Consider the following 71,133-nt stretch of genomic DNA (forward strand, 5'->3'; position numbering starts at 1 on the left):
TAATTAACGGTCAATTACCGTGAGACCGGCAGATATTTGCTTGACAATCACCGGCTTGCAAATGTTCGTGACCGCCCCAGCCCTTCCCCTTCCCTAACCCTAGTGTTGGGACAAATATATATATTTTTTTACAATCTGTAGATGAATGCAAGTTAGTTGTAGTATCTGCAGTGTTACTTCTCTAACCTGAACAGCTCAAACCCCTAAGCAACACCCTACATACAATCCAACAGTACCACAGTTGTGTGCAAATGTAAAACTGTTGAATAAATGGTATTTTTGTTGGAAGCAGGCACCATGGTTCTGTAGGTCCTCTACTGTTGAATAAATTGTATTTCTGTTGGAAGCAGGCACCATGGTTCTGTAGGTCCTCTACTGTTGAATAAATTGTATTTCTGTTGGAAGCAGGCACCATGGTTCTGTAGGTCCTCTACTGTTGAATAAATGGTATTTCTGTTGGAAGCGGGCACCATGGTTATGTAGGTCCTCTACTGTTGAATAAATGGTATTTATGTTGGAAGCAGGCACCATGGTTCTGTAGGTCCTCTACTGTTGAATAAATGGTATTTCTGTTGGAAGCAGGCACCATGGTTCTGTAGGTCCTCTACTGTTGAATAAATGGTATTTCTGTTGGAAGCCGGCACCATGGTTCTGTAGGTCCTCTACTGTTGAATAAATGGTATTTCTGTTGGAAGCAGGCACCATGGTTCTGTAGGTCCTCTACTGTTGAATAAATGGTATTTCTGTTGGAAGCGGGCACCATGGTTCTGTAGGTCCTCTACTGTTGAATAAATGGTATTTCTGTTGGAAGCGGGCACCATGGTTCTGTAGGTCCTCTACTGTTGAATAAATGGTATTTCTGTTGGAAGCGGGCACCATGGTTCTGTAGGTCCTCTACTGTTGAATAAATGGTATTTCTGTTGGAAGCCGGCACTTCATGGTTCTGTAGGTCCTCTACTGTTGAATAAATGGTATTTCTGTTGGAAGCAGGCACCATGGTTCTGTAGGTCCTCTACTGTTGAATAAATGGTATTTCTGTTGGAAGCCGGCACCATGGTTCTGTAGGTCCTCTACTGTTGAATAAATGGTATTTCTGTTGGAAGCAGGCACCATGGTTCTGTAGGTCCTCTACTGTTGAATAAATGGTATTTCTGTTGGAAGCGGGCACCATGGTTCTGTAGGTCCTCTACTGTTGAATAAATGGTATTTCTGTTGGAAGCGGGCACCATGGTTCTGTAGGTCCTCTACTGTTGAATAAATGGTATTTCTGTTGGAAGCGGGCACCATGGTTCTGTAGGTCCTCTACTGTTGAATAAATGGTATTTCTGTTGGAAGCGGGCACCATGGTTCTGTAGGTCCTCTACTGTTGAATAAATGCTATTTCTGTTGGAAGCGGGCACCATGGTTCCATAGGTCCTCTACTGTTGAATAAATGGTGTTTCTGTTGGAAGCGGGAACCATGGTTCCATAGGTCCTCTACTGTTGAATAAATGGTATTTCTGTTGGAAGCGGGCACCATGGTTCTGTAGGTCCTCTACTGTTGAATAAATGCTATTTCTGTTGGAAGCGGGCACCATGGTTCCATAGGTCCTCTACTGTTGAATAAATGGTATTTCTGTTGGAAGCGGGCACCATGGTTCTGTAGGTCCTCTACTGTTGAATAAATGCTATTTCTGTTGGAAGCCGGCACCATGGTTCCGTAGGTCCTCTACTGTTGAATAAATGGTGTTTCTGTTGGAAGCGGGAACCATGGTTATGTAGGTCCTCTACTGTTGAATAAATGGTATTTCTGTTGGAAGCCGGCACCATGGTTCTGTAGGTCCTCTACTGTTGAATAAATGGTATTTCTGTTGGAAGCGGGCACCATGGTTATGTAGGTCCTCTACTGTTGAATAAATGGTATTTCTGTTGGAAGCAGGCACCATGGTTCTGTAGGTCCTCTACTGTTGAATAAATGGTATTTCTGTTGGAAGCAGGCACCATGGTTCTGTAGGTCCTCTACTGTTGAATAAATGGTATTTCTGTTGGAAGCCGGCACCATGGTTCTGTAGGTCCTCTACTGTTGAATAAATGGTATTTCTGTTGGAAGCAGGCACCATGGTTCTGTAGGTCCTCTACTGTTGAATAAATGGTATTTCTGTTGGAAGCGGGCACCATGGTTCTGTAGGTCCTCTACTGTTGAATAAATGGTATTTCTGTTGGAAGCGGGCACCATGGTTCTGTAGGTCCTCTACTGTTGAATAAATGCTATTTCTGTTGGAAGCGGGCACCATGGTTCCATAGGTCCTCTACTGTTGAATAAATGGTGTTTCTGTTGGAAGCGGGAACCATGGTTCCATAGGTCCTCTACTGTTGAATAAATGGTATTTCTGTTGGAAGCGGGCACCATGGTTCTGTAGGTCCTCTACTGTTGAATAAATGGTATTTCTGTTGGAAGCGGGCACCATGGTTCTGTAGGTCCTCTACTGTTGAATAAATGGTATTTCTGTTGGAAGCGGGCACCATGGTTATGTAGGTCCTCTACTGTTGAATAAATGGTATTTCTGTTGGAAGCAGGCACCATGGTTCTGTAGGTCCTCTACTGTTGAATAAATGGTATTTCTGTTGGAAGCAGGCACCATGGTTCTGTAGGTCCTCTACTGTTGAATAAATGGTATTTCTGTTGGAAGCAGGCACCATGGTTCTGTAGGTCCTCTACTGTTGAATAAATGGTATTTCTGTTGGAAGCCGGCACCATTGTTCTGTAGGTCCTCTACTGTAGAATAAATGGTATTTCTGTTGGAAGCAGGCACCATGGTTCTGTAGGTCCTCTACTGTTGAATAAATGGTATTTCTGTTGGAAGCGGGCACCATGGTTCTGTAGGTCCTCTACTGTTGAATAAATGCTATTTCTGTTGGAAGCCGGCACCATGGTTCCGTAGGTCCTCTACTGTTGAATAAATGTTATTTCTGTTGGAAGCCGGCACCATGGTTCTGTAGGTCCTCTACTGTTGAATAAATGCTATTTCTGTTGGAAGCGGGCACCATGGTTCCGTAGGTCCTCTACTGTTGAATAAATTGTGTTTCTGTTGGAAGCGGGCACCATGGTTCTGTAGGTCCTCTACTGTTGAATAAATGGTATTTCTGTTGGAAGCAGGCACCATGGTTCTGTAGGTCCTCTACTGTTGAATAAATGGTATTTCTGTTGGAAGCAGGCACCATGGTTCTGTAGGTCCTCTACTGTTGAACAAATGGTATTTCTGTTGGAAGCGGGCACCATGGTTCTGTAGGTCCTCTACTGTTGAATAAATGGTATTTCTGTTGGAATAAATGGTATTTCTGGGCACCATGGTTCTGTAGGTCCTCTACTGTTGAATAAATGGTATTTCTGTTGGAAGCGGGCACCATGGTTCTGTAGGTCCTCTACTGTTGAATAAATGGTATTTCTGTTGGAAGCGGGCACCATGGTTCTGTAGGTCCTCTACTGTTGAATAAATGGTATTTCTGTTGGAAGCCGGCACCATGGTTCTGTAGGTCCTCTACTGTTGAATAAATGGTATTTCTGTTGGAAGCGGGCACCATGGTTCTGTAGGTCCTCTACTGTTGAATAAATGGTATTTTTGTTGGAAGCGGGCACCATGGTTCTGTAGGTCCTCTACTGTTGAATAAATGGTATTTCTGTTGGAAGCGGGCACCATGGTTCTGTAGGTCCTCTACTGTTGAATAAATGGTATTTCTGTTGGAAGCAGGCACCATGGTTCTGTAGGTCCTCTACTGTTGAATAAATGGTATTTCTGTTGGAAGCCGGCACCATGGTTCTGTAGGTCCTCTACTGTTGAATAAATGGTATTTCTGTTGGAAGCAGGCACCATGGTTCTGTAGGTCCTCTACTGTTGAATAAATGGTATTTCTGTTGGAAGCAGGCACCATGGTTCTGTAGGTCCTCTACTGTTGAATAAATGGTATTTCTGGTATTTGAATAAATGCTATTTTTCTGTTGTTGGAAGCGGGCACCATGGTTCTGTAGGTCCTCTACTGTTGAATAAATGGTATTTCTGTTGGAAGCGGCACCATGGTTCTGTAGGTCCTCTACTGTTGAATAAATGGTATTTCTGTTGGAAGCGGGCACCATGGTTCCATAGGTCCTCTACTGTTGAATAAATGGTATTTCTGTTGGAAGCGGGCACCATGGTTCCATAGGTCCTCTACTGTTGAATAAATGGTATTTCTGTTGGAAGCGGGCACCATGGTTCTGTAGGTCCTCTACTGTTGAATAAATGGTATTTCTGTTGGAAGCGGCACCATGGTTCTGTAGGTCCTCTACTGTTGAATAAATGGTATTTCTGTTGGAAGCAGGCACCATGGTTCTGTAGGTCCTCTACTGTTGAATAAATGGTATTTCTGTTGGAAGCGGGCACCATGGTTCTGTAGGTCCTCTACTGTTGAATAAATGGTATTTCTGTTGGAAGCGGGCACCATGGTTCTGTAGGTCCTCTACTGTTGAATAAATGGTATTTCTGTTGGAAGGTTCTGTAGGTCACCATGGTTCTGTAGGTCCTCTACTGTTGAATAAATGGTATTTCTGTTGGAAGCAGGCACCATGGTTCTGTAGGTCCTCTACTGTTGAATAAATGGTATTTCTGTTGGAAGCAGGCACCATGGTTCTGTAGGTCCTCTACTGTTGAATAAATGGTATTTCTGTTGGAAGCGGCACCATGGTTCTGTAGGTCCTCTACTGTTGAATAAATGGTATTTCTGTTGGAAGCAGGCACCATGGTTCTGTAGGTCCTCTACTGTTGAATAAATGGTATTTCTGTTGGAAGCGGGCACCATGGTTCTGTAGGTCCTCTACTGTTGAATAAATGGTATTTCTGTTGGAAGCCGGCACCATGGTTCCGTAGGTCCTCTACTGTTGAATAAATGGTGTTTCTGTTGGAAGCGGAACCATGGTTCTGTAGGTCCTCTACTGTTGAATAAATGCTATTTCTGTTGGAAGCGGGCACCATGGTTCTGTAGGTCCTCTACTGTTGAATAAATGCTATTTCTGTTGGAAGCCGGCACCATGGTTCCGTAGGTCCTCTACTGTTGAATAAATGGTGTTTCTGTTGGAAGCCATGGTTCCATAGGTCCTCTAACCATGGTTATGTAGGTCCTCTACTGTTGAATAAATGGTATTTCTGTTGGAAGCCGGCACCATGGTTCTGTAGGTCCTCTACTGTTGAATAAATGGTATTTCTGTTGGAAGCGGGCACCATGGTTATGTAGGTCCTCTACTGTTGAATAAATGGTATTTCTGTTGGAAGCAGGCACCATGGTTCTGTAGGTCCTCTACTGTTGAATAAATGGTATTTCTGTTGGAAGCAGGCACCATGGTTCTGTAGGTCCTCTACTGTTGAATAAATGGTATTTCTGTTGGAAGCCGGCACCATGGTTCTGTAGGTCCTCTACTGTTGAATAAATGGTATTTCTGTTGGAAGCGGGCACCATGGTTCTGTAGGTCCTCTACTGTTGAATAAATGCTATTTCTGTTGGAAGTTGGAAGCACCATGGTTCCATAGGTCCTCTACTGTTGAATAAATGGTGTTTCTGTTGGAAGCGGGAACCATGGTTCCATAGGTCCTCTACTGTTGAATAAATGGTATTTCTGTTGGAAGCGGGCACCATGGTTCCATAGGTCCTCTACTGTTGAATAAATGCTATTTCTGTTGGAAGCGGGCACCATGGTTCCATAGGTCCTCTACTGTTGAATAAATGGTATTTCTGTTGGAAGCGGGCACCATGGTTCCGTAGGTCCTCTACTGTTGAATAAATGGTATTTCTGTTGGAAGCGGGCACCATGGTTCTGTAGGTCCTCTACTGTTGAATAAATGGTATTTCTGTTGGAAGCGGGCACCATGGTTCTGTAGGTCCTCTACTGTTGAATAAATGGTATTTCTGTTGGAAGCCGGCACCATGGTTCTGTAGGTCCTCTACTGTTGAATAAATGGTATTTCTGTTGGAAGCGGGCACCATGGTTCTGTAGGTCCTCTACTGTTGAATAAATGGTATTTCTGTTGGAAGCGGGCACCATGGTTATGTAGGTCCTCTACTGTTGAATAAATGGTATTTCTGTTGGAAGCAGGCACCATGGTTCTGTAGGTCCTCTACTGTTGAATAAATGGTATTTCTGTTGGAAGCAGGCACCATGGTTCTGTAGTTCCTCTACTGTTGAATAAATGGTATTTCTGTTGGAAGCAGGCACCATGGTTCTGTAGGTCCTCTACTGTTGAATAAATGGTATTTCTGTTGGAAGCCGGCACCATGGTTCTGTAGGTCCTCTACTGTAGAATAAATGGTATTTCTGTTGGAAGCAGGCACCATGGTTCTGTAGGTCCTCTACTGTTGAATAAATGGTATTTCTGTTGGAAGCGGGCACCATGGTTCTGTAGGTCCTCTACTGTTGAATAAATGCTATTTCTGTTGGAAGCCGGCACCATGGTTCCGTAGGTCCTCTACTGTTGAATAAATGGTATTTCTGTTGGAAGCGGGCACCATGGTTCCATAGGTCCTCTACTGTTGAATAAATGGTATTTCTGTTGGAAGCGGGCACCATGGTTCTGTAGGTCCTCTACTGTTGAATAAATGGTATTTCTGTTGGAAGCGGGCACCATGGTTCTGTAGGTCCTCTACTGTTGAATAAATGGTATTTCTGTTGGAAGCGGGCACCATGGTTCCATAGGTCCTCTACTGTTGAATAAATGCTATTTCTGTTGGAAGCGGGCACCATGGTTCCATAGGTCCTCTACTGTTGAATAAATGGTATTTCTGTTGGAAGCAGGCACCATGGTTCTGTAGGTCCTCTACTGTTGAATAAATGGTATTTCTGTTGGAAGCAGGCACCATGGTTCTGTAGGTCCTCTACTGTTGAATAAATGGTATTTCTGTTGGAAGCGGGCACCATGGTTCTGTAGGTCCTCTACTGTTGAATAAATGCTATTTCTGTTGGAAGCCGGCACCATGGTTCCGTAGGTCCTCTACTGTTGAATAAATGGTGTTTCTGTTGGAAGCGGGAACCATGGTTATGTAGGTCCTCTACTGTTGAATAAATGGTATTTCTGTTGGAAGCGGGCACCATGGTTCTGTAGGTCCTCTACTGTTGAATAAATGCTATTTCTGTTGGAAGCCGGCACCATGGTTCCGTAGGTCCTCTACTGTTGAATAAATGGTGTTTCTGTTGGAAATAAATGGTATTTCGGGAACCATGGTTATGTAGGTCCTCTACTGTTGAATAAATGGTATTTCTGTTGGAAGCCGGCACCATGGTTCTGTAGGTCCTCTACTGTTGAATAAATGGTATTTCTGTTGGAAGCGGGCACCATGGTTATGTAGGTCCTCTACTGTTGAATAAATGGTATTTCTGTTGGAAGCGGGCACCATGGTTCTGTAGGTCCTCTACTGTTGAATAAATGGTATTTCTGTTGGAAGCAGGCACCATGGTTCTGTAGGTCCTCTACTGTTGAATAAATGGTATTTCTGTTGGAAGCCGGCACCATGGTTCTGTAGGTCCTCTACTGTTGAATAAATGGTATTTCTGTTGGAAGCAGGCACCATGGTTCTGTAGGTCCTCTACTGTTGAATAAATGGTATTTCTGTTGGAAGCGGGCACCATGGTTCTGTAGGTCCTCTACTGTTGAATAAATGGTATTTCTGTTGGAAGCGGGCACCATGGTTCTGTAGGTCCTCTACTGTTGAATAAATGCTATTTCTGTTGGAAGCGGGCACCATGGTTCCATAGGTCCTCTACTGTTGAATAAATGGTGTTTCTGTTGGAAGCGGGAACCATGGTTCCATAGGTCCTCTACTGTTGAATAAATGGTATTTCTGTTGGAAGCGGGCACCATGGTTCCATAGGTCCTCTACTGTTGAATAAATGCTATTTCTGTTGGAAGCGGGCACCATGGTTCCATAGGTCCTCTACTGTTGAATAAATGGTATTTCTGTTGGAAGCGGGCACCATGGTTCCGTAGGTCCTCTACTGTTGAATAAATGGTATTTCTGTTGGAAGCGGGCACCATGGTTCTGTAGGTCCTCTACTGTTGAATAAATGGTATTTCTGTTGGAAGCAGGCACCATGGTTCTGTAGGTCCTCTACTGTTGAATAAATGGTATTTCTGTTGGAAGCCGGCACCATGGTTCTGTAGGTCCTCTACTGTTGAATAAATGGTATTTCTGTTGGAAGCGGGCACCATGGTTCTGTAGGTCCTCTACTGTTGAATAAATGGTATTTCTGTTGGAAGCGGTCACCATGGTTATGTAGGTCCTCTACTGTTGAATAAATGGTATTTCTGTTGGAAGCAGGCACCATGGTTCTGTAGGTCCTCTACTGTTGAATAAATGGTATTTCTGTTGGAAGCAGGCACCATGGTTCTGTAGGTCCTCTACTGTTGAATAAATGGTATTTCTGTTGGAAGCAGGCACCATGGTTCTGTAGGTCCTCTACTGTTGAATAAATGGTATTTCTGTTGGAAGCCGGCACCATGGTTCTGTAGGTCCTCTACTGTAGAATAAATGGTATTTCTGTTGGAAGCAGGCACCATGGTTCTGTAGGTCCTCTACTGTTGAATAAATGGTATTTCTGTTGGAAGCGGGCACCATGGTTCTGTAGGTCCTCTACTGTTGAATAAATGCTATTTCTGTTGGAAGCCGGCACCATGGTTCCGTAGGTCCTCTACTGTTGAATAAATGGTATTTCTGTTGGAAGCCGGCACCATGGTTCCGTAGGTCCTCTACTGTTGAATAAATGCTATTTCTGTTGGAAGCGGGCACCATGGTTCCGTAGGTCCTCTACTGTTGAATAAATTGTGTTTCTGTTGGAAGCGGGCACCATGGTTCCGTAGGTCCTCTACTGTTGAATAAATGGTATTTCTGTTGGAAGCAGGCACCATGGTTCTGTAGGTCCTCTACTGTTGAATAAATGGTATTTCTGTTGGAAGCAGGCAGCATGGTTCTGTAGGTCCTCTACTGTTGAATAAATGGTGTTGCTGTTGGAAGCAGACACCATGGTTCCGTAGGTCCTCTACTGTTGAAAAAATGGTATTTCTGTTGGAAGCAGGCACCATGGTTCCGTAGGTCCTCTACTGTTGAATAAATGTTATTTCTGTTGGAAGCAGGCACCATGGTTCTGTAGGTCCTCTACTGTTGAATAAATGTTATTTCTGTTGGAAGCAGGCACCATGGTTCCGTAGGTCCTCTACTGTTGAATAAATGGTAATTCTGTTGGAAGCAGGCACCATGGTTCCGTAGGTCCTCTACTGTTGAATAAATGGTATTTCTGTTGGAAGCAGGCACCATGGTTCCGTAGGTCCTCTATGAGGCCTTATTTAGTCGTGCTGATAAATGAAACACCAGGTTTTAAGCTTGTTATAAATAGACTACTGTAGGATTAAATATATGTCAACTAAGTACTCAGTAGCTAAGGATTGTAGCAAGTGCAGGGGATATCTTTCAGTATAAGCAAGCATCCAAATGTATGATTCTGGAAGTTTGTTAGCCATAGAAATCATTGAAGTCAGGGGCGTTTTAAGATGATATTTGGCTAGACGTTTGGATGCCTGCAGTATCATGTTGAAGAAATTAGTTAAAACTGTTGAACCACTTCCTTTATTTAATCAACAGGAAATCGGTATGTTTATTCAGAATGACTGTATTGATAAAATTGTTAAGGCAACCCCAAAAAACATGTTTCAAAATTTATTCGGGATCAGTGTCCCCTTCCACGGGACGGTTGAGCTAACGTAGGCTAATGCGAGGTTGTAAGTCTCAAAAAAAAATCCCAGGACATAGACATATCTGATATTGTCAGAAAGCTTAAATTCTTGTTAATCTAACTTCACTGTCCAATTTACAGTAGCTATTACAGTGAAAGGAGAAGAGAGTGCACAATTTTGAACATAAAAAGTTATTAACAAACAAATTAGGCATATTTGGGCAGTCTCGATACAACATTTTGAACAGAAATGCAATGGCTCATTGAATCAGTCTTAAACCTTGCACATACATTGCTGTCATCTAGTGGCCAAAATGCATATTGCACCTGGGCTGAAATATACATTATAGAATTTCTCTTGCATTTCAATGATGATGGTACAAAAACAACACAAAAGAAGGGTTGGGTTTTCAGAACCCCAAAAGTAGTCTAATGTTGAGATCAGTCCCAACCCAAGGGACACGTGTGCATTTCGAATGTAGGGTCACTTTCAACATCCAGTCTAAAACACACTATGAAACATTTTTAGTGACTCAGAAACCTGGACGTTTTTACTTTGTGAAAATATATTTTTTCTCAAACATTTGCTTATGATTATAAATATCTATAACGTTCCATAATTGTTTTGAAAAACAACAAATCCATTCCATTTATTTAGAATAAGAGGATATACAATACATATATTCAGTTTCTTTAAATATTTTAGCCTGAATACAAATAGGAATGCATAGAATCCTAGTCACCAGCCAGAGAACGCCCCTAAAGTTCAATACCCGTCTGTTTATGGTATAAGGGCTTGCTTCTGACAACAGCACTTATACATCCTCTCTTAAAAGACCTCTAAGAACAATGTATCAGTTGGTGACAAAGTGTGTTTTAAGACCGTTACATAGGAGGATTAGAGAGAGCTGTGGTGACTGAGAGGAGGAGGACTAAAGAGAGCTGTGGTGACTGTGAGGAGGACTAAAGAGAGCTGTGGTGACTGAGAGGAGGAGGACTAAAGAGAGCTGTGGCGATCGTGAGAGCAGGAGGAGGACTAAAGAGAGCTGTGGTGACTGTGAGAGCAGGACGAAGACTAGCGAGAGCTGTGGTGACTGTTAGAGGAGGAGGACTAGAGAGAGCTGTGGTGACTGAGAGAGGAGGATCAGGAGGAGGACTAGAGAGAGCTGTGGTGACTGTGAGAGCAGGAGGAAGACTAGAGAGAGCTGTGGGGACTGTTAGAGGAGGAGCAGGAGGAGGAGGACTAGAGAGAGCTGTGGTGACTGTGAGAGCAGGAGGAAGACTAGAGAGAGCTGTGGTGACTGTGAGAGCAGGAGGAAGACTAGAGAGAGCTGTGGTGACTGTTAGAGGAGGAGGAGGATTAGAGAGAGCTGTGGTGACTGTTAGAGGAGGAGGAGGATTAGAGAGAGCTGTGGTGATTGAGATGAGGAGGACTAGAGAGAACTGTGGTGACTGTGAGAGCAGGAGGAAGACTAGAGAGAGAGCTGTGGTGACTGTTAGAGGAGCAGGAGGATTAGAGAGAGCTGTGGTGATTGAGATGAGGAGGACTAGAGAGAACTGTGGTGACTGTGAGAGATGGAGGAGGACTAGAGAGCTGTGGTGACTGTGAGAGCAGGAGGAAGACTAGAGAGAGCTGTGGTGACTGTTAGAGGAGGATTAGAGAGAGCTGTGGTGATTGAGATGAGGAGGACTAGAGAGAACTGTGGTGACTGTGAGAGATGGAGGAGGACTAAAGAGAGCTGTGGTGACTGTGAGAGCAGGAGCAGGAGGACTAGAGAGAGCTGTGGTGACTGTGAGAGGAGGGGGAGGATTAGAGAGAGCTGTGGTGACTGTTAGAGGAGGAGGAGGATTAGAGAGAGCTGTGGTGACTGTGAGAGCAGGATGAGGACTAGAGAGAGCTGGGGTGACTATGAGAGGAGGATCAGGAGGACTAGAGAGAGCTGTGGTGACTGTGAGAGGAGGGGGAGGACTAGAGAGAGCTGTGGTGACTGAGAGCATGAGGAGGACTAGAGAGAGCTGTGGTGACTGTGAGAGCAGGAGGACTAGAGAGAGCTGTGGTGACAGAGCAGGAGGAGGACTAGAGAGAGCTGTGGTGACAGATCAGGAGGAGGACTAGAGAGAGCTGTGGTGACTGTGAGAGCAGGAGGAGGACTAGAGAGAGCTGGGGTGACTATGAGAGGAGGATCAGGAGGAGGACTAGAGAGAGCTGTGGTGACTGAGAAGAGGAGGACTAAAGAGAGCTGTGGTGACTGTGAGAGGAGGGGGAGGACTAGAGAGAGCTGTGGTGACTGTGAGAGCAGGATCAGGGGGAGGACTAGAGATAGCTGTGGTGACTGTGAGAGCAGGATCAGGAGGAGGACTAGAGAGAGCTGTGGTGACTGAGAGGAGGAGGACTAAAGAGAGCTGTGGTGACTGTGAGAGCAGGAGGAGGACTAGAGAGAGCTGGGGTGACTATGAGAGGAGGATCAGGGAGGAGGACTAGAGAGAGCTGTGGTGACTGAGAGGAGGAGGACTAGAGAGAGCTGTGGTGACTGAGAGCATGAGGAGGACTAGAGAGAGCTGTGGTGACTGTGAGAGCAGGAGGACTAGAGAGAGCTGTGGTGACAGAGCAGGAGGAGGACTAGAGAGAGCTGTGGTGACTGAGAGCAGGAGGAGGACTAGAGAGAGCTGTGGTGACTGTGAGAGCAGGAGGAGGACTAGAGAGAGCTGGGGTGACTATGAGAGGAGGATCAGGAGGACTAGAGAGAGCTGTGGTGACTGTGAGAGGAGGGGGAGGACTAGAGAGAGCTGTGGTGACTGTGAGAGGAGGATCAGGAGGAGGACTAGAGAGAGCTGTGGTGACTGAGAGGAGGAGGACTAAAGAGAGCTGTGGTGACTGTGAGAGCAGGAGGAGGACTAGAGAGAGCTGTGGTGACTGTGAGAGCAGGAGGAGGACTAGAGAGAGCTGTGGTGACTGAGAGGAGGATCAGGAGGAGGACTAGAGAGAGCTGTGGTGACTGAGAGGAGGAGGACTAAAGAGAGCTGTGGTGACTGAAGGCATGAGGAGGACTAGAGAGAGCTGTGGTGACTGTGAGAGCAGGAGTAGGACTAGAGAGAGCTGTGGTGACAGAGCAAGAGGAGGACTAGAGAGAGCTGTGGTGACTGTGAGAGCAGGAGGAGGACTAGAGAGAGCTGTGGTGACAGTGCAGGAGGAAGACTAGAGAGAGATGTGGTGACTGTGAGAGGAGGAGTACTAGAGAAAGCTGTGGTGACTGAGATGAGGAGGACTAAGGAGAGCTGTGGTGACTGTGAGAGCAGGAGGAGGACTAGAGAGAGCTGTGGTGACAGTGCAGGAGGAAGACTAGAGAGAGATGTGGTGACTGTGAGAGCAGGAGTTCTAGAGAAAGCTGTGGTGACTGAGATGAGGAGGACTAGAGAGAGCTGTGGTGACTGAGAGAGCAGGAGTACTAGAGAGAGCTGTGGTGACTGAGATGAGGAGGAATAGATAGAGCTGTGGTGACTGAGATGAGGAGGACTAGAGAGAGCTGTGGTGACTGTGAGAGCAGGAGTACTAGAGAAAACTGTGGTGACTGAGATTAGGAGGACTAGAGAGAGCTGTGGTGACTGAGATGAGGAGGACTAAAGAGAGCTGTGGTGACTGTGAGAGCAGGAGGAGGACTAGAGAAAGCTGTGGTGACTGAGATGAGGAGGACTAGAGAGAGCTGTGGTGACAGTGCAGGAGGAGGACTAGAGAGCGCTGTGGTGACTGTGAGGGGAGAAGGAGGACTAGAGAGAGCTGTGGTGACAGTGAGAGGAGGAGTACTAGAGAAAGCTGTGGTGACTGTGAGAGCAGGAGGAGGACCAGAGAGAGCTGTGGTGACTGTGAGACTAGGAGCAGGAGAAGGAGGACTAGAGAGAGCTGTGGTGACTGTGAGACTAGGAGCAGGAGAAGGAGGACTAGAGAGAGCCGTGGTGACAGTGAGAGGAGGAGGATACTCAAGTAATACACACAGAGAGAACATATAGGCTGCATCCCAATTCTCTACACTTGCACTTCCACACTTCCTGTCATTTGATCTCAAAGTATTTAATTGGTGTAATCATTGCCTAGAGGGTTTCCACCGTGGTTAAATCTATGATGGGACTTTGGGAAAAGGGTGAAAAGACAATCGGGATGTAGAAATAGAGAACATAGAGTAGGCAAGACGGGTCACATGACCTCCTGGCATGGTTCCATTGTCCTTACATCAACTCAGTCTTCTTGGTCGATGGAGATTTGGGACATGGCTCCCCTCCCATTCATGTGGTATATTCACCTTCTCATCAAGATGCTCAAGTTCGTCGTTTGTTCTTTTATACATTTCCTCCATATATTATATATTAAACATTCCACTATAATTGCTTTCCGTCCCAAAACAATCCTATTCTTTCTCAACAACCTAAATTCTGAGTCCATCAAACAGGAAGTGCAACAGGAAGTGACGTCATCCTCATTCGGGTGATTTGACCTGCTTTTTCTGTCCGTTGACAATGATCTTTAGAACGTTGGTGAGGTCCATCATCTTTCCCAACATCTCCATGATGTCTTGGTGGTCCCTGGCTCCTTCGATAAACTCCTCCAGAGTCAACTCACCTGGAGGTGTGAACAATTCAAAAATATATAGAACAAGATACACATCGGCTTCCTAGAGGATGGCAATTAAAAGCATTAAAAAGCTATCTATCTGTACCTATCTGTACTATGGGCAATAAATGTACATCTCTAAATGTTGATCGTTCTTACCTTCGTTATTTATGTCAACCTTCTCATAGATGAGGGTCACAATCTCCTCCGTAGGAGGGTCATAACATCTGGTGATGTCCTGGATAGCCTGAAGTAATCAAAACAGAACAAAGAGCTGAAGTCACAGAGAATATCATTAGAAATAAGCGTTTTTATACTTTCATGTCATCCTCTGGGGTTCTGTCATCCTGTCTTCCTCTGGGTGTTCTGTCATCCTCTGGGATTCCTGTCATCCTCTAGGATTCTGTCACCCTCTGGGATCCGTCATCCTCTGGGGTTCTGTCATCCTCTAGGATTCTGTCAACCTATGGGGTTCTGTCATCCTGTGGGGTTCTGTAATCCTCTGGGGTTCTGTCATCCTGTCATCCTCTGGCTATTCTGTCATCCTCTGGGATTTTGTCATCCTGTCATCCTCTGGGGTTCTGTCATCCTCTGGGGTTCTGTCATCCTCTGGGATTCTGTCATCCTGTCATCCTCTGGGGTTCTGTCATCCTCTGGGGTTCTGTCATCCTGTCATCCTCTGGGGTTCTGTCATCCTCTGGCTATTCTGTCATCCTCTGGCTATTCTGTCATCCTCTGGGATTCTGTCATCCTGTCATCCTCTGGGGTTCTGTCACCCCCTGGGGTTCTGTCATCCTCTGGGATTCTGTCATCCTCTGGGGTTCTGTCATCCTCTGGGATTCTGTCATCCTGTCATCCTCTGGGGTTCTGTCATCCTCTGGGGTTCTGTCATCCTCTGGGAGTTCTGTCATCCTCTGGGAGTTCTGTCATCCTTTGGGAGTTCAGTCATCCTCTGGGTGTTCTGTCATCCCCTGGGATTTTGTCATCCTCTGGGATTCTGTCACCCTCTGGGATCCGTCATCCTCTGGGGTTCTGTCATCCTCTAGGATTCTGTCATCCTATGGGGTTCTGTCATCCTCTGGGGTTCTGTAATCCTCTGGGGTTCTGTCATCCTGTCATCCTCTGGCTATTCTGTCATCCTCTGGCTATTCTGTCATCCTCTGGGATTCTGTCATCCTGTCATCCTCTGGGGTTCTGTCATCCTCTGGGGTTCTGTCATCCTGTCATCCTCTGGGGTTCTGTCATCCTCTGGGGTTCTGTCATCCTCTGGGGTTCAGTCATCCCCTGGGATTCTGTCATCATCTGGGGATCTGTCATCCTCTGGGTATTCTGTCATCCTCTGGGTATTCTGTCATCCTCTGGGATCCTGTCATCCTCTGGGGTTCTGTCGTCCCGTGGGGTTCTGTCATCCTCTAGGATTATGTCATCCCCTGGGGTTCTGTCATCCTCTGGGGTTCTGTCATCCTCTGGGGTTCTGCCATCTTGTCATCCTCTGGGGTTCTGTCATCCTGTCAGCCTGTCATCCTCTGGGACTCTGTCATCCTCTGGGGTTCTGTTATCCTGTCATCCTCTGGGACTCTGTCATCCTCTGGGGTTTTGTCATCCTCTGGGAGTTCTGTCATCCTCTGGGAGTTCTGTCATCCTTTGGGAGTTCTGTCATCCTCTGGGTGTTCTGTCATCCCCTGGGATTTTGTCATCCTCTGGGATCCGTCATCCTCTGGGGTTCTGTCATCCTCTAGGATTCTGTCATCCTATGGGGATCTGTCATCCTCTGGGGTTCTGTCATCCCCTGGGATTTTGTCATCCTCTGGGATCCGTCATCCTCTGGGATCCGTCATCCTCTGGGGTTCTGTCATCCTCTAGGATTCTGTCATCCTATGGGGTTCTGTCATCCTCTGGGACTCTGTCATCCTCTGGGACTCTGTCATCCTCTGGGATTCTGTCATCCTCTGGGATCCTGTCATCCTCTGGGATCCTGTCATCCTCTGGGATCCTGTCATCCTCTAGGATTCTGTCATCCTCTAGGATTCTGTCATCCTCTGGGATTCTGTCATCCCCTGGGGTTCTGTCATCCTCTGGGGTTCTGTCATCCCTGGGGTTCTGTCATCCTCTAGGATTCTGTCATCTTCTGCGATTCTGTCCTCCCCTGGGATTCTGTCATCCCCTGGGATTCTGTCATCCTGTAATCCTCTGGGTTTCTGTCATCCTCTGGGTTTCTGTCATCCTCTGGGGTTCTGTCATCCTGTCATCCTCTGGGGTTCTGTCATCCTCTGGCTATTCTGTCATCCTCTGGCTATTCTGTCATCCTCTGGCTATTCTGTCATCCTGTCATCCTCTAGGGTTCTGTCATCCTCTGGGGTTCTGTCATCCTCTGGGGTTCTGTCATCCTCTGGGGTTCAGTCATCCTCTGGGATTCTGTCATCCTGTCATCCTCTGGGGTTCTGTCATCCTCTGGGGTTCTGTCATCCTCTGGGAGTTCTGTCATCCTCTGGGAGTTCTGTCATCCTTTGGGAGTTCAGTCATCCTCTGGGTGTTCTGTCATCCCCTGGGATTTTGTCATCCTCTGGGATTCTGTCACCCTCTGGGATCCGTCATCCTCTGGGGTTCTGTCATCCTCTAGGATTCTGTCATCCTATGGGGTTCTGTCATCCTCTGGGGTTCTGTAATCCTCTGGGGTTCTGTCATCCTGTCATCCTCTGGGGTTCTGTCATCCTCTGGCTATTCTGTCATCCTCTGGCTATTCTGTCATCCTCTGGGATTCTGTCATCCTGTCATCCTTTGGGGTTCTGTCATCCTCTGGGGTTCTGTCATCCTGTCATCCTCTGGGGTTCTGTCATCCTCTGGGGTTCTGTCATCCTCTGGGGTTCAGTCATCCCCTGGGATTCTGTCATCATCTGGGGATCTGTCATCCTCTGGGTATTCTGTCATCCTCTGGGTATTCTGTCATCCTCTGGGATCCTGTCATCCTCTGGGGTTCTGTCGTCCCGTGGGGTTCTGTCATCCTCTAGGATTATGTCATCCCCTGGGGTTCTGTCATCCTCTGGGGTTCTGTCATCCTCTGGGGTTCTGCCATCTTGTCATCCTCTGGGGTTCTGTCATCCTGTCAGCCTGTCATCCTCTGGGACTCTGTCATCCTCTGGGGTTCTGTTATCCTGTCATCCTCTGGGACTCTGTCATCCTCTGGGGTTTTGTCATCCTCTGGGAGTTCTGTCATCCTCTGGGAGTTCTGTCATCCTTTGGGAGTTCTGTCATCCTCTGGGTGTTCTGTCATCCCCTGGGATTTTGTCATCCTCTGGGATCCGTCATCCTCTGGGGTTCTGTCATCCTCTAGGATTCTGTCATCCTATGGGGATCTGTCATCCTCTGGGGTTCTGTCATCCCCTGGGATTTTGTCATCCTCTGGGATCCGTCATCCTCTGGGATCCGTCATCCTCTGGGGTTCTGTCATCCTCTAGGATTCTGTCATCCTATGGGGTTCTGTCATCCTCTGGGACTCTGTCATCCTCTGGGACTCTGTCATCCTCTGGGATTCTGTCATCCTCTGGGATCCTGTCATCCTCTGGGATCCTGTCATCCTCTGGGGTTCTGTCATCCTCTGGGATCCTGTCATCCTCTAGGATTCTGTCATCCTCTAGGATTCTGTCATCCTCTGGGATTCTGTCATCCCCTGGGGTTCTGTCATCCTCTGGGGTTCTGTCATCCCTGGGGTTCTGTCATCCTCTAGGATTCTGTCATCTTCTGCGATTCTGTCCTCCCCTGGGATTCTGTCATCCCCTGGGATTCTGTCATCCTGTAATCCTCTGGGTTTCTGTCATCCTCTGGGTTTCTGTCATCCTCTGGGGTTCTGTCATCCTGTCATCCTCTGGGGTTCTGTCATCCTCTGGCTATTCTGTCATCCTCTGGCTATTCTGTCATCCTCTGGCTATTCTGTCATCCTGTCATCCTCTAGGGTTCTGTCATCCTCTGGGGTTCTGTCATCCTCTGGGGTTCTGTCATCCTCTGGGGTTCAGTCATCCCCTGGGATTCTGTCATCATCTGGGGATCTGTCATCCTCTGGGTATTCTGTCATTCTCTGGGTATTCTGTCATCCTCTGGGATCCTGTCATCCTCTGGGGTTCTGTCGTCCCGTGGGGTTCTGTCATCCTCTAGGATTATGTCATCCCCTGGGGTTCTGTCATCCTCTGGGGTTCTGTCATCCTCTGGGGTTCTGCCATCTTGTCATCCTCTGGGGTTCTGTCATCCTGTCAGCCTGTCATCCTCTGGGACTCTGTCATCCTCTGGGGTTCTGTTAACCTGTCATCCTCTGGGACTCTGTCATCCTCTGGGGTTTTGTCATCCTCTGGGAGTTCTGTCATCCTCTGGGAGTTCTGTCATCCTTTGGGTGTTCTGTCATCCTCTGGGTGTTCTGTCATCCCCTGGGATTTTGTCATCCTCTGGGATTCTGTCATCCTCTGGGATCCGTCATCCTCTGGGGTTCTGTCATCCTCTAGGATTCTGTCATCCTCTGGGGTTCTGTCATCCTCTGGGGTTCTGCAATCTTGTCATCCTCTGGGGTTCTGTCATCCTGTCATCCTCTGGGACTCTGTCATCCTCTGGGGTTTTGTTATCCTCTGGGATTCTGTCATCCTCTGGGATCCTGTCATCCTCTGGGGTTCTGTCATCCTCTGGGATCCTGTCATCCTCTGGGGTTCTGTCATCCTCTAGGATTCTGTCATCCTCTGGGATTCTGTCATCCCCTGGGGTTCTGTCATCCTCTGGGGCTCTGTCATCCCTGGGGTTCTGTCATCCTCTAGGATTCTGTCATCTTCTGCGATTCTGTCCTCCCCTGGGATTCTGTCATCCCCTGGGATTCTGTCATCCTGTAATCCTCTGGCTTTCTGTCATCCTCTGGGGTTCTGTCATCCTCTGGGGTTCTGTCATCCTGTCATCCTCTGGGGTTCTGTCATCCTCTGGCTATTCTGTCATCCTCTGGGATCCTGTCATCCTCTGGGGTTCTGTCATCCTCTGGGGTTCTGTCATCCTCTGGGGTTCTGTCATCCTCTGGGGTTCAGTCATCCCCTGGGATTCTGTCATCATCTGGGGATCTGTCATCCTCTGGGTATTCTGTCATCCTCTGGGATCCTGTCATCCTCTGGGGTTCTGTCGTCCTGTGGGGTTCTGTCATCCTCTAGGATTATGTCATCCCCTGGGGTTCTGTCATCCTCTGGGGTTCTGTCATCCTCTGGGGTTCTGCCATCTTGTCATCCTCTGGGGTTCTGTCATCCTGTCAGCCTGTCATCCTCTGGGACTCTGTCATCCTCTGGGGTTCTGTTATCCTGTCATCCTCTGGGACTCTGTCATCCTCTGGGGTTTTGTCATCCTCTGGGAGTTCTGTCATCCTCTGGGAGTTCTGTCATCCTTTGGGAGTTCTGTCATCCTCTGGGTGTTCTGTCATCCCCTGGGATTTTGTCATCCTCTGGGATTCTGTCATCCTCTGGGATCCGTCATCCTCTGGGGTTCTGTCATCCTCTAGGATTCTGTCATCCTCTGGGGTTCTGTCATCCTCTGGGGTTCTGTCATCCTCTGGGGTTCTGCCATCTTGTCATCCTCTGGGGTTCTGTCATCCTGTCATCCTCTGGGACTCTATCATCCTCTGGGGTTTTGTCATCCTCTGGGATTCTGTCATCCTCTGGGATCCTGTCATCCTCTGGGGTTCTGTCATCCTCTGGGATCCTGTCATCCTCTGGGGTTCTGTCATCCTCTAGGATTCTGTCATCCTCTGGGATTCTGTCATCCCCTGGGGTTCTGTCATCCTCTGGGGTTCTGTCATGCCTGGGGTTCTGTCATCCTCTAGGATTATGTCATCCCCTGGGGTTCTGTCATCCTCTGGGGTTCTGTCATCCTCTGGGGTTCTGCCATCTTGTCATCCTCTGGGGTTCTGTCATCCTGTCAGCCTGTCATCCTCTGGGACTCTGTCATCCTCTGGGGTTCTGTTAACCTGTCATCCTCTGGGACTCTGTCATCCTCTGGGGTTTTGTCATCCTCTGGGAGTTCTGTCATCCTCTGGGAGTTCTGTCATCCTTTGGGTGTTCTGTCATCCTCTGGGTGTTCTGTCATCCCCTGGGATTTTGTCATCCTCTGGGATTCTGTCATCCTCTGGGATCCGTCATCCTCTGGGGTTCTGTCATCCTCTAGGATTCTGTCATCCTCTGGGGTTCTGTCATCCTCTGGGGTTCTGCAATCTTGTCATCCTCTGGGGTTCTGTCATCCTGTCATCCTCTGGGACTCTGTCATCCTCTGGGGTTTTGTTATCCTCTGGGATTCTGTCATCCTCTGGGATCCTGTCATCCTCTGGGGTTCTGTCATCCTCTGGGATCCTGTCATCCTCTGGGGTTCTGTCATCCTCTAGGATTCTGTCATCCTCTGGGATTCTGTCATCCCCTGGGGTTCTGTCATCCTCTGGGGCTCTGTCATCCCTGGGGTTCTGTCATCCTCTAGGATTCTGTCATCTTCTGCGATTCTGTCCTCCCCTGGGATTCTGTCATCCCCTGGGATTCTGTCATCCTGTAATCCTCTGGCTTTCTGTCATCCTCTGGGGTTCTGTCATCCTCTGGGGTTCTGTCATCCTGTCATCCTCTGGGGTTCTGTCATCCTCTGGCTATTCTGTCATCCTCTGGGATCCTGTCATCCTCTGGGGTTCTGTCATCCTCTGGGGTTCTGTCATCCTCTGGGGTTCTGTCATCCTCTGGGGTTCAGTCATCCCCTGGGATTCTGTCATCATCTGGGGATCTGTCATCCTCTGGGTATTCTGTCATCCTCTGGGATCCTGTCATCCTCTGGGGTTCTGTCGTCCTGTGGGGTTCTGTCATCCTCTAGGATTATGTCATCCCCTGGGGTTCTGTCATCCTCTGGGGTTCTGTCATCCTCTGGGGTTCTGCCATCTTGTCATCCTCTGGGGTTCTGTCATCCTGTCAGCCTGTCATCCTCTGGGACTCTGTCATCCTCTGGGGTTCTGTTATCCTGTCATCCTCTGGGACTCTGTCATCCTCTGGGGTTTTGTCATCCTCTGGGAGTTCTGTCATCCTCTGGGAGTTCTGTCATCCTTTGGGAGTTCTGTCATCCTCTGGGTGTTCTGTCATCCCCTGGGATTTTGTCATCCTCTGGGATTCTGTCATCCTCTGGGATCCGTCATCCTCTGGGGTTCTGTCATCCTCTAGGATTCTGTCATCCTCTGGGGTTCTGTCATCCTCTGGGGTTCTGTCATCCTCTGGGGTTCTGCCATCTTGTCATCCTCTGGGGTTCTGTCATCCTGTCATCCTCTGGGACTCTATCATCCTCTGGGGTTTTGTCATCCTCTGGGATTCTGTCATCCTCTGGGATCCTGTCATCCTCTGGGGTTCTGTCATCCTCTGGGATCCTGTCATCCTCTGGGGTTCTGTCATCCTCTAGGATTCTGTCATCCTCTGGGATTCTGTCATCCCCTGGGGTTCTGTCATCCTCTGGGGTTCTGTCATCCCTGGGGTTCTGTCATCCTCTAGGATTCTGTCATCTTCTGCGATTCTGTCCTCCCCTGGGATTCTGTCATCCCCTGGGATTCTGTCATCCTGTAATCCTCTGGGTTTCTGTCATCCTCTGGGGTTCTGTCATCCTCTGGGGTTCTGTCATCCTGTCATCCTCTGGGACTGTCATCCTCTGGGATTCTGTCATCCTCTGGGGTTCTGTCATCCTCTGGGGTTCTGTCATCCTCTGGGGTTCTGTCATCCTTTTGGGTTCTGTCATCCTCTGGGATGAGGACAAGTAATGGGACTTCCCAACATATATATATATTTTTTTTTTCAAATCAGTGAAAGGAAGTGAACAAGTGCACACTTTAGTAGGAACTCTGTTACCCTATAAGAGCTTGAGTAGTCAGTAGCATTGTCCGATTGGTCTACTCTGAGATGTAAAGTGGTAACTCCAGGCCCCAGAATATATCCTCAGATAGAGTCCGTTGACCGTTTGGACTGTTTGAAGCTATCAAGCCAATCCACAACAGTCAGTTACATTTTTTTTATAGCACTCTACTTTCTTAGTTCACCGATAAGCCTTAAAAGAAAAACTCTTACAGGAAATGTTTCCTCTAAACAGGATAAGACATTTTTTTGAATGACTGCATCTTTGTGGTGACTTAAATAGGACAGGATAAACGTAAAAAATTAATCCAACTCAGAATTCTACAGTATCTTTTTCTGCTCCATAATTTCCAGTGTAGCTAGCTAGCAAAGCAGCAGACATACAGTAGTGAGGGATATATTTAGGTTAGGATTAGATTAGCAACCTTTTGTTGATGTGTACCGTCTAGTTGTCGGCTATTTAAACCTTTCTGATCCCTTCACAGTTAATCTCTCTGAAGTCTATATTTCAGTGGTGATATAGAGAGTTTATAATGTTCCTCAAGGCTCTGAGCCAGATAAAGATGGCTGTATGAAAACCACAGCAACTAAATGACATAAATAATAAATAAGGGTAGCCTAGTGGTTAGACGTAGAGGCGGCAGGGTAGCCTAGTGGTTAGAGCGTAGAGGTGGTAGGGTAGCCTAGTGGTTAGAGCGTAGAGGCGGCAGGGTAGCCTAGTGGTTAGAGTGTAGAGGCGGCAGGGTAGCCTAGTGGTTAGAGCGTAGAGGTGGTAGGGTAGCCTAGTGGTTAGAGCGTAGAGGTGGTAGGGTAGCCTAGTGGTTAGAGCGTAGAGGCGGCAGGGTAGCCTAGTGGTTAGAGCGTAGAGGTGGTAGGGTAGCCTAGTGGTTAGAGCGTAGAGGCGGCAGGGTAGCCTAGTGGTTAGAGTGTAGAGGCGGCAGGGTAGCCTAGTGGTTAGAGCGTAGAGGTGGTAGGGTAGCCTAGTGGTTAGAGCGTAGAGGCGGCAGGGTAGCCTAGTGGTTAGAGTGTAGAGGCGGCAGGGTAGCCTAGTGGTTAGAGCGTAGAGGCGGCAGTGTAGCCTAGTGGTTAGAGTGTAGAGGCGGCAGGGTAGCCTAGTGGTTAGAGCGTAGAGGTGGCAGTGTAGCCTAGTGGTTAGAGTGTAGAGGCGGCAGGGTAGCCTAGTGGTTAGAGCGTAGAGGTGGCAGGGTAGCCTAGTGGTTAGAGCGTAGAGGCGGCAGGGTAGCCTAGTGGTTAGAGCGTAAAGGCGGCAGGGTAGCCTAGTGGTTAGAGTGTAGAGGCGGCAGGGTAGCCTAGTGGTTAGAGCGTAGAGGCGGCAGGGTAGCCTAGTGGTTAGAGCGTAGAGGCGGCAGGGTAGCCTAGTGGTTAGAGTGTAGAGGCGGCAGGGTAGCCTAGTGGTTAGAGCGTAGAGGCGGCAGTGTAGCCTAGTGGTTAGAGTGTAGAGGCGGCAGGGTAGCCTAGTGGTTAGAGCGTAGAGGTGGCAGGGTAGCCTAGTGTTTAGAGCGTAGAGGCGGCAGGGTAGCCTAGTGGTTAGAGCGTAAAGGCGGCAGGGTAGCCTAGTGGTTAGAGTGTAGAGGCGGCAGGGTAGCCTAGTGGTTAGAGCGTAGAGGCGGCAGGGTAGCCTAGTGGTTAGAGCGTAGAGGCGGCAGGGTAGCCTAGTGGTTAGAGTGTAGAGGCGGCAGGGTAGCCTAGTGGTTAGAGCGTAGAGGCGGCAGGGTAGCCTAGTGGTTAGAGCATTGGACTAGTAACCGAAAGGTTGCAAGTTCAAATCCCTGAGCTGACAAGGTACAAAATCTGTCGTTCTGCCCCTGAACAGGCAGTTAACCCACTGTTCCTAGACTCTCATTGAAAATAAGAATTTGTTCTTAACTGACTTGCCTAGTAAAATAAAGTTTTAAAAAATAATAAAATAAAATAGAAGCCCACCTTGAATATTGTCCCCATTTCATCTTGGTCAATCTTGCCGTTTCCGTCCTGATCGAAAAGTTTGAAATACCATTTCAGTTTCTGGTTGATTTCTCCTTTCAGCATCAGACTGACTGCTGCTATGTACTCTACGAAGTCTATATATCCATCCTGGAAGAAAGAGAAAGAGAAAGAGAAAGAGAGAGAGAGAGAGAGAGAGAGAGAGAGAGAGAGAGAGAGAGAGAGAGAGAGAGAGGGGGGAGACAGAGAGAGAGAGAGAGGGAGACAGAGAGAGAGAGAGAGAGAGAGAGAGAGAGAAATATGATTGTTAGACAACAACAAAAAAGAGAATAGATACTTACTATAACTTTCTGGTTAACACCAACACCTAATGTAATTATAATATCCCAGTAAGGTTGCCTCTCATGGATGCCTCTCACGGATGCCTCTCAAAGTTGCCTCTCAAGGATGCCTCTCAAAGTTGCCTCTCAAGGATGCCTTTCAAAGTTGCCTCTCACGGATGCCTCTCAAGGATCCCTCTCAAAGTTGCCTCTCGCGATGGTCTATGTCAGGTATACCCAGAGTGCTGAGGGTATGCCAAATTTCCAACGGGGCTATACATATGGGTGAGTTTTTTTCTCACTGCCAAAAAATAAAATTAAACCATCTAGTGTTCAGCGAAATAACAACACAATGTCAACTACAGGTAGCCTAGTCAAATAATTAACATCCAATCACTTTAACCGTTACTCTCTTGCGGGAATTCCACGAATGGTCCGTATGTAGCTGCTGCTCATGTGGGTACACTGCAGCATCCACCGAGAGGCTCTTGCTGCCAAGGGTATGCCTGACAGCTAGAAAGACGTTTTGGACACTACTATTGACACGTTTTTTCAAACAGAGACAAGCTTAAAGTTTTCTTTACTGACCATATTGTTCACTTACATAATGAGTTTCTCACACGACTGACCTATCTGGGTGATGTTTTTTCTCACCTGAATGATCTGAATCTAGGATTACAGGAACTCTCCGCAACTATATTCAATGTGCGGGACAAAATTGAGGCTATAATTAAGAAGTTGGAGCTCTTCTCTGTCTACATTAACAAGGACAACACACAGGTCTTTCCATCATTGTATGATTTTTTTGTGTGCAAATGAACTCAAGCTTACGGACAATGTCAAATGTGATATAGCGAATCACCTGAGTGAGTTGGGTGCGCAATTACCCAGTTACTTTCCTGAAACGAACGACACAAACAACTGGATTCGTTATCCCTTTCATGCCCTGCCTCCAGTCCACTTACTGATATCTGAACAAGAGAGACTCATTGAAATTGCAACAAGCGGTTCTGTGAAAATTTATTTGAATCAGAATCCAGATTTCTGGATAGGGCTGCGCTCAGAGTATCCTGCCTTGGTAAATCGCGCTGTTAAAACACTGAAGCCCTCTGCAACCAGTACCTATGTGAGAGTGGATTCTCGGCCCTCATGAAAACTAACCACCACTGCCAGATTTCTGGATTCGGTTGCGATCGGAGTTTCCTGCCTTGGCAAAGCTCTCTGTTAAGACACTGATGCCCTTTGCAACCACAGTTGGAGTCAGATGTTTACATACACCTTAGCCAAATACATTTAAACTCAGTTTTTCACAATTCCTGACATTTAATCAGAGTAAAAAGTCCCTGTCTTAGGTCAGTTAGGATCACCACTTTATTTTAAGAATGTGAAATGTCAGAATAATACTAGAGAGAATTATTTATTTCAGCTTATATTTCTTTCATCACGTTCCCAGTGGGTCAGAAGTTTACATACATTCAATTAGTATTTGGTAGCATTGCATTTAAATTGTTCAACTTGGGTCAATCGTTTCTGGTTGCCTTCCACAAGCTTCCCACAACAAGTTGGGTGAGTTTTGGCCCATACCTCCTGACAGAGCTGGTGTAACTAAGTCAGGTTTGTAGGCCTCCTTGCTCGCACATGCTTTTTCAGTTCTGCCCACAAATTGTCTATAGGATTGAGGTCAGAGCTTTGTGATGGCCACTCCAATACCTTGACTTTGTTGTCCTTAAGCCATTTTGCCACAACTTTGGAAGTGTGCTTGGGGTCATTGTCCATTTGGAAGACCCATTTGCGACCAAGCTTTAACTTAACTGATGTCTTGAGATGTTGCCTCAATATATCCACATAATTTACCTACCTCATGATGCCATCTATTTTGTGAAGTGCACCAGTCCCTCCTGCAGCAAAGCACCCCCACAACATGATGCTGCCACCCCCGTGCTTCACGGTTGGGATGGTATTCTTCGGCTTGCAAGCCTCCCCCTTTTTCCTCCAAACATAACAATTGTCATTATGGCCAAACAGTTATATATTTGTTTTATCAGCCATTTCTCCAAAAGTACAATCTCTGTCTCCATGTGCAGTTGCAAACTGTAGTCTGGCTTTTTTATGGAGGTTTTGGAGCAGTGGCTTCTTCCTCGCTGAGCGGCCTTTCAGGTTATGTCGATATACCACTCGTTTTACTGTGTATATACAGTGGGGAGAACAAGTATTTGATACACTGACGATTTTGCAGGTTTTCCTACTTACAAAGCATGTAGAGGTCTGACATTTTTTATCATAAGTACACTTCAACTGTGAGAGACGGAATCTAAAACAAAAATCCAGAAAATCACATTGTATGATTTTTAACCCCAAACACCAATCAATTCAGATATTGAAGCACGTTGGCTAGGAAAAACTCCCTAGAAAGGCCAACACCTAGGAAGAAACCTAGAGAGGAACCAGGCTATGTGGGGTGGCCAGTCCTCTTCTGGCTGTGCTGGGTGGAGATTATAAACCTAGAGAGGAACCAGGCTATGTGGGGTGGCGGGTGGAGATTATAACAGAACATGGCCAAGATGTTCAAATGTTCATAAATTACCAGCATGGTCAAAAAATAGGTCTGGGACAGGTAGCACGTCCGATGAACAGGTCAGGATTCCATAGCCGCAGGCAGAACAGTTGAAACTGGAGCAGCAGCACGGCCAGGTGGACTGGGGACAGCAAGGAGTCATCATGTCAGGTAGTCCTGAGGCATGATCCTACGGCTCAGGTCCTCCGAGAGAGAGAAAGAAAGACTTGCACAAGGCTGGGATGGGCTACAGGACAATAGGCAAGCAGCTTGGTTAGAAGGCAACAATTGTTGGCACAATTATTAGAAAATGGAAGAAGTTCAAGATGACGGTCAATCACCCTCGGTCTGGGGCTCCATGCAAGATCTCACCTCGTGGGGCATCAATGATCATGAGGAAGGTGAGGGATCAGCCCAGAACGACACGGCAGGACCTGGTCAATGACCTGAAGAGAGTCTCAAAGAAAACCATTAGTAACACACTACGCCATCATGGATTAAAAATCCTGCAGCGCACGCAAGGTCCCCCTGCTCAAGCCAGCGCATGTCCAGGCCCGTCTGAAGTTTGCCAATGACCATCTGGATGATCCAGAGGAGGAATGGGAGAAGGTCATGTGGTATGATGAGACAAAAATAGAGCTTTTTGGTCTAAACTCAAATTCGCCGTGTTTGGAGGAAGAAAAAGGATGAGTACAACCCTAAGAACACCATCTCAACCGTGAAGCATGGAGGTGGAAACATCATTCTTTGGGGATGCTTTTCTGCAAAGGGGACAGGACGACTGCACCGTATTGAGGGGAGAATGGATGGGGCCATGTATCACGAGATCTTGGCCAACAGCCTCCTTCCCTCAGTAAGAGCATTGAAGATGGGTCGTGGCTGGGTCTTCCAGCATGACAAAGACCCGAAACACACAGGCAGGGCAACTAAGGAGTGGCTCCGTAAGAAGCATCTCAAGGTCCTGGAGTGGCCTAGCCAGTCTCCAGACCTGAACCCAATAGAAAATCTTTGGAGGGAGCTGAAAGTCCGTATTGCCCAGCGACAGCCCCGAAACCTGAAGGATCTGGAGAAGGTCTGTATGGAGGAGTGGGCCAAAATCCCTGCTGCAGTGTGTGCAAACCTGGTCAAGAACTACAGGAAACATATGATCTCTGTAATTGGAAACAAAGGTTTCTGTACCAAATATTAGGTTCTGCTTTTCTGATGTATCAAATAATTATGTCATGCAATAAAATGCAAATTAATTACTTAAAAATAATACAATGTGATTTTCTGTATTTTTGTTTTAGATTCCGTCTCTCACAGTTGAAGTGTACCTATGATAAAGATTACAGACCTCTACATGCTTTGTAAGTAGGAAAACCTGCAAAATCGGCAGTGTATCTGTAGATACTTTTGTACCTGTTTCCTCCAGCATCTTCACAAGGTCCTTTGCTGTTGTTCTGGAATTGATTTGCACTTTTCGCACCAAAGTACGTTCATCTCTAGGAGACAGAACGCGTTTTCTTTTCTGAGCGGTATGACGGCTGCATGGTCCCATGGTGTTTATACTTGCGTACTATTGTTTATACAGATGAACATGGTACCTTCAGGCATTTGGGAATTTCTCCCAGGGACGAACCAGACTTGTGGAGGTCTACAATTCTTTTCTGAGGTTTGGGCTGATTTCTTTTGATTTTCCCATGATGTCAAGTAAAGAGGCACTGAGTTTGAAGGTAGGCCTTGAACTACAGTGGGGCAAAAAAGTTTAGTCAGCCACCAATTGTGCAAGTTCTCCCACTTAAAAAGATGAGAGAGACCTGTAATTTTCATCATAGGTACACTTCAACTAAATCCAGAAAATCACATTGTAGGATTTTAATGAATTTATTTGCAAATTATGGTGGAAAATAAGTATTTGGTCAATAACAAATGTTTATCTCAATACTTTGTTATATACCCTTTGTTGGCAATGACAGAGGTCAAACATTTTCTGTAAGTCTTCACAAGGTTTTCACACACTTTTGCTGGTATTTTGGCCCATTCCTCCATGCAGATCTCCTCTAGAGCAGTAATGTTTTGGGGCTGTTGCTGGGCAACACGGACTTTCATTTCCCTCCAAAGATTTTCTATGGGGTTGAGATCTGGAGACTGGCTAGGCCACTCCAGGACCTTGAAATGCTTCTTACGAAGCCACTCTTTCGTTGCCCGGGCGGTGTGTTTGGGATCATTGTCATGCTGAAAGACCCAGCCACGATTCATCTTCAATGCCCTTGCTTATGGAAGGAGGTTTTCACTCAAAATCTCATGATACATGGCCCCATTCATTCTTTACTTTACACGGATCAGTCGTTCTGGTCCCATTGCAGAAAAACAGCCCCAAAGCATGATGTTTCCACCCCCATGCTTCACAGTAGGTATGGTGTTCTTTGGATGCAACTCGGCATTCTTTGTCCTCCAAACACGACGAGTTGAGTTTTTACCAAAAAGTTATATTTTGGTTTCATCTGACCATATGACATTCTCCCAATCTTCTTCTGGATCATCCAAATGCTCTCTAGCAAACTTCAGACGGGCCTGGACATGTACTGACTTAAGCAGGGGGACACGTCTGGCACTGCAGGATTTGAGTCACTGGCAGCGTAGTGTGTTACTGATGGTAGGCTTTGTTACTTTGGTCCCAGCTCTCTGCAGGTCATTCAGTAGGTCCGCCCCGTGTAGTTCTGTGATTTTTGCTCACCGTTTTTGTGATCATTTTGACCCCACGGGGTGAGGTCTTGCGTGGAGCCCCAGATCGAGGGTGATTATCAGTGGTCTTGTATGTCTTCCATTTCCTAATAATTGCTCCCACAGTTGATTTCTTCAAACCAAGCTGCTTACCTATTGCAGTTCCAGTCTTCCCAGCCTGGTGCAGGTCTACAATTTTGTTTCTGGTGTCCTTTGACAGCTCTTTGGTCTTGGCCATAGTGGAGTTTGGAGTGTGACTGTTTGAGGTTGTGTGGAGGACAGAGGAGCATCTTAAAGAAGAAGTTACAGGTCTGTGAGAGCCAGAAATCTTGCTTGTTTGTAGGTGATCAAATACTTATTTTCCACCATAATTTGCAAATAAATTCATTAAAAATCCTACAATGTGATTTTTCTGGATTTTTTTTCTCATTTTGTCTGTCATAGTTGAAGTGAACCTATGATGAAAATTACAGGCCTCTCTCATCTTTTTAAGTGGGAGAACTTGCACACTTGGTGGCTGACTAAATACTTTTTTGCCCCACTGTACATCCACAGGTGCACTTCCAATTGACTCAAATGATGTCAATTAGCCTATCAGAAGCTTCTAAAGCCATGACATCGTTTTCTGGAATTTTCCAAGCTGTTTAAAGGCACAGTCAACTTAATGTATGTAAACTTCTGACCCACTGGAATTGAGATACAATTAATTATAAGTGAAATAATCTGTCTGTAAACAATTGTTGTAAAAATTACTTGTGTCATGCAAAAAGTAGATGTCCTAACCGACTTGGCAAAACTATAGTTTGTCAACAAGAAATTTGTGGAGTGGTTGAAAAATGAGTTTTAATGACTCCAACCTAAGTGTATGTAAACTTCCGACTTCAACTATTGGTGAGAGTGGATTCTCAGCCCTCACTAGCATGAAAACTAAATACAGGCACAGACTGTGTGTGGGAAATGATTTAAGACTGAGACTCTTTCCAATACAACACAACATTGCAGAGTTATGTGCATCCTTTCAAGCGCACCCTTCTCATTAACCTGTGGTGAGTTATTCACAATTTTCAAATGTAAGATGGTTAAATAAAGAGGTAAATGATTGATTATTATTATTTGTGCCCTGGTCCTATAAGAGCTCTTGGTCACTTCCCACGAGCCGGGTGGTGACAAAAACTTACACTCAATCTTATGTTTAATTAATATATTGTATAGCGTGTGTGGCAGGCTAACAATGAGGGCAAAAAACAACATTTGAGAGTGCACTGACCCTGGTGCTAGAGGGGGTACAGCTGACCCTGGTGCTAGAGGGGGTACAGATGACCCTGGTGCTAGAGGGGGTACAGCTGACCCTGGTGCTAGAGGGGGTACAGCTGACCCTGGTGCTAGAGGGGGTACAGCTGACCCTGGTGCTAGAGGGGGTACAGCTGACCCTGGTGCTAGAGGGGGTACAGTTGACCCTGGTGCTAGAGGGGGTACAGCTGACCCTGGTGCTAGAGGGGGTACAGGTGACCCTGGTGCTAGAGGGGGTACAGTTGACCCTGGGGCTAGAGGGGGTACAGCTGATCCTGGGGTTAGAGGGGGTACAGCTGACCCTGGGGCAAGAGGGGGTACAGCTGACCCTGGGGCTAGAGAGGGTACAGATGACCCTGGGGCTATAGGGGGTACAGCTGACCCTGGGGCTAGAGGGGGTACAAGATGACCCTGGGGCTAGAGGGGGTATGCAGCTGGAGGTTGAATGTTTGAAAGGGTACTTGACTATAAGAAGTTTGGGAACCACTGCTCTATGTCAACAATAAGACAGGATGGTCTGGGTCAACAGTAAGACAGGATGGTCTGGGTCAACAGTAAGACAGGAAGGTCTGGGTCAACAATAAGACAGGATGGTCTGGGTCAACAATAAGACAGGATGGTCTGGGTCAAAAATAAGACAGGATGGTCTGGGTCAACAATAAGACAGGATGGTCTGGGTCAACAGTAAGACAGGAAGGTCTGGGTCAACAATAAGACAGGATGGTCTGGGTCAACAGTAAGACAGGAAGGTCTGGGTCAACAATAAGACAGGATGGTCTGGGTCAAAAATAAGACAGGATGGTCTGGGTCAACAGCAAGACAGGATGGTCTGGGTCAACAGTAAGACAGGATGGTCTGGGTCAACAGTAAGACAGGATGGTCTGGGTCAACAGTAAGACAGGATGATCTGGGTCAACAATAAGACAGGATGGTCTGGGTCAACAGTAAGACAGGAAGGTCTGGGCCAACAGTAAGACAGGATGGTCTGGGTCAACAGTAAGACAGGATGGTCTGGGTCAACAGTAAGACATGAAGGTCTGGGTCAACAGTAAGACAGGAAGGTCTGGGTCAACAATAAGAAAGGATGGTCTGGGTCAAAAATAAGACAGGATGGTCTGGGTCAACAGCAAGACAGGATGGTCTGGGTCAACAGTAAGACAGGATGGTCTAGGTCAACAGTAAGACATGAAGGTCTGGGTCAACAGTAAGACAGGAAGGTCTGGGTCAACAATAAGAAAGGATGGTCTGGGTCAAAAATAAGACAGGATGGTCTGGGTCAACAGCAAGACAGGATGGTCTGGGTCAACAGTAAGACAGGATGGTCTGGGTCAACAGTAAGACATGAAGGTCTGGGTCAACAGTAAGACATGAAGGTCTGGGTCAACAGTAAGACAGGATGGTCTGGGTCAACAATAAGACAGGATGGTCTGGGCCAACAGTAAGACAGGAAGGTCTGCGTCAACAATAAGACAGGATGGTCTGGGTCAACAGGGTTCATAACTGAGTTATATGAAGATTAGCTGAGGTCTGCACAACGCATCACCGGGGGCAAACTACCTGCCCTCCAGGACACCTACACCACCCGATGTTACAGGAAGGCCATAAAGATCATCAAGGACATCAACCACCCGAGCCACTTCCTGTTCACCCCGCTATCGTCCAGAAGGCGAGGTCAGTACAGGTGCATCAAAGCTGGGACCGAGAGACTGAAAAACAGCTTCTATCTCAAGGCCATTAGCTGATGTGTGGTGAGCTGGTTGGCTGGTTGGCTGATGTGTGGTGAGCTGGTTGGCTGATGTGTGGTGAGCTGGTTAGCTGGTTGGCTGATGTGTGGTGAGCTGGTTAGCTGATGTGTGGTGAGCTGGTTAGCTGATGTGTGGTTAGCTGATGTGTGGTGAGCTGGTTAGCTGATGTGTGGTGAGCTGGTTAGCTGATGTGTGGTGAGCTGGTTGGCTGATGTGTGGTGAGCTGGTTAGCTGATGTGTGGTGAGCTGGTTAGCTGATGTGTGGTGAGCTGGTTAGCTGATGTGTGGTGAGCTGGTTGGCTGATGTGTGGTGAGCTGGTTGGCTGATGTGTGGTGAGCTGGTTGGCTGATGTGTGGTGAGCTGATGTGTGGTGAGCTGGTTGGCTGATGTGTGGTGAGCTGGTTGGCTGGTTAGCTGATGTGTGGTTAGCTGGTTAGCTGATGTGTGGTGAGCTGATGTGTGGTGAGCTGGTTAGCTGGTTAGCTGATGTGTGGTTAGCTGGTTAGCTGATGTGTGGTGAGCTGATGTGTGGTGAGCTGGTTAGCTGGTTAGCTGATGTGTGGTGAGCTGGTTAGCTGGTTGGCTGATGTGTGGTGAGCTGGTTAGCTGGTTGGCTGATGTGTGGTGAGCTGGTTAGCTGATGTGTGGTGAGCTGGTTAGCTGATGTGTGGTGAGCTGGTTAGCTGATGTGTGGTGAGCTGGTTAGCTGATGTGTGGTGAGCTGATGTGTGGTGAGCATTAATTAAGGCACATATTAGTGGTGAATGAGGTGAGTTTCTCTCCTTACAATGTAAGTGCTGTGAGCATATTGAACAGGGCTATATTTAAGCGATAAGGCCTGAGGATGTGTGATATATGACCAATATACCACGGCTAAGGGCTGTTCTTACACACGACGCAACGTGGAGTACAGCCTGGACACAGCCCTTAGCCGTGGTATATTGGCCATATACCACAACCCCCCCTGAGATGCCTTATTGCTGTTATAAACTGGTTACCAACATAATTAGAGCAGTACAAATACATGTTTTGTCAAATCTGTGGTATACAGTCTGATATACTTCGGCTTTCAGCCAATCAGCATTCAGAGAGAGAGAGAGAGAGAGAGAGAGAGAGAGCAGAGAGAGAGCAGAGAGAGAGAGAGAGAGAGAGAGAGAGAGAGCAGAGAGAGAGAGAGAGAGAGAGAGAACGAGCAGAGAGAGAGAGCAGAGAGAGAGAGAGAGAGAGAGAGATAGAGAGAGAGCAGAGAGAGAGAGAGAGAGAGCAGAGAGAGAGAGAGAGAGAGAGAGCAGAGAGACAGAGAGAGAGAGCAGAGAGAGAGAGAGAGAGAGAGAACGAGGGTCTTCTTACCCCGTCCATGTCGAAGGTAAAGAAGACCTGGTCCACGTAGCTGCTAGCTTCTTCTGTCATCCCCTGCATCTCCAACATCGTCTTCAGCTCAAACAACGTGATGAGTCCCGAAGGAGACTCTTTCATAAACTTGTTGTACCAGTGGTGCATGTCCTCTGCCAGGATATCGTCCAGGTTGGACTCGTAGGCGCCCATACTTTCTTATTCCTACAGACACGTTCTGCTTCTGCCTAGGAGAGAGGTGTGGTGTGGGCCTTGGGGTCTGGGGCCTGCCTGCACAGAGCGGAGCCGGAGGGAGGTGAGGCGTAGTGGAGAACAACACTGCAACTGACTCTTGCTGCATTGACTCTGTCTTAATCTGCTTGAGTTAAGCCGCCCCCCCCCCCCCCCCCACCACCACCACCACCCTCCCCGGCTACTAAAAAAAGAGGTAACCCTATAATGGGATAACTGGACAGCTCTACCAAGAACCTGGGGACATCTAGGCTTCGCCGGTGTAAAGTGATGGGCCCCATGATTGGCTGGTTGGACAGAGCCGTCCCACCCAGAGGGGGAAGAACATGCAGCTATTGGCTGAAGACCCTGGCGCTACAGCTCTGGATTAGCATTTCTAAGGAATCTCTGAGCCCACAAGGTCAAGTGTAGTCACGGAGCCCAAGTCACTTTGGCCAGGCCTAATTTCGCTGCCGATGGACACAAGAACCCCCCCCCCCCCCCATCTTGGTTGGTGTCGTAACAGATCACATCACACTAGTTTGAATCCACGTTGTTTCCACATAAAATAGGTTTTCCCAATTGTTAAAACACATTTGCTGAAACCGCAACAAAACACTAAACAGACCATTCCCCCCCCCACAGACATCTTTGCACAAAATGAAACTCTGCATACTAATGAGATATACACACACACACGCGCGCACGCACGCATACAAACGTCAAATGAATCTAACTTGGTGACAACCGAGAACACACTAATGTGACATATTCAAAACACCACTATCAGAACCTATTTCAGTGTATAGACTCCATATGTGTTGCTCAGGGTCACCTGGTGTCTCTCTGCTCAGGGTCACCTGGTGTCTCTCTGCTCAGGGTCACCTGGTGTCTCTCTCCTCAGGGTCAACTGGTGTCTCTCTGCTCAGGACCACCTGGTGTCTCTCTGCTCAGGGTCACCTAGTGTCTCTCTGCTCAGGGTCACCTAGTGTCTCTCTGCTCAGGGTCACCTGGTGTCTCTCTGCTCAGGGTCACCTGGTGTCTCTCTCCTCAGGGTCAACTGGTGTCTCTCTGCTCAGGGTCACATGGTGTCTCTCTGCTCAGGACCACCTGGTGTCTCTCTGCTCAGGGTCACCTAGTGTCTCTCAGCTGAGGGTCACCTAGTGTCTCTCTGCTCAGGGTCACCTAGTGTCTCTCTGCTCAGGGTCACCTAGTGTCTCTCTGCTCAGGGTCACCTGGTGTCTCTCTGCTCAGGGTCACCTGGTGTCTCTCTGCTCAGGGTCACCTAGTGTCTCTCTGCTCAGGGTCACCTAGTGTCTCTCTGCTCAGGGTCACCTAGTGTCTCTCTGCTCAGGGTCACCTAGTGTCTCTCTGCTCAGGGTCACCTGGTGTCTCTCTGCTCAGGGTCACCTGGTGTCTCTCTGCTCAGGGTCACCTGGTGTCTCTCTGCTCAGGGTCACCTAGTGTCTCTCTGCTCAGGGTCACCTGGTGTCTCTCTGCTCAGGGTCACCTGGTGTCTCTCTGCTCAGGGTCACCTGGTGTCTCTCTGCTCAGGGTCACCTAGTGTCTCTCTGCTCAGGGTCACCTGGTGTCTCTCTGCTCAGGGTCACCTGGTGTCTCTCTGCTCAGGGTCACCTGGTGTCTCTCTGCTCAGGGTCACCTGGTTTCTCTCTGCTCAGGGTCACCTGGTGTCTCTCTGCTCAGGGTCACCTGGCGTCTCTCTGCTCAGGGTCACCTGGTGTCTCTCTGCTCAGGGTCACCTAGTGTCTCTCTGCTCAGGGTCACCTGGTGTCTCTCTCCTCAGGGTCACCTAGTGTCTCTCTGCTCAGGGTCACCTGGTGTCTCTCTGCTCAGGGTCACCTGGTGTCTCTCTGCTCAGGGTCACCTGGTGTCTCTCTGCTCAGGGTCACCTGGTGTCTCTCTGCTCAGGGTCACCTGGTGTCTCTCTGCTCAGGGTCACCTGGTGTCTCTCTGCTCAGGGTCACCTGGTGTCTCTCTGCTCAGGGTCACCTGGTGTCTCTCTGCTCAGGGTCACCTGGTGTCTCTCTGCTCAGGGTCACCTGGTGTCTCTCTGCTCAGGGTCACCTGGCGTCTCTCTGCTCAGGGTCACCTGGTGTCTCTCTGCTCAGGGTCACCTAGTGTCTCTCTGCTCAGGGTCACCTGGTGTCTCTCTCCTCAGGTTCACCAGGTGTCTCTCTGCTCAGGGTCACCTGGTGTCTCTCTGCATTGTCGGAACTAGAAGCACAAGCATTTCGCTACACTCGCATTAACATCTGCTAACCATGTGTATGTGACAAATACATTTGATTTGATTTGCTAAGGGTCACCTGGTGTCTCTCTGCTCAGGGTCACCTGGTGTCTCTCTGCTCAGGGTCACCTGGTGTCTCTCTGCCCAGGGTCACCTGGTGTCTCTCTGCTCAGGGTCACCTGGTGTCTCTCTGCTCAGGGTCACCTGGTGTCTCTCTCCTCAGGGTCACCTGGTGTCTCTCTCCTCAGGGTCACCTGGTGTCTCTCTGCTCAGGGTCACCTGGTGTCTCTCTGCTCAGGGTCACCTAGTGTCTCTCTGCTCAGGGTCACCTGGTGTCTCTCTCCTCAGGGTCACCTAGTGTCTCTCTGCTCAGGGTCACCTGGTGTCTCTCTGCTCAGGGTCACCTGGTGTCTCTCTGCTCAGGGTCACCTAGTGTCTCTCTGCTCAGGGTCACCTGGTGTCTCTCTGCTCAGGGTCACCTGGTGTCTCTCTCGTCAGGGTCACCTGGTGTCTCTCTCCTCAGGGTCACCTGGTGTCTCTCTGCTCAGGGTCACCTGGTGTCTCTCTGCTCAGGGTCACCTAGTGTCTCTCTGCTCAGGGTCACCTGGTGTCTCTCTCCTCAGGGTCACCTAGTGTCTCTCTGCTCAGGGTCACCTGGTGTCTCTCTGCTCAGGGTCACCTGGTGTCTCTCTGCTCAGGGTCACCTAGTGTCTCTCTGCTCAGGGTCACCTGTTGTCTCTCTGCTCAGGGTCACCTGGCATCTCTCTGCTCAGGGTCACCTGGTGTCTCTCTGCTCAGGGTCACCTGGTGTCTCTCTGCTCAGGGTCACCTGGTGTCTCTCTGCTCAGGGTCACCTGGTGTCTCTCTGCTCAGGGTCACCTGGTGTCTCTCTGCTCAGGGTCACCTGGTGTCTCTCTGCTCAGGGTCACCTGGTGTCTCTCTCCTCAGGGTCACCTGGTGTCTCTCTCCTCAGGGTCACCTGGTGTCTCTCTGCTCAGGTTCACCTGGTGTCTCTCTCGTCAGGGTCACCTGGTGTCTCTCTCCTCAGGGTCACCTGGTGTCTCTCTGCTCAGGGTCACCTGGTGTCTCTCTCCTCAGGGTCACCTAGTGTCTCTCTGCTCAGGGTCACCTGGTGTCTCTCTGCTCAGGGTCACCTGGTGTCTCTCTGCTCAGGGTCACCTAGTGTCTCTCTGCTCAGGGTCACCTGGTGTCTCTCTGCTCAGGGTCACCTGGCGTCTCTCTGCTCAGGGTCACCTGGTGTCTCTCTGCTCAGGGTCACCTGGTGTCTCTCTGCTCAGGGTCACCTGGTGTCTCTCTGCTCAGGGTCACCTGGTGTCTCTCTGCTCAGGGTCACCTGGTGTCTCTCTGCTCTGGCTGAAAACGATTGTCATGTAAAGGTATTCAGGAAATTAAGGATATGGGCAGTGTTGTATGGTCCAACAGTAGCATGACGGTGGAGAGCCACATTGTGGCTCAGTGTTGTATGGTCCAACAGTAGCATGACGGTGGAGAACCACATTGTGGCTCAGTGTTGTATGGTCCAACAGTAGCATAACGGTGGAGAACCACATTGTGGCTCAGTGTTGTATGGTCCAACAGTAGCATGACGGTGGAGAACCACATTGTTGCTCAGTGTTGTATGGTCCAACAGTAGCATGACGGTGGAGAACCACATTGTGGCTCAGTGTTGTATGGTCCAACAGTAGCATGACGGTGGAGAACCACATTGTGGCTCAGTGTTGTATGGTCCAACAGTAGCATGACGGTGGAGAACCACATTGTGGCTCAGTTTTGTATGGTCCAACAGTAGCATGACGGTGGAGAACCACATTGTTGCTCAGTGTTGTATGGTCCAACAGTAGCATGACGGTGGAGAGCCACATTGTGGCTCATAGCTGCTCATATGGTGACATTTCTCCCCCGCGTTGGTCAGGTACCTCAGCGATGGCGCGTTGACCAATGATGTTCCTTCCTCTCCTCCTCGTCTTCGCTAAATTGAATCCAGCCTCATCTAGGTATATGAGTTCCTGGGAGAATGGGACTTGTATTCAACTCCATGATTCTCTGAAATGACAGTTAATACTGTAATTGCTGTTTGGTAAAGTTCACTGTCAACATCAATGAGTCTCTAATGTTTCAAGAGAGCAATACTAATACATTACCTACTTGCACATATTCCATACCGTTTATCCTTCACTCTTTGGGTATTCCTTTCAAACGGGACTCTGTAGGTTTGCTTCATCCGGAGATGGTGTTTGTTAAGGATGGGGGAGAGATGGTGTTTGTTAAGGATGGGAGAGAGATGGTGTTAAGGATGGGGGAGAGATGGTGTTTGTTAAGGATGGGGGAGAGATGGTGTTAAGGATGGGGAGAGATGGTGTTAAGGATGGGGGAGAGATGGTGTTTGTTAAGGATGGGGAGAGATGGTGTTAAGGATGGGGAGAGATGGTGTTAAGGATGTGGGAGAGATGGTGTTTGTTAAGGATGGGGAGAGATGGTGTTAAGGATGGGGGAGAGATGGTGTTAAGGATGGGGGAGAGATGGTGTTTGTTAAGGATGGGGGAGAGATGGTGTTAAGGATGGGGAGAGATGGTGTTAAGGATGGGGGAGAGATGGTGTTTGTTAAGGATGGGGGAGAGATGGTGTTTGTTAAGGATGGGGAGAGATGGTGTTTGTTAAGGATGGGGGAGAGATGGTGTTTGTTAAGGATGGGAGAGAGATGGTGTTTGTTAAGGATGGGGGGAGAGATGGTGTTTGTTAAGGATGGGGAGAGATGGTGTTAAGGATGGGGAGAGATGGTGTTAAGGATGGGGGAGAGATGGTGTTTGTTAAGGATGGGGAGAGATGGTGTTTGTTAAGGATGGGGGAGAGATGGTGTTTGTTAAGGATGGGGGAGAGATGGTGTTAAGGATGGGGAGAGATGGTGTTTGTTAAGGATGGGGGAGAGATGGTGTTAAGGATGTGGGAGAGATGGTGTTTGTTAAGGATGGGGGAGAGATGGTGTTAAGGATGGGGGAGAGATGGTGTTAAGGATGGGGAGAGATGGTGTTAAGGATGGGGAGAGATGGTGTTAAGGATGGGGGGAGAGATGGTGTTTGTTAAGGATGGGGAGAGATGGTGTTTGTTAAGGATGGGGAGAGATGGTGTTTGTTAAGGATGGGGGAGAGATGGTGTTTGTTAAGGATGGGGGAGAGATGGTGTTTGTTAAGGATGGGGGAGAGATGGTGTTAAGGATGGGGGAGAGATGGTGTTAAGGATGGGGGAGAGATGGTGTTAAGGATGGGGGAGAGATGGTGTTTGTTAAGGATGGGGGAGAGATGGTGTTAAGGATGGGGGAGAGATGGTGTTAAGGATGGGAGAGAGATGGTGTTAAGGATGGGGGAGAGATGGTGTTTGTTAAGGATGTGGGAGAGATGGTGTTAAGGATGGGGGAGAGATGGTGTTTGTTAAGGATGGGGAGAGATGGTGTTTGTTAAGGATGGGAGAGAGATGGTGTTTGTTAAGGATGGGGAGAGATGGTGTTTGTTAGGATGGGGAGAGATGGTGTTTGTTAAGGATGGGGAGAGATGGTGTTTGTTAAGGATGGGGGAGAGATGGTGTTTGTTAAGGATGGGGGAGAGATGGTGTTTGTTAAGGATGGGGGAGAGATGGTGTTAAGGATGGGGAGAGATGGTGTTTGTTAAGGATGGGGGAGAGATGGTGTTAAGGATGTGGGAGAGATGGTGTTTGTTAAGGATGGGGATGGTGTTAGAGATGGTGTTAAGGATGGGGAGAGATGGTGTTAAGGATGGGGGAGAGATGGTGTTAAGGATGGGGGAGAGATGGTGTTTGTTAAGGATGGGGGAGAGATGGTGTTTGTTAAGGATGGGGGAGAGATGGTGTTTGTTAAGGATGGGGGAGAGATGGTGTTTGTTAAGGATGGGAGAGAGATGGTGTTTGTTAAGGATGGGGAGAGATGGTGTTTGTTAAGGATGGGGAGAGATGGTGTTAAGGATGGGGGAGAGATGGTGTTAAGGATGGGGAGAGATGGTGTTTGTTAAGGATGGGGAGAGATGGTGTTTGTTAAGGATGGGGAGAGATGGTGTTTGTTAAGGATGGGGAGAGATGGTGTTAAGGATGGGGAGAGATGGTGTTTGTTAAGGATGGGGGAGAGATGGTGTTAAGGATGTGGGAGAGATGGTGTTTGTTAAGGATGGGGGAGAGATGGTGTTAAGGATGGGGGAGAGATGGTGTTAAGGATGGGGGAGAGATGGTGTTAAGGATGGGGGAGAGATGGTGTTAAGGATGGGGGAGAGATGGTGTTTGTTAAGGATGGGGAGAGATGGTGTTAAGGATGGGGGAGAGATGGTGTTAAGGATGGGGGAGAGATGGTGTTTGTTAAGGATGGGGGAGAGATGGTGTTTGTTAAGGATGCAGGAGAGATGGTGTTTGTTAAGGATGGGAGAGAGATGGTGTTAAGGATGGGGGAGAGATGGTGTTTGTTAAGGATGGGGGGGGAGATGGTGTTAAGGATGGGGGAGATGGTGTTAAGGATGGGGAGAGATGGTGTTAGGATGGGGAGAGATGGTGTTAAGGATGGGGGAGAGATGGTGTTAAGGATGGGGAGAGATGGTGTTTGTTAAGGATGGGGAGAGATAGTGTTTGTTAAGGATGGGGAGAGATGGTGTTAAGGATGGGGGAGAGATGGTGTTAAGGATGGGGGAGAGATGGTGTTAAGGATGGGGAGAGATGGTGTTTGTTAAGGATGGGGAGAGATGGTGTTAAGGATGGGGGAGATGGTGTTAAGATGGGGAGAGATGGTGTTTGTTAAGGATGGGGGAGATGGTGTTTGTTAAGGATGGTGGAGAGATGGTGTTTGTTAAGGATGTGGGAGAGATGGTGTTAAGGATGGGGGAGAGATGGTGTTTGTTAAGGATGGGGAGAGATGGTGTTAATGGATGGGGGGAGAGATGGTGTTAAGGATGGGGAGAGATGGTGTTAAGGATGGGGAGAGATGGTGTTAAGGATGGGGAGAGATGGTGTTAAGGATGGGGAGAGATGGTGTTTGTTAAGGATGGGGGAGAGATGGAGTTTGTTAAGGATGGGGAGAGAGATGGGGAGAGATGTTAAGGATGGGGATGAGTTTGTTAGATGGTGATGGGGAGAGATGGTGTTTGTTAAGGATGGGGGGAGAGATGGTGTTTGTTAAGGATGGGGGAGAGATGGTGTTTGTTAAGGATGGGGGAGAGATGGTGTTTGTTAAGGATGGGGGAGAGATGGTGTTAAGGATGGGGGAGAGATGGTGTTAAGGATGGGGGAGAGATGGTGTTTGTTAAGGATGGGGAGAGATGGTGTTTGTTAAGGATGGGGGAGAGATGGTGTTTGTTAAGGATGGGGGAGAGATGGTGTTTGGGATGGGGGAGAGATGGTGTTTGTTAAGGATGGGGGAGAGATGGTGTTTGTTAAGGATGGGGGAGAGATGGTGTTTGTTAAGGATGGGGAGAGATGGTGTTAAGGATGGGGGTGTTAGAGATGGTGTTAAGGATGGGGAGAGATGGTGTTTGTTAATGGGGGAGATGGTGTTTGTTAGGATGATGGTGTTTGTTAAGGATGGGGGAGAGATGGTGTTTGTTAAGGATGGGGAGAGATGGTGTTAAGGATGGGGAGAGATGGTGTTTGGATGGGGGAGAGATGGTGTTTGTTAAGGATGGGGAGAGATGGTGTTAAGGATGGGGAGAGATGGTGTTAAGGATGGGGAGAGATGGTGTTTGTTAAGGATGGGGAGAGATGGTGTTAAGGATGGGGAGAGATGGTGTTAAGGATGGGGGATGGTGTTAAGGATGGGGGAGAGATGGTGTTTGTTAAGGATGGGGAGAGATGGTTTTGTTAAGGATGGGGAGAGATGGTGTTTGTTAAGGATGGGGAGAGATGGTGTTTGTTAAGGATGGGGGAGAGATGGTGTTTGTTAAGGATGGGGAGAGATGGTGTTTGTTAAGGATGGGGGAGAGATGGTGTTTGTTAAGGATGGGGGAGAGATGGTGTTTGTTAAGGATGGGGGAGAGATGGTGTTTGTTAGGATGGGGGAGATGGTGTTTGTTAAGGATGGGGAGAGATGGTGTTTGTTAATGGATGGGGAGAGATGGTGTTTGGATGGGGGAGAGATGGTTTTGTTAAGGATGATGGGATGGGGGATGGAGATGGTGTTTGTTAAGGATGGGGAGAGATGGTGTTTAAGGATGGGGAGAGATGGTGTTTGGTTAAGGAATGGGGGAGAGATGGTGTTTGTTAGGATGGGGGAGAGATGGTGTTTGTTAAGGATGGGGGAGAGATGGTGTTTGTGTTAAGGATGGGGAGAGATGGTGTTAAGGATGGGGGAGAGGGTGTTAAGGATGGGGGAGAGATGGTGTTTGTTAGGATGGGGGAGAGATGGTGGGATGGGGAGAGATGGTGTTAAGGATGGGGGAGATGATGGTGTTAAGGATGATGGTGTTTGTTAAGATGGGTTTGTTAAGGATGGGGAGAGATGGTGTTTGTTAAGGATGGGGAGAGATGGTGTTTGTTAAGGATGGGGATGGTGTTTATTAAGATGGTGTTGTTTGTTAAGGATGGGGAGAGATGGTGTTTGTTAAGGATGGGGAGAGATGGTGTTAAGGATGGGGGAGAGATGGTGTTGTGGGGAGAGATGGTGTTAAGGATGGGGGAGAGATGGTGTTTGGATGGATGGGGAGATGGTGTTGTTAAGGATGGGGGAGAGATGGTGTTTGTTAAGGATGGGGGAGAGATGGTGTTTGTTAAGGATGGGGGAGAGATGGTGTTTGTTAGGATGGGGGAGAGATGGTGTTTGTTAAGGATGGGGGAGAGATGGTGTTTGTTAAGGATGGGGAGAGATGGTGTTTGTTAAGGATGGGGAGAGATGGTGTTTGTTAAGGATGGGGGAGAGATGGTGTTTTAAGGGATGGGGGAGAGATGGTGTTTGTTAAGGATGGGGAGAGATGGTGTTTGGATGGGGGAGAGATGGTGTTTGTTAAGGATGGGGAGAGATGGTGTTTGTTAAGGATGGGGAGAGATGGTGTTAAGGATGGGGAGAGATGGTGTTAAGGATGGGGGGGAGAGATGGTGTTTGTTAAGGATGGGGGAGAGATGGTGTTTTGTTAAGGATGGGGGAGAGATGGTGTTTGTTAAGGATGGGGAGAGATGGTGTTTGTTAAGGATGGGGGAGAGATGGTGTTTGTTAAGGATGGGGAGAGATGTTTGTTAAGGATGGGGAGAGATGGTGTTAAGGATGGGGGATGGTGTTTGTTAGATGGTGAGAGATGGTGTTTATTGATGGGGGGAGAGATGGTGTTAAGGATGGGGGAGAGATGGTGTTTGGGGGAGAGATAAGGATGGGGAGAGATGGTGTTTGTTAAGGATGGGGAGAGATGGTGTTTGTTAAGGATGGGGAGAGATATGGTGTTAAGGATGGGGGAGATGATGGGAGAGATGTTTTGTTAAGGATGGGGGAGAGATGGTGTTTGTTAAGGATGGGGGAGAGATGGTGTTTGTTAAGGATGGGGAGAGATGGTGTTTGTTAAGGATGGGGGAGAGATGGTGTTTAAGGATGGGGAGAGATGGTGTTTGTTAAGGATGGGGGAGAGATGGTGTTTGGAGAGATTGTTTGTTAGGATGGGGGAGATGATGGTGTTTTGTTAAGGATGGGGGAGAGATGGTGTTTTGTTAAGGATGGGGGAGAGATGGTGTTTTGTTAAGGATGGGGGAGAGATGGTGTTTGTTAAGGATGGGGAGAGATGGTGTTAAGGATGGGGGAGAGATGGTGTTAAGGATGGGGGAGAGATGGTGTTTGTTAAGGATGGGGGAGAGATGGTGTTTGTTAAGGATGGGGAGAGATGGTGTTTGTTAAGGATGGGGGAGAGATGGTGTTTATTAGGATGGGGGAGAGATGGTGTTTGTTAAGGATGGGGAGAGATGGTGTTTGTTAAGGATGGGGGAGAGATGGTGTTTGTTAAGGATGGGGAGAGATGGTGTTAATGGGGGAGAGATGGTGTTAAGGATGGGGGAGAGATGGTGTTTGTTGAGGATGGGGGAGAGATGGTGTTAAGGATGGGGGGGAGAGATGGTGTTTGTTAAGGATGGGGGAGAGATGGTGTTAAGGATGGGGAGAGATGGTGTTTGTTAAGGATGGATGGGAGAGATGGTGTTTGTTAAGGATGGGGAGAGATGGTGTTTGTTAAGGATGGGGGGAGAGATGGTGTTTGTTAAGGATGGGGGAGAGATGGTGTTAAGGATGGGGTTAAGGATGAGATGGTGTTTGTTAAGGATGGGGGAGAGATGGTGTTAAGGATGGGAGAGATGGTGTTAAGGATGGGGGAGAGATGGTGTTTGTAAGGATGGGGGAGAGATGGTGTTAAGGATGGGGAGAGATGGTGTTAAGGATGGGGAGAGATGGTGTTTGTTAAGGATGGGGAGAGATGGTGTTTGTTAAGGATGGGGGAGAGATGGTGTTAAGGATGGGGGAGAGATGGTGTTAAGGATGGGGTGAGATGGTGTTAGATGGTGTTTGTTAAGGATGGGGGAGAGATGGTGTTTGTTAAGGATGGGGGAGAGATGGTTTGTTAAGGATGGGGAGAGATGGTGTTAAGGATGGGGAGAGATGGTGTTTGTTAAGGATGGGGGAGAGATGGTGTTTGTTAAGGATGGGATGGGGAGAGATGGTGTTTAAGGATGGGGGAGAGATGGTGTTTGTTAAGGATGGGGGAGAGATGGTGTTAAGGATGGGGAGAGATGGTGTTTGTTAAGGATGGGGAGAGATGGTGTTAAGGATGGGGGAGAGATGGTGTTAAGGATGGGGAGAGATGGTGTTAAGGATGGGGAGAGATGGTGTTTGTTAAGGATGGGGGAGAGATGGTGTTAAGGATGGGGGAGAGATGGTGTTTGTTAAGGATGGGGGAGAGATGGTGTTTGTTAAGGATGGGGGAGAGATGGTGTTAAGGATGGGGAGAGATGGTGTTTGTTAAGGATGGGGGAGAGATGGTGTTTGTTAAGGATGGGGGAGAGATGGTGTTTGTTAAGGATGGGGGAGAGATGGTGTTTGTTAAGGATGGGGAGAGATGGTGTTAAGGATGGGGGAGAGATGGTGTTAAGGATGGGGGAGAGATGGTGTTTGTTAAGGATGGGGTGTTTGTTAGAGATGGTGTTTGTTAAGGATGGGGAGAGATGGTGTTTGTTAAGGATGGGGGAGAGATGGTGTTAAGGATGGGGAGAGATGGTGTTTGTTAAGGATGGGGAGAGATGGTGTTAAGGATGGGGGAGAGATGGTGTTTGTTAAGGATGGGGAGAGATGGTGTTAAGGATGGGGGAGAGATGGTGTTAAGGATGGGGGAGAGATGGTGTTTGTTAAGGATGGGGGAGAGATGGTGTTTGTTAGGATGATGGGGGAGAGATGGTGTTTGTTAAGGATGGGGAGAGATGGTGTTTGTTAAGGATGGGGGAGAGATGGTGTTTGTTAAGGATGGTGTTTATTAAGGATGGGGGAGATGGTGTTAAGGATGGGGGAGAGATGGTGTTAAGGATGGGGAGAGATGGTGTTAAGGATGGGGAGAGATGGTGTTTGTTAAGGATGGGGGAGAGATGGTGTTTATTAGGATGGGGAGAGATGGTGTTAAGGATGGGGGAGAGATGGTGTTTGGATGGGGGAGAGATGGTGTTTGTTAAGGATGGGGAGAGATGGTGTTTGTTAAGGATGGGGAGAGATGGTGTTTGTTAAGGATGGGGAGAGATGGTGTTTGTTAAGGATGGGGGAGAGATGGTGTTTGTTAAGGATGGGGAGAGATGGTGTTTGTTAAGGATGGGGGAGAGATGGTGTTTGTTAAGGATGGGGAGATGGTGTTAGATGGTGTTTTTGTTAAGTTAAGGATGGGGAGAGATGGTGTTAAGGATGGGGGAGAGATGGTGTTTGTTAAGGATGGGGGAGAGATGGTGTTAAGGATGGGGAGAGATGGTGTTTGTTAAGGATGGGGGAGAGATGGTGTTAAGGATGGGGGAGAGATGGTGTTAAGGATGGGGAGAGGTGTTTATTAGATGGGGGAGATGGTGTTTGTTAAGGATGGGGAGATGGTGTTAAGGATGGGGGAGAGATGGTGTTTGTTAAGGATGGGGGAGAGATGGTGTTTGTTAAGGATGGGGAGAGATGGTGTTTGTTAAGGATGGGGGAGAGATGGTGTTTGTTAAGGATGGGGGAGAGATGGTGTTTGTTAAGGATGGGGAGAGATGGTGTTTGTTAAGGATGGGGGATGGGGAGATGGTGTTTGTTAAGGATGGGGAGAGATGGTGTTTGTTAAGGATGGGGAGAGATGGTGTTTGTTAAGGATGGGGGAGAGATGGTGTTAGGATGGGGGAGAGATGGTGTTTGGATGGGGGAGAGATGGTGTTTGGGGGAGAGATGGTGTTTGTTAAGGATGGGAGAGATGGTGGGGGAGAGATGGTGTTATGGGGGAGAGATGGGGGGAGAGATGGTGTTAAGGATGGGGGAGAGATGGTGTTAAGGATGGGGGTTTAGAGATGGTGTTTGTTAAGGATGGGGGAGAGATGGTGTTAAGGATGGGGGAGAGATGGTGTTAAGGATGGGGGAGAGATGGTGTTTGTTAAGGATGGGGAGAGATGGTGTTTGTTAAGGATGGGGAGAGATGGTGTTTGTTAAGGATGGGGAGAGATGGTGTTAAGGATGGGGGAGAGATGGTGTTTGTTAAGGATGGGGGAGAGATGGTGTTAAGGATGGGGGAGAGATGGTGTTAAGGATGGGGAGAGATGGTGTTAAGGATGGGGGAGAGATGGTGTTAAGGATGGGGAGAGATGGTGTTTGTTAAGGATGGGGGAGAGATGGTGTTTGTTAAGGATGGGGGAGAGATGGTGTTTGTTAAGGATGGGGGAGAGATTGTTAAGGATGGGGGAGAGATGGTGTTAAGGATGGGGGGGAGAGATGGTGTTTGTTAAGGATGGGGGAGAGATGGTGTTTAAGGATGGGGAGAGATGGTGTTAAGGATGGGGAGAGATGGTGTTTGTTAAGGATGGGGGAGAGATGGTGTTTGTTAAGGATGGGGGAGAGATGGTGTTTGTTAAGGATGGGGGAGAGATGGTGTTTGTTAAGGATGGGGAGAGATGGTGTTTGTTAAGGATGGGGGAGAGATGGTGTTAAGGATGGGGGAGAGATGGTGTTAAGGATGGGGGAGAGAGATGGTGTTAAGGATGGGGGAGAGATGGTGTTAAGGATGGGGAGAGATGGTGTTTGTTAAGGATGGGGGAGAGATGGTGTTTGTTAAGGATGGGGGAGAGATGGTGTTTGGGGGAGAGATTAAGGATGGGGGAGAGATGATGGGGGGAGAGATGGTGTTAAGGATGGGGGAGAGATGGTGTTTGTTAAGGATGGGGAGAGATGGTGTTTGTTAAGGATGGGGAGAGATGGTGTTTGTTAAGGATGGGGGAGAGATGGTGTTTGTTAAGGATGGGGAGAGAGATGGTGTTTGTTAAGGATGGGGGAGAGATGGTGTTAAGGATGGGGGAGAGATGGTGTTTGTTAAGGATGGGGAGAGATGGTGTTATGGGGGAGAGATGGTGTTAAGGATGGGGGAGAGATGGTGTTTGTTAAGGATGGGGGAGAGATGGTGTTAAGGATGGGGGAGAGATGGTGTTAAGTTATGATGGGGAGAGATGGTGTTAAGGATGGGGGAGATGGTGTTAAGGATGGGGGAGAGATGGTGTTTGTTAGGATGGGGGAGAGATGGTGTTTATTAGGATGGGGAGAGAGATGGTGTTTGTTAAGGATGGGGGAGAGATGGTGTTTGTTAAGGATGGGGAGAGATGGTGTTTGTTAATGGGGAGAGATGATGGGGGGGGAGAGATGGTGTTAAGGATGGGGGTGTTAGAGATGGTGTTAAGGATGGGGAGAGATGGTGTTAAGGATGGGGAGAGATGGTGTTAAGGATGGGGAGAGATGGTGTTAAGGATGGGGAGAGATGGTGTTTGTTAAGGATGGGGAGAGATGGTGTTAAGGATGGGGGAGAGATGGTGTTTTTAAGGATGGGGGAGAGATGGATGTTTGTTAAGGATGGGGGAGAGATGGTGTTTGTTAAGGATGGGGGAGAGATGGTGTTTGTTAAGGATGGGGAGAGATGGTGTTAAGGATGGGGAGAGATGGTGTTAAGGATGGGGGAGAGATGGTGTTAAGGATGGGGGAGAGATGGTGTTTGTTAAGGATGGGGGAGAGATGGTGTTAAGGATGGGGGAGAGATGGTGTTAAGGATGGGGGAGAGATGGTGTTAAGGATGGGGGAGAGATGGTGTTAAGGATGGGGATAGAGATGGTGTTAGGGGGGGGAGATGGTGTTTGTTAAGGATGGGGGAGAGATGGTGTTAAGGATGGGGGAGAGATGGTGTTTGTTAAGGATGGGGGAGAGATGGTGTTAAGGATGGGGAGAGATGGTGTTAAGGATGGGAGAGAGATGGTGTTAAGGATGGGGAGAGATGGTGTTTGTTAAGGATGGGGGAGAGATGGTGTTAAGGATGGGGAGAGATGGTGTTAGAGGATGGGGTTTGTTAAGGAGAGATGGTGTTAAGGATGGGGGAGAGATGGTGTTAAGGATGGGGAGAGATGGTGTTAAGGATGGGGGAGAGATGGTGTTTGTTAAGGATGGGGAGAGATAGTGTTTGTTAAGGATGGGGTTAGAGATGGTGTTTATTAGAGATGGTGTTAGGATGGGGAGAGATGGTGTTAAGGATGGGGGAGAGATGGTGTTTGTTAAGGATGGGGGAGAGATGGTGTTTGTTAAGGATGGGGGAGGATGGTGTTTAGGGGATGGTGTTGGTGTTAAGGATGGGGGAGAGATGGTGTTTGTTAAGGATGGGGAGATGGGAGAGATGGTGTTTAAGGATGGGGAGAGATGGTGTTAAGGATGGGGGAGAGATGGTGATTGTTAAGGATGGGGAGAGATGGTGTTTGTTAAGGATGGGGGAGAGATGGTGTTAAGGATGGGGAGAGATGGTGTTAAGGATGGGGGAGAGATGGTGTTTAAGGATGGGGGATGGGGGATGGGGGAGAGATGGTGTTAGATGGGGGAGAGATGGTGTTTGTTAAGGATGGGGGAGAGATGGTGTTTGTTAAGGATGGGGAGAGATGGTGTTTGTTAAGGATGGGGAGAGATGGTGTTTGTTAAGGATGGGGAGAGATGGTGTTTGTTAAGGATGGGGGAGAGATGGTGTTTGTTAAGGATGGGGGAGAGATGGTGTTAAGGATGGGGGAGAGATGGTGTTTGTTAAGGATGGGGGGAGAGATGGTGTTTGTTAAGGATGGGGAGAGATGGTGTTAAGGATGGGGGAGAGATGGTGTTAAGGATGGGGGAGAGATGGTGTTAAGGATGGGGGAGAGATGGTGTTTGTTAAGGATGGGGAGAGATGGTGTTTGTTAAGGATGGGGAGAGATGGTGTTTGTTAAGGATGGGGGAGAGATGGTGTTAAGGATGGATGGGAGAGATGGTGTTTGTTAAGGATGGGGGAGAGATGGTGTTTGGGGAGAGATGGTGTTTGTTAAGGATGGGGAGAGATGGTGTTAAGGATGGGGAGAGATGGTGTTTGTTAAGGATGGGGGAGAGATGGTGTTTGTTAAGGATGGGGGAGAGATGGTGTTTGTTAAGGATGGGGGATGGGGAGATGGTGTTTGTTAGATGGGGGAGAGATGGTGTTATGGGGAAGGATGGGGGAGAGATGGTGTTTGTTAAGGATGGGGGAGAGATGGTGTTTTGTTAAGGATGGGGGAGATGGTGTTTGTTAAGGATGGGGGAGAGATGGTGTGTTAAGGATGGGGAGAGATGGTGTTTGTTAAGGATGGGGAGAGATGGTGTTTGTTAAGGATGGGGAGAGATGGTGTTAAGGATGGGGGAGAGATGTTAAGGATGGGGGAGAGATGGTGTTTGGGGGAGAGATTAAGGATGGGGAGAGATGGGGATGGGGGAGATGGTGTTAAGGATGGGGGAGATGGTTTGTTAAGGATGGGGGAGAGATGGTGTTAAGGATGGGGAGAGATGGTGTTAAGGATGGGGAGAGATGGTGTTTGGGGAGAGATTAATGGATGGTGTTAAGGATGAGAGATGGTGTTTGTTAAGGATGGGGGATGGGGAGATGGTGTTTGTTAAGGATGGGGAGAGATGGTGTTTGTTAGGATGGGGAGAGATGGTGTTTGTTAAGGATGGGGGAGAGATGGTGTTTGTTAAGGATGGGGAGAGATGGTGTTTGTTAAGGATGGGGAGAGATGGTGTTTGTTAAGGATGGGGAGAGATGGTGTTTGTTAAGGATGGGGAGAGATGGTGTTTGTTAAGGATGGGGAGAGATGGTGTTTGTTAAGGATGGGGGAGAGATGGTGTTAAGGATGGGGGAGAGATGGTGTTTGTTAGGATGGGGGGGAGAGATGGTGTTTGTTAAGGATGGGGGAGAGATGGGGGATGGGGGAGATGGTGTTTGTTAAGGATGGGGGAGAGATGGTGTTAAGGATGGGGAGAGATGGTGTTTGTTAAGGATGGGGATGGGGGAGAGATGGTGTTAAGGATGGGGGAGAGATGGTGTTTGTTAAGGATGGGGGAGAGATGGTGTTTGTTAGGATGGGGAGAGATGGTGTTAAGGATGGGGGAGAGATGGTGTTTGTTAAGGATGGGGGAGAGATGGTGTTAAGGATGGGATGGGTTTGTTAAGGATGAGATGGTGTTTGTTAAGGATGGGGAGAGATGGTGTTAAGGGGGATGGGGATGGGAGAGATGGTGTTTGTTAAGGATGGGGAGAGATGGTGTTAAGGATGGGATGGAGAGATGGTGTTAAGGATGGGGGAGAGATGGTGTTAAGGATGGGGGAGAGATGGTGTTAAGGATGGATGGGGAGAGATGGTGTTTGTTAAGGATGGGGAGAGATGGTGTTAAGGATGGGGAGAGATGGTGTTTGTTAAGGATGGGGGAGAGATGGTGTTTGGGGAGAGATTAAGGATGGGGGAGAGATGGTGTTTGTTAAGGATGGGGGAGAGATGGTGTTAAGGATGGGGGAGAGATGGTGTTTATTAAGGATGGGGAGAGATGGTGTTTGTTAAGGATGGGGGAGAGATGGTGTTAAGGATGGGGAGAGATGGTGTTAAGGATGGGGGAGAGATGGTGTTTGGGGAGAGATGGTAAGGATGGGGGAGAGATGGTGTTAAGGATGGGGGGATGGGGGAGAGATGGTGTTAAGGATGGGGGAGAGATGGTGTTTGTTAAGGATGGGGGAGAGATGGTGTTTGTTAAGGATGGGGAGAGATGGTGTTTTTGTTAAGGATGGGGAGAGATGGTGTTTAAGGGAGATGGGGGAGAGATGGTGTTATGGGAGAGATGGTGGGGAGAGATGGATGGGGGAGAGATGGTGTTAAGGATGGGGAGAGATGGTGTTAAGGATGGGGGAGAGATGGTGGTGTTAAGGATGGGGAGAGATGGTGTTTGTTAAGGATGGGGGAGAGATGATGGTGTTTGTTAGGATGGGGGAGAGATGGTGTTTGTTAAGGATGGGGGAGAGATGGTGTTAAGGATGGGGAGAGATGGTGTTTGTTAAGGATGGGGATGAGAGATGGTTTGTTAAGGATGGGGGAGAGATGGTGTTTGTTAAGGATGGGGGAGAGATGGTGTTAAGGATGGGGAGAGATGGTGTTTGTTAAGGATGGGGGAGAGATGGTGTTTGTTAAGGATGGGGGAGATGGTGTTAAGGATGGGGAGAGATGGTGTTAAGGATGGGGGAGAGATGGTGTTAAGGATGGGGAGAGATGGTGTTTGTTAAGGATGGGGAGAGATGGTGTTTAAGGATGGGGGAGAGATGGTGTTTGTTAAGGATGGGGAGAGATGGTGTTTGTTAAGGATGGGGAGAGATGGTGTTTGTTAAGGATGGGGGAGAGATGGTGTTTGTTAAGGATGGGGGAGAGATGGTGTTTGTTAAGGATGGGGGAGAGATGGTGTTAAGGATGGGGGAGATGGTGTTATGGTGTTAAGGATGGGGGATGGGGGAGAGATGGTGTTAAGGATGGGGGAGAGATGGTGTTTGTTAAGGATGGGGAGAGATGGTGTTTGGGATGGGGAGAGATGGTGTTTGTTATGGGGGATGGGATGGGGGAGAGATGGTGTTTGTTAAGGATGGGGAGAGATGGTGTTTGTTAAGGATGGGGAGAGATGGTGTTTGTTAAGGATGGGGAGAGATGGTGTTAAGGATGGGGGAGAGATGGTGTTTAAGGATGGGGGAGAGATGGTGTTAAGGATGGGGAGAGATGGTGTTTGTTAAGGATGGGGAGAGATGGTGTTTGTTAAGGATGGGGGAGAGATGGATGTTTTGTTAAGGATGGGGGAGAGATGGTGTTAAGGATGGGGGAGAGATGGTGTTAAGGATGGGGGAGAGATGGTGTTTGTTAAGGATGGGGGAGAGATGGTGTTTGTTAAGGATGGGGAGAGATGATGGGGGAGAGATGGTGTTAAGGATGGGGGAGAGATGGTGTTTGTTAAGGATGGGGAGAGAGATGGTGTTTTTGTTAGAGATTAAGGATGGGGGAGATGATGGTGTTTGTTAAGGATGGGGGAGAGATGGTGTTATGGGGAGGATGGGGAGGAGATGGTGTTAAGGATGGGGGAGAGATGGTGTTTGTTAAGGATGGGGAGAGATGGTGTTTGTTAAGGATGGGGAGAGATGGTGTTTGTTAAGGATGGGGGAGAGATGGTGTTTGTTAAGGATGGGGGAGGATGGTGTTAAGGATGGGGAGAGATGGTGTTAAGGATGGGGGAGAGATGGTGTTAAGGATGGGGAGAGATGGTGGTTTGTTAAGGATGGGGGAGAGATGGTGTTTGTTAAGGATGGGGGGGGAGAGATGGTGTTTGTTAAGGATGGGGAGAGATGGTGTTAAGGATGGGGAGAGATGGTGTTAAGGATGGGGGAGAGATGGTGTTTGTTAAGGATGGGGAGAGATGGTGTTTGTTAAGGATGGGGAGAGATGGTGTTTGTTAAGGATGGGGGAGAGATGGTGTTTGTTAAGGATGGGGAGGATGGTGTTAGGATGGGATGGTGTTTGTTAAGGATGGGGGAGAGATGGTGTTTGTTAAGGATGGGGGAGAGATGGTGTTAAGGATGGGGGAGAGATGGTGTTAAGGATGGGGGGATGGGGGAGAGATGGTGTTTGTTAAGGATGGGGGAGAGATGGTGTTTGTTAAGGATGGGGAGAGATGGTGTTTAAGGATGGGGGGAGAGATGGTGTTTAAGGATGGGGGAGAGATGGTGTTAAGGATGGGGGAGAGATGGTGTTTGTTAAGGATGGGGGAGAGATGGTGGTTGTTAAGGATGGGGGAGAGATGGTGTTTGTTAAGGATGGGGGAGAGATGGTGTTAAGGATGGGGGAGAGATGGTGTTTGTTAAGGATGGGGGAGAGATGGTGTTAAGGATGGGGGAGAGATGGTGTTAAGGATGGTTTGTTAGGGGGAGAGATGGTGTTAAGGATGGGGGAGAGATGGTGTTAAGGATGGGGGAGAGATGGTGTTTGTTAAGGATGGGGAGAGATGGTGTTAAGGATGGGGAGAGATGGTGTTTGTTAAGGATGGGGGAGAGATGGTGTTTAAGGATGGGGGAGAGATGGTGTTAAGGATGGGGAGAGATGGTAAGGATGGGGAGAGATGGTGTTTGTTAAGGATGGGGGAGAGATGGTGTTTTGTTAGGATGGGGAGAGATGGTGTTAAGGATGGGGGAGAGATGGTGTTAAGGATGGGGGAGAGATGGTGTTTGTTAAGGATGGGGGAGAGATGGTGTTTAAGGATGGGGGAGAGATGGTGTTAAGGATGGGGAGAGATGGTGTTTGTTAAGGATGGGGAGATGGTGTTAAGGATGGGGAGAGATGGTGTTTGTTAAGGATGGGGGAGAGATGGTGTTTGTGGGGGATGTTAAGGATGGGGAGAGATGGTGTTAAGGATGGGGGGAGAGATGGTGTTTGTTAAGGATGGGGAGAGATATGGTGTTGGTGTTAAGGATGGGGGAGAGATGGTGTTTGTTAAGGATGGGGGAGAGATGGTGTTTGTTAGGATGGGGGAGAGATGGTGTTTGTTAGGATGGGGGAGAGATGGTGTTTGTTAGGATGGGGGAGAGATGGTGTTTGTTAGGATGGGGGAGAGATGGTGTTAAGGATGGGGGATGAGATGGTGTTTGTTAAGGATGGGGGAGAGATGGTGTTTGTTAAGGATGGGGGAGAGATGGTGTTTGGGGGAGGAGAGATGGTGTTTGTTAGGATGGGGAGAGATGGTGTTTGTTAAGGATGGGGGAGAGATGGTGTTTGTTAAGGATGGGGGAGAGATGGTGTTTGTTAAGGATGGGGAGAGATGGTGTTTGTTAAGGATGGGGGAGAGATGGTGTTAAGGATGGGGAGAGATGGTGTTTGTTAAGGATGGGGAGAGATGGTGTTTATTAGGATGGGGGAGAGATGGTGTTTGTTAAGGATGGGGAGAGATGGTGTTAAGGATGGGGGAGAGATGGTGTTTGTTAAGGATGGGGATGGTGTTAAGGATGGGGAGAGATGGTGTTAAGGATGGGGAGAGATGGTGTTAAGGATGGGGAGAGATGGTGTTTGTTAAGGGGGATGGTGTTAGAGAGATGGTGTTAAGGATGGGGAGAGATGGTGTTTGTTAAGGATGGGAGAGAGATGGTGTTTGTTAAGGATGGGGAGAGATGGTGTTTGTTAAGGATGGGGAGAGATGGTGTTAAGGATGGGGGAGAGATGGTGTTAAGGATGGGGGAGAGATGGTGTTAAGGATGGGGAGAGATGGTGTTTGTTAAGGATGGGGGAGAGATGGTAAGTGTTAAGGATGGGGAGAGATGGTGTTTGTTAAGGATGGGGAGAGATGGTGTTTAAGGATAAGGATGGGGGAGAGATGGTGTTAAGGATGGGGGAGAGATGGTGTTAAGGATGGGGGAGAGATGGTGTTTGTTAAGGATGGGGAGAGATGGTGTTAAGGATGGGGGAGAGATGGTGTTTGTTAAGGATGGGGGAGAGATGGTGTTTGTTAAGGATGGGGGAGAGATGGTGTTTGTTAAGGATGGGGGAGAGATGGTGTTAAGGATGGGGAGAGATGGTGTTAAGGATGGGGGAGAGATGGTGTTTGTTGTTTGTTAGGATGGGGAGAGATGGTGTTGTTATGGGAGAGATGTTAAGGATGGGGAGAGATGGTGTTTGTTAAGGATGGGGATGGTGTTTGTTAGATGGTGTTTAAGGATGGGGAGAGATGGTGTTAAGGATGGGAAGGATGGGGGAGAGATGGTGTTTGTTAAGGATGATGGGGGAGATGAGAGATGGTGTTTGTTAAGGATGGGGAGAGATGGTGTTTGTTAAGGATGGGGGAGAGATGGTGTTTGTTAAGGATGGGGGAGAGATGGTGTTAAGGATGGGGAGAGATGGTGTTTGTTAAGGATGGGGAGAGATGGTGTTTGTTAGAAGGATGGGGAGATGGTGTTTGTTAAGGATGGGGGAGAGATGGTGTTAAGGATGGGGGAGAGATGGTGTTAAGGATGGGGGAGAGATGGTGTTTGTTAAGGATGGGGAGAGATGGTGTTAAGGATGGTGTTTATTAGAGGGGAGAGATGGTGTTAAGGATGGGGAGGATGGTGTTAGATGGGGGAGAGATGGTGTTAAGGATGGGGAGAGATGGTGTTAAGGATGGGGGAGAGATGGTGTTTGTTAAGGATGGGGGAGAGATGGTGTTTGTTAAGGATGGGGAGAGATGGTGTTTGTTGTTAAGGATGGGGAGAGATGGTGTTAAGGATGGGGGAGAGATGGTGTTTGTTATGGGGAGGATGGGGGAGAGATGGTGTTAAGATGGGGAGAGATGGTGGGATGGGGGAGATGGTGTTAAGGATGGGGAGAGATGGTGTTAAGGATGGGGAGAGATGGTGTTAAGGATGGGGGAGAAGATGGTGTTTGTTAAGGATGGGGGAGAGATGGTGTTTGTTAAGGATGGGGGAGAGATGGTGTTAAGGATGGGGGAGAGATGGTGTTTATTTAAGGATGGGGGAGAGATGGTGTTAATGATGGGGGAGGGGAGATGGTGTTAAGATGGGGGGATGGGGAAGATGGTGTTAAGGATGGGGGAGAGATGGTGTTTGTTAAGGATGGGGAGAGATGGTGTTTGTTAAGGATGGGGAGATGGTGTTTATGGTGTTTGTTAAGGATGGGGGAGGATGGTGTTAGGATGGGGGAGAGATGGTGTTAAGGATGGGGAGAGATGGTGTTTGTTAAGGATGGGGAGAGATGGTGTTTGTTAAGGATGGGGGAGAGATGGTGTTTGTTAAGGATGGGGAGAGATGGTTTGTTAAGGATGGGTTTGGATGGGAGAGATGGTTTGTTAAGGATGGGGAGAGATGGTGTTTGTTAAGGATGGGGGAGAGATGGTGTTTATTAAGGATGGGGGAGAGATGGTGTTTGTTAAGGATGGGGAGAGATGGTGTTTTAAGGATGGGGAGAGATGGTGTTTGTTAAGGATGGGGAGAGATGGTGTTAAGTTAATGGTGTTAAGGATGGGGAGAGATGGTGTGTTAAGGATGGGGGAGAGATGGTGTTAAGAGATGGGGGAGAGATGGTGTTATGGGGAGGATGGGGGGGAGAGATGGTGTTTGTTAAGGAGGATGGGGATGAGATGGTGTTTGTTAGGATGGGGAGAGATGGTGTTTGGGGAGGATTAGGATGGGGAGAGATGGTGTTAAGGAGGATGGGGGAGATGGTGTTTGTTAAGGATGGGGGAGAGATGGTGTTTGTTAAGGATGGGGAGAGATGGTGTTTGTTAAGGATGGGGGAGAGATGGTGTTAAGGATGGGGGAGAGATGGTGTTAAGGATGGGGAGAGATGGTGTTAAGGATGGGGGAGAGGTGTTTGTTAAGGATGGGGGAGAGATGGTGTTAAGGATTAAGGGGAGAGATGGTGTTTGTTAAGGATGGGGAGAGATGGTGTTTGTTAAGGATGGGGGAGAGATGGTGTTTGTTAAGGATGGGGGAGAGATGGTGTTTGTTAAGGATGGGGGAGAGATGGTGTTAAGGATGGGGAGAGATGGTGTTATGGTGTTAGGATGGGGAGAGATGGTGTTTGTTAAGGATGGGGGAGAGATGGTGTTTGGGGAGAGATTAAGGATGGGGGAGAGATGGTGTTTGATTGTTGGTGTTGGATGGGGAGAGATGGTGTTAAGGATGGGGAGAGATGGTGTTTGTTAAGGATGGGGAGAGATGGTGTTTGTTAAGTTAAGGATGGGGGAGAGATGATGTTTGTTAAGGATGGGGAGAGATGGTGTTTGTTAAGGATGGGGGAGAGATGGTGTTAAGGATGGGGGAGAGATGGTGTTAAGGATGGGGAGAGATGGTGTTAAGGATGGGGGAGAGATGGTGTTAAGGATGGGGAGAGATGGTGTTAAGGATGGGGAGAGATGGTGTTAAGGATGGGGAGAGATGGTGTTTGTTAAGGATGGGGGAGAGATGGTGTTAAGGATGGGGGAGAGATGGTGTTAAGGATGGGAGAGATGGTGTTAAGGATGGGGGAGAGATGGTGTTAAGGATGGGGAGAGATGGTGTTAAGGATGGGAGAGATGGTGTTTGTTAAGGATGGGGAGGATGGTGTTAAGGATGGGGGAGAGATGGTGTTAAGGATGGGGGAGATGGTGTTTAAGGATGTGTTAAGGATGGGGGAGAGATGGTGTTTTGTTAAGGATGGGGGAGAGATGGTGTTTGATTAAGGATGGGGAGAGATGGTGTTAAGGATGGGGAGAGATGGTGTTAGAGATGATGGGGAGAGATGGTGTTAAGGATGGGGAGGAGATGGTGTTAAGGATGGGGAGAGATGGTGTTTGTTAAGGATGGGGAGAGATGGTGTTTGTTAAGGATGGGGAGAGATGGTGTTTGTTAAGGATGGGGAGAGATGGTGTTAAGGATGGGGAGAGATGGTGTTTGTTAGGATGGGGGAGAGATGGTGTTTGTTAAGATGGGGGAGATGATGGTGTTTGTTAAGGATGGGGGAGAGATGGGTTAAGGATGGGGAGAGATGGTGTTAAGGATGGGGGAGAGATGGTGTTAAGGATGATGGGGGAGAGATGGTGTTAAGGATGGGGGAGAGATGGTGAGGTGTTTGTTAAGATGGGGAGATGGTGTTTGTTAGAGATGGTGTTAAGGAGATGGGGAGAGATGGTGTTTGTTAAGGATGGGGAGAGATGGTGTTTGTTAGAGGATGGGGGAGAGATGGTGTTTGTTATGGGGATGGGGAAGAGATGGTGTTAAGAGATGGTGTTAAGGATGGGAGATGGTGTTAAGATGGTGTTTGTTAAGGATGGGGGAGAGATGGTGTTTGTTAAGGATGGGGGAGAGATGGTGTTTGTTAGAGATGGGGAGAGATGGTGTTTGTTAAGGATGGGGAGAGATGGTGTTTGTTAAGATGGGGGAGAGATGGTGTTTGTTAAGGATGGGGAGGATGGGGAGAGATGGTGTTAAGGATAAGGATGGGGGATGGGGAGAGATGGTGTTTGTTAGAGATGGGATGGGGGAGAGATGGTGTTTGTTAAGGATGGGGGAGAGATGGTGTTTGTTAGAGATGGTGTTTGTTAGGGGAGAGATGGTGTTTGTTAAGGATGGGGAGAGATGGTGTTTGTTAAGGATGGGGGAGAGATGGTGTTTGTTAAGGATTGGTGTTAAGGATGGGGAGAGATGGTGTTTGTTAAGGATGGGGAGAGATGGTGTTTGTGAGATTAGATGGGAGGATGGGGGAGAGATGGTGTTAAGGATGGGGAGAGATGGTGTTAAGGATGGGGGAGAGATGGTGTTTGTTAAGGATGGGGGAGAGATGGTGTTAAGGATGGGGAGAGATGGTGTTAAGGATGGGGGAGAAGATGGTGTTAAGGATGGGGGGAGAGATGGTGTTTGTTAAGGATGGGGGAGAGATGGTGTTTGTTAAGGATGGGGGAGAGATGGTGTTTGGGGAAGGATGGGGGAGAGATGGTGTTTGTTAAGGATGGGGAGAGATGGTGTTAAGATGGGGAGAGATGGTGTTGGTGTTAAGGATGGGGGAGAGATGGTGTTTGTTAAGGATGGGGGAGAGATGGTGTTTGTTAGGATGGGGGAGAGATGGTGTTTGTTAAGATGGGGAGAGATGGTGTTTGTTAAGGATGGGGAGAGAGATGGTGTTTATTATGGGGAGAGATGGTGTTAAGGATGGGGGTGTTTAGAGATGGTGTTTGTTAAGGATGGGGGAGAGATGGTGTTAAGGATGGGGGGGAGATGGTGTTTGTTAAGGATGGGGAGAGATGGTGTTTGTTAAGGATGGGGGAGAGATGGTGTTTGATAAGGATGGGGGAGAGATGGTGTTAAGGATGGGTGTTTGTTAAGGATGGGGGAGAGATGGTGTTTGGATGGGGGAGAGATGGGGATGGGGAGATGGTGTTTGTTAAGGATGGGGGAGAGATGGTGTTTGTTAAGGATGGGAGAGAGATGGTGTTTGTTAAGGATGGGGAGAGATGGTGTTAAGGATGGGGAGAGATGGTGTTAAGGATGGGGGAGAGATGGTGTTTGTTAAGGATGGGGAGAGATGGTGTTAAGGATGGGGGAGAGATGGTGTTTGTTAAGGATGGGGGAGAGATGGTGTTTGGGGAGAGATGGTGTTAAGGATGGGGGAGAGATGGTGTTTGTTAAGGATGGGGGAGAGATGGTGGTTTTGTTAAGGATGGGGAGAGATGGTGTTTGTTAAGGATGGGGGAGAGATGGTGTTTGGTGTTAAGGATGGGAGAGGATGGGGGAGAGATGGTGTTAAGGATGTGGTGTTTGTTAAGGATGGGGGAGAGATGGTGTTTGTTAAGGATGGGGAGAGATGGGTGGTTGTTAAGGATGGGGAGAGATGGTGTTTGTTAGGATGGGGAGAGATGGTGTTTGTTTTGTTAAGGATGGGAGAGAGATGGTGTTTGTTAAGGATGGGGAGAGATGGTGTTTGTTAAGGATGGGGGAGAGATGGTGTTTGTTAAGGATGGGGAGAGATGGTGTTTGTTAAGGATGGGGGAGATGGTGTTTGTTAAGGATGGGGAGAGATGGTGTTTGTTAAGATGGTGGGGGGGAGAGATGGTGTTTGTTTAAGGATGGGAGAGAGATGGTGTTTGTTAAGGATGGGAGAGATGATGGTGTTTGTTAAGGATGGGGGAGAGATGGTGTTTGTTAAGGATGGGGAGAGATGGTGTTAAGGATGGGGGAGAGATGGTGTTAAGGATGGGGAGAGATGGTGTTAAGGATGGGGAGAGATGGTGTTAAGGATGGGGGAGAGATGGTGTTAAGGATGGGGGAGAGATGGTGTTAAGGATGTGGGAGAGATGGTGTTTGTTAAGGATGGGGGAGAGATGGTGTTAAGGATGGGGGAGAGATGGTGTTTGTTAAGGATGGGGAGAGATGGTGTTTGTTAAGGATGTGGGTTACGGTTGATGAGCTCACTCTGATGTCATGGAAGATGGCAGGGTTTTATTTTTTAATATATTTTTTTTAATCATCTGTTGTTGGATTTCCCTGTAGTCTTATGGCATTCTTTTCAACTACCGTTGGCAACTACCAACTACCGTTGGCACAATGGCAGCTTCCTGTTAGTCTGTAAACAGACGCGTTCTACCGCCATGTGGTCTCCGTTGGTCATCGTCTTTCAGTTCTAACAAAAACAAAATGGCGTGCATTACAGTAAACACTACACAATATAAACATGTTACAGAGTAGTATCGCTCCCAGTTTCATACATACAGTTAGACATGCAACAACCCTTACAGTACGTATCGGAATCTACAGTCTTTACTTTATGTTTGTACTACTGTCAAGTAGTAAAAGTAGTAGAGAGGTCCAATGTCTGCGGTACAAACCTCTTCTCATTGTGGAACGTCCGGATGATGGATGCTACGGTGAAGCGGCTCAGATTGGGCTGCACTCACTGCCCAGCCTCTCTCAAGGTCAAACCATGGTTGACCACATGGCCTGCCCAGCCTCTCTCTCAAGGTCAAACCATGGTTGACCACATGGTCTGCCCAGCCTCTCTCTCAAGGTCAAACCATGGTTGACCACATGGTCTGCCCAGCCACTCTCAAGGTCAAACCATGGTTGACCACATGGTCTGCCCAGCCTCTCTCAAGGTCAAACCATGGTTGACCACATGGTCTGCCAAGCCTCTTTCTCAAGGTCAAACCATGGTTGACCACATGGTCCACCACAGTCATCCGAATTTCATCAGGGATTACTCTCCTTCTTGTTCCACCCTCCAACCTACCAACCTACCAACCTACCAACCAACCCTTCAACCCTCCAACCTTCCAACCCTCCATCCCACCAACCTACCAACCCACCAACCCTCCATCCCACCAACCCTCAAACCCTCCAACCCACCAACCTACCAACCCTCCAACCCACCAACCTACCAACCCTCCAACCCACCAACCTACCAACCCTCCAACCCACCAACCTACCAACCCTCCAACCCACCAACCTACCTACCCTCCAACCCACCAACCTACCAACCCTCCAACCCACCAACCTACCAACCCTCCAACCCACCAACCCTCCAACCCACCAACCCTCTAACCCTCCAACCCACCAAACCTACCAACCCTCCAACCCACCAACCTACCAACCCTCCAACCCACTAACCTACCAACCCTCCAACCCACTAACCTACCAACCTACCAACCCTCCAACCCACCAACCCACCAACCCACCAACCCACCAACCTACCAACCCTCCAACCTACCACCCCTCCAACCCTCCAACCCACTAACCTACCAACCTACCAACCCTCCAACCCTCCAACCCACCAACCTACCAACCTACCAACCCTCCAACACACTAACCTACCAACCCTCCAACCCTCCAACCCACTAACCTACCAACCTACCAACCCACCAACCCACCAACCCACTAACCTACCAACCTACCAACCCTCCAACCCACCAACCTACCAACCCTCCAACCCACCAACCTACCAACCCTCCAACCCACTAACCCACCAACCTACCAACCTACCAACCCTCCAACCCTCCAACCTACCAACCCTCCAACCCACTAACCTACCAACCTACCTACCAACCTACCAACCCACCAACCCACCAACCCACCAACCCACCAACCTACCAACCCACCAACCCACCAACCCACCAACCTACCAACCCTCCAACCCACTAACCTACCAACCCTCCAACCTACCAACCCACCAACCCACCAACCTACCAACCCACCAACCCACCAACCTACCAACCCTCCAACCCACTAACCTACCAACCCTCCAACCTACCAACCCTCCAACCTACCAACCCTCCAACCCTCCAACCCACCAACCTACCAACCCTCCAACCCACTAACCTACCAACCCTCCAACCTACCAAACCTCCAACCCTCCAACCCACTAACCTACCAACCTACCAACCCTCCAACCCACTAACCTACCAACCCTCCAACCTACCAACCCTCCAACCCACCAACCTACCAACCCTCCAACCCACTAACCCACTAACCTACCAACCCTCCAACCCACTAACCTACCAACCCTCCAACCCTCCAACCCACCAACCTACCAACCCTCTAACCTACCAACCCACCAACCTACCAACCCTCCAACCCACTAACCTACCAACCTACCAACCCACTAACCTACCAACCCTCCAACCCACTAACCTACCAACCAACCAACCCTCCAACCCACTAACCTACCAACCTACCAACCCTCCAACCCACTAACCTACCAACCCTCCAACCCACTAACCTACCAACCTACCAACCCTCCAACCCACCAACCTACCAACCCTCTAACCTACCAACCTACCAACCCTCCAACCCACTAACCTACCAACCTACCAACCCACCAACCCTCTAACCCTCCAACCCACCAACCTACCAACCCACCAACCCACTAACCTACCAACCTACCAACCCTCCAACCCACTAACCTACCAACCCTCCAACCCACTAACCTACCAACCCTCCAACCCACCAACCCTCCAACCCACCAACCTACCAACCCCCCAACCCACTAACCTACCAACCTACCAACCCTCCAACCCACCAACCCACCAACCTACCAACCCTCCAACCCACTAACCTACCAACCTACCAACCCACTAACCTACCAACCCTCCAACCCACTAACCTACCAACCTACCAACCCACTAACCTACCAACCCACTAACCTACCAACCCACCAACCCACCAACCCACTAACCTACCAACCCTCCAACCCACTAACCTACCAACCTACCAACCCACCAACCCTCCAACCCACCAACCTACCAACCCACTAACCTACCAACCCTCCAACCCACTAACCTACCAACCTACCAACCCACCAACCTACCAACCCTCCAACCCACCAACCTACCAACCTACCTCTCTGCCAAGTTTGCTTCCATTGTTCTCCAAACACTGGAGTACTCACCTGCAACCTTTTTATCCATACCAAAGGTCTGATTGCAAAGTGTAATCTGGTTCAGGTTATTAATCAGCCTACCAGGGTGTTTACAAACACTACAGGAACAAAATCATCCACATCAATTGATCACATTTTTTACTAATACTGTACAACTGTATCCGTACACATTGGATGCAGTGATCACAATATAGTGGAAAGCCAAAGTTCCAACAGACCTGTTAATAGTGTATTTGTGTTGTGACTCTTATGTGGATAATGTTTAAAATAAATATTTGTTGGTCTGTTGTGATTAATGAGGAGCATCCAGACGCTGCACTTGATGAACTTATGAAATTGCTTCTTCCAATGATTTGATAAACATTCACCTGTAAACATTCACCTGTTAAGAAACTGACTGTTAGAACTGTTAAGGCTCCATGGATCGATGAGGAATTGAAGAACTGTATGGTTGAAAGAGATGGGGGCAAAAGGAAGTTGCTGATAAGTCTGGCTGGACATCTGATTGGCTGACTTGCGGCACATCTGATTGGCTGACTTACGGCACATCTGATTGGCTGACTTACGGCACATCTGACTGGCTGACTTACTGCACATCTGATTGGCTGACTGACTGCAAACTGAGAAATGATGTGACTAAACTCAACAAACAGAAGAAGAAACTGTATTATGAAGCCAAGATCACTGATATAAAGAATGATGTTTAAAAAAAACAAACTTTGGAGTTCTTTAAATGAAATTATGGGCAGAAAGACAAATTCAACTCCATCTTTCAACCAATCCGATGGCTTATTCATCACAAAACTATTTGATGTTGCCAATTATTTTAATGATTTACTTCATTGGCAAAGTGGACAAACTTAGGCAGGAAGTGTCAACAACATCATATTCATGGGCAGGAAGTGTCAACGACATCATATTCATGGGCAGGAAGTGTCAACGACATCATATTCATGGGCAGGAAGTGTCAACGACATCATATTCATGGGCAGGAAGTGTCAACGACATCATATTCATGGGCAGGAAGTGTCAACGACATCATATTCATGGGCAGGAAGTGTCAACAACATCATATTCATGTGCAGGAAGTGTCAACAACATCATATTCATGGGCAGGAAGTGTCAACAACATCATATTCATGGGCAGGAAGTGTCAACAACATCATATTCATGGGCAGGAAGTGTCAACGACATCATATTCATGGGCAGGAAGTGTCAACGACATCATATTCATGGGCAGGAAGTGTCAACGACATCATATTCATGGGCAGGAAGTGTCAACAACATCATATTCATGGGCAGGAAGTGTCAACGACATCATATTCATGGGCAGGAAGTGTCAACAACATCATATTCATGGACAGGAAGTGTCAACAACATCATATTCATGTGCAGGAAGTGTCAACAACATCATATTCATGGGCAGGAAGTGTCAACAACATCATATTCATGGGCAGGAAGTGTCAACAACATCATATTCATGGGCAGGAAGTGTCAACAACATCATATTCATGGGCAGGAAGTGTCAACAACATCATATTCATGGGCAGGAAGTGTCAACAACATCATATTCATGGGCAGGAAGTGTCAACAACATCATATTCATGGGCAGGAAGTGTCAACAACATCATATTCATGGACAGGAAGTGTCAACAACATCATATTCATGTGCAGGAAGTGTCAACAACATCATATTCATGGGCAGGAAGTGTCAACAACATCATATTCATGGGCAGGAAGTGTCAACAACATCATATCCATGGGCAGGAAGTGTCAACAACATCATATTCATGGGCAGGAAGTGTCAACGACATCATATTCATGGGCAGGAAGTGTCAACGACATCATATTCATGGGCAGGAAGTGTCAACGACATCATATTCATGGGCAGGAAGTGTCAACAACATCATATTCATGGGCAGGAAGTGTCAACAACATCATATTCATGGGCAGGAAGTGTCAACAACATCATATTCATGGGCAGGAAGTGTCAACAACATCATATTCATGGGCAGGAAGTGTCAACAACATCATATCCATGGGCAGGAAGTGTCAACAACATCATATTCATGGGCAGGAAGTGTCAACGACATCATATTCATGGGCAGGAAGTGTCAACGACATCATATTCATGGGCAGGAAGTGTCAACGACATCATATTCATGGGCAGGAAGTGTCAACAACATCATATTCATGGGCAGGAAGTGTCAACAACATCATATTCATGGGCAGGAAGTGTCAACAACATCATATTCATGGGCAGGAAGTGTCAACAACATCATATTCATGGGCAGGAAGTGTCAACAACATCATATTCATGGACAGGAAGTGTCAACAACATCATATTCATGGCCAGGAAGTGTCAACAACATCATATTCATGCATTAAAAAAACAAATAATGAAAGAAAAGCTTTGCAAGCTTGAATTTTGTAACGATAGTGTGGGAGAGGTGGAATAATATTGATATCAATCCATAATGACAAACCTCCTGACAACTTAGATGGAAAGCTACTGAGGATGGTGGCTGACTCTATAGCCACTCCTATCTCTCATATCTTTAATCTGAGTCCAGAGGAAAGTCTTTCCGCTACCCAAGAGTGGTAAAGAGGCTTTTACTGGTTCTAACAGCAGACCAATCAGCTTGCTGCCAGCTCTGAACATACTGTTGGAAAAAATGGTGTTTGACCAAATACAATGTTATTTCTCTGTAAACAAATGAACAGCAGACTTTCAGCATGCTTATAGAGAAGGGCACTCAACGTGTACTGCACTGACACAAATGACTGATGATTGGTTGAAAGAAATTGAAAATAAGAAGATTATGAGAGCTGTACTATAGGATTTCAGTGCTACCTTTGGTATTATTGACCATAACCTGTTCGTGCCTTGGGGGAGATCTTCGTGGGCCTTGTCTCGGGATAGGCAAAGTGTGTCTCCTGTCTTATCCGGATTCCTGTGTGAATTTAAGTACTAGGTTTCTTTCTAGGTTACTAGCTGCCTTTCTAAGGAGGTTTTCCTAGCCATCATGCTTCTACACCTGCATTTTAGGCTGGGTTTCTGTACAGCACGTTGTGATATCAGCTGATGTAAAAGAGCATTATCAATACATTTGATTGATTGATTGATTGATTGAAAATACATACACTACCGTTCAAAAGTTTGGGGTCACTTAGAAATGTCCTTGTTTTTGAAAGAAAAGCACATTTTTTGTCCATTACAATCATGTCAAATTAATCACAAATACAGTGTAGACATTGTTAATGTTGTAAATTGCTGTTGTAGCTGGAAACGTCAGATTTTTTATGGAATATCTACATAGATGTACAGAGGCCCATTATCAGCAACCATCACTCCTGTGTTCCAATGGCACGTTGTGTTAGCTAATCCAAGTTTATCATTTTAAAAGGCTAATTGATCATTAGAAAACCCTTTTGCAATTATGTTGGCACAGCTGAAAACCGTTGTTCTGATTAAAGAAGCAATAAAACTGGTCTTCTTTAGACTAGGTGAGTATCTGGAGCAACAGCATTTGTGGGTTTGATTACAGGTTCAAAATGGCCAGAAACAAATAACTTTCTTCTGAAACTCGTCAGTCTATTCTTGTTCTGAGAAATGAAGGCTATTCCATGTGAGAAATTGCCAAGAAACTGAAGATCTCGTACAGCTCTGTCTACTACTCCCTTCACAGAACAGAGCAAAGTGGCCCTAACCAGAATAGAAAGAGGAGTGGGAGGCCCCGGTGCACAACTGAGCAAGAGGACAAGTACATTATAGTGTCTAGTTTGAGAAACAGACACCTCACAAGTCCTCAACTGGCAGCTTCACTAAATAGTACCCCCAAAACACCAGTCTCAATGTCAATGCTGGCCTTCTAGGCAGAGTTCTTTTGCCCATCTTAATCTTTTATTTTTATTGGCCAGTCTGAGATATGGCTTTTTCTTTGCAACTCTGCCTAGAAGGTCAGCATCCCGGAGTCGCCTCTTCACTGTTGACGTTGAGACTGGTGTTTTGTGGGTACAACTTTTTTTTTTTTTTTTAAAGTTGCCAGTTTAATTTTTTTCCCGCCTAAACGAGTCTGACCACTAATCAAAAGAGCAGGAATAGGCTTTTGTAAGCTACAGTCCAAGCTATGTCTTCCGATGGTGCGACTGCAGTCGGCATCAAAACATCATCCAATTTGAATAAATGCTTAGAGGTAAGGTACTGTAGCTTACGGGTGATACGGATACGGATACAATCCTACAGTTTTTTGTGTCACCTCTATTGGAATCCTATTAAAATCCTATTGGACTCCTATTAGAATCCTATTGGACTCCTATTAGACTCCCATTAGAATCCTATTAGACTCCAATCAGAATCCTATCGGAATCCCATTAGAATCCTATTGGACTCCTATCAGAATCCCATTAGAATCCTATTGGACTCCTATCAGAATCCTATTAGAATCATATTGGACTCCTATTAGAATCATATTGGACTCCTATCAGACTCCCATTAGAATCCTATTGGACTCCGATCAGAATCCTATCGGAATCCCATTAGAATCCTATTGGACTCTTATCAGAATCCTATTATAATCCTATTGGACTCATATTAGAATCCTATTGGACTCCTAGTAGAATCCTATTGGACTCCGATCAAAATCCTATTAGAATCCTATTGGACTCCTATTAGCATCCTATTGGACTCCTATTAGAATCCTATCGGAATCCTATCGGAATCCTATTAGAATCCTATCGGACTCCTATTAGAATCCTATTGGACTCCTATTAGAATCCTATTGGACTCATATTAGAATCCTATTAGAATCCCATTAGAATCCTATTGGACTGCTATTGGACTCCTATTAGGTCAGGTGTATATTGGTACTGTTCTCAGGTCAGGTGTATATTGGTACTGTTCTCAGGTCAGGTGTATATTGGTACTTATCTCAGGTCAGGTGTATATTAGTACTGGTCTCAGGTCAGGTGTATATTAGTACTGGTCTCAGGTCAGGTGTATATTAGTACTGGTCTCAGGTCAGGTGTATATTAGTACTGGTCTCAGGTCAGGTGTATATTAGTACTGGTCTCAGGTCATTAATATAAAAAATAAAATTAATAAGTTCGGGAGTAAAAATGTGCCTAACAAGTCACATAATAACTTGCATGGACTCAATAATAGTGTTTAACTCCATCTATCTCCCTGTTATCGTAAATCAAGCATCTATCTCTCCTGTTATAGTAAATCAGGCATCTATCTCTCATGTTATAGTAAATCAGGCATCTATCTCTCATGTTATAGTAAATCAGGCATCTATCTCTCATGTTATAGTAAATCAGGTATCTATCTCTCCTGTTATAGTAAATCAGGCATCTATCTCTCCTGTTATAGTAAATCAGGCATCTATCTCTCATGTTATAGTAAATCAGGTATCTATCTCTCCTGTTATAGTAAATCAGGCATCTATCTCTCCTGTTATAGTAAATCAGGCATCTATCTCTCCTGTTGTAGTAAATCAGGCATCTATCTTTCCTGTTATAGTAAATCAGGCATCTATCTCTCCTGTTATAGTAAATCAGGCATCTATCTCTCATGTTATAGTAAATCAGGCATCCAGCACCCCTGTTATAGTAAATCAGGCTCTCTCATGTTATAGTAAATCAGGCATCTATCTCTCCTGTTATAGCAAATCAGGCATCTATCTCTCATGTTATAGTAAATCAGGCATCTATCTCTCCTGTTATAGTAAATCAGGCATCTATCTCTCATGTTATAGTAAATCAGGCATCTATCTATCCTGTTATAGTAAATAAGGCATCTAGTACCCCTGTTATAGTAAATCAGGCATCCACCACCCCTGTTATAGTAAATCAGGCATCCAGCACCCCTGTTATAGTAAATCAGGCATCTATCTCTCCTGTTATAGTAAATCAGGCATCCAGCACCCCTGTTATAGTAAATCAGGCATCCAGTACCCCTGTCATAGTAAATCAGGCATCCAGCACCCCTGTTATAGTAAATCAGGCATCTATCTCTCCTGTTATAGTAAATCAGGCATCCAGCACCCCTGTTATAGTAAATCAGGCATCCAGTACCCCTGTCATAGTAAATCAGGCATCCAGCACCCCTGTTATAGTAAATCAGGCATCCAGCACCCCTGTTATAGTAAATCATGCATCTATCTCTCATGTTATAGTAAATCAGGCATCCAGTACCCCTGTCATAGTAAATCAGGCATCCAGCACCCCTGTTATAGTAAATCAGGCATCCAGCACCCCTGTTATAGTAAATCAGGCATCCATCGCTCCTGTTGTAGTAAATCAGGCATCTATCTCTCCTGTTATAGTAAATCAGGCATCCAGCACCCCTGTTATAGTAAATCAGGCATCCAGCACCCCTGTTATAGTAAATCAGGCATCTATCTCTCCTGTTATAGTAAATCAGGCATCTATCTCTCCTGTTGTAGTAAATCGGGCATCCAGCACCCCTGTTATGGTAAATCTGAGATCAGATCAGATCAGTCCTGTTGAAAACAGGATTAAGAGGAAGGCAGGCAGGAAGGCACACCAGGCCAGCCAACATGCCAGGCCAGCCAACATGCCAGGCCAGCCGACACAGACAAACGATTCTGACAGCCACTGTCTATGAGCTCTTGGCATGGAGTAATACTAGGCATTAGGCTTATTACCAGGGGATCCTTCGCTCTCACAGCATGGGATAATTATTAAAAATATGTTTTATTTAACTAGGCTAGTCAGTTAAAGAACAAATTCTATTTCACAATGACGTCCCAACCGGGGAACAGTGGGTTAACTGCTTTGTTCAGTGGAACAGTGGGTTAACTGCTTTGTTCAGGGGAACAGTGGGTTAACTGCCTTGTTCAGGGGAACAGTGGGTTAACTGCTTTGTTCAGTGGAACAGTGGGTTAACTGCTTTGTTCAGTGGAACAGTGCTTTGTTCAGGGGAACAGTGGGTTAACTGGTTAACTGCCTTGTTCAGGGGAACAGTGGGTTAACTGCCTTGTTCAGGGGAACAGTGGGTTAACTGCCTTGTTCAGGGGAACAGTGGGTTAACTGCTTTGTTCAGGGGAACAGTGGGTTAACTGCCTTGTTCAGGGGAACAGTGGGGTTAACT

The 71,133-nt window shown here is 47.7% G+C and overlaps 1 protein-coding gene across 1 annotated transcript; it reads right to left on the minus strand.

Annotated features, from left to right (window-relative positions):
• Positions 1–9,602: 9,602 nt before the first annotated feature.
• guca1c (guanylate cyclase activator 1C) lies at positions 9,603–34,440 on the minus strand. The gene is made up of 4 exons (XM_065024160.1): positions 34,109–34,440; positions 24,143–24,292; positions 14,487–14,574; positions 9,603–14,336 (listed from the first exon to the last, which is right to left on the minus strand). The coding sequence occupies exons 1-4, from the start codon at positions 34,301–34,303 to the stop codon at positions 14,194–14,196; spliced, it is 576 nt and encodes a 191-aa protein (XP_064880232.1). The 5' UTR covers positions 34,304–34,440; the 3' UTR covers positions 9,603–14,193.
• Between the last annotated feature and the right edge of the window lie 36,693 nt (positions 34,441–71,133).

Source organism: Oncorhynchus nerka, linkage group LG11 (assembly GCF_034236695.1).
Source record: "Oncorhynchus nerka isolate Pitt River linkage group LG11, Oner_Uvic_2.0, whole genome shotgun sequence".
Lineage (NCBI taxonomy): Eukaryota > Metazoa > Chordata > Actinopteri > Salmoniformes > Salmonidae > Oncorhynchus > Oncorhynchus nerka.

Bases quoted from the DNA above. Each gene is read 5' to 3' on its own strand.
- guca1c (XM_065024160.1), bottom strand. From the start codon at position 34,303: ATGGGCGCCTACGAGTCCAACCTGGACGATATCCTGGCAGAGGACATG. The intron at 14,575-24,142 runs GTGGGCTTCTAT...TGATTACTTCAG, and splicing joins AAATGGGGACAATATTCAAG to GCTATCCAGGACATCACCAG. The intron at 14,337-14,486 runs GTAAGAACGATC...TCACACCTCCAG, and splicing joins GGTTGACATAAATAACGAAG to GTGAGTTGACTCTGGAGGAG.